Genomic DNA, 72,089 nt, shown 5'->3' on the forward strand with positions numbered 1-72,089 from the left:
GGTTTATCAAGTTTGAATATTCGTGTTTCCAATTTGATTTATAGAGCCTACACTTGTAATAATTGAAACAATGGTTTAAACATATGTGCAATGTTTGATGAATAGTGATTGCAAAAAAGGCTATTGAATGAAGGAGATTTAGATCATTTAAACCATATACTTGTAGAATATTTGTCTTGGATAATTATCCATAGGACATTGGCTTCTAATATTAAGATTAAAAAAAATGTATTTTTTCTTCAAGCTGTCTTTCCTACACTAGGATTGTTAATTTAAACATTTCCAGCATCAAGATCTGATTTGAAAAGCATGACATTTGTTAGAGAGTGGATGCAAGTTTGTGAGATTGTTAGGATAGAGAGTGGTTATTTCTTGTTCATGCACACAATTTTTGCTCAAATAGTAGATGCATCAGGTTGTGTTGATTTCACTTTAGGCATATTTAAACCATATGTTTAATTGCATTGTTTATACACTGAGTTGAGTGAAGAAAGAACCAGAGTATAAGATTTCTAACTAGGGTTTATTGATTGCTTTGGCTTGAGTATCTTGTTGGGGTTGAGAAGTGCAAGAATTATCTAGGGTTTTCATTAAATGTTTCCCTAGCTTATCAAAGTAGTATTTATGTTTTTTTTCTCAATGAGTTGAGGAGTTAATGATAAAATTCCCAGTTGATTAGTAATTAGGGTTTATTGTTCAAATTGTCGATAGTTAGGGTCTACTTTCATTTATTGGTAGACTACAGGAATATTGTTTGAAATAGTTAGGGTTTTACTTTTAATGAATTCCTATGATTGTATGATTGACTAGTGTTTGTAAGAATTGAAAAGTGTGAGCAGCTAGTACAGATTAGGCTTTTGTTTTGCAGGCCCCTAGAGTCATTTGCTAGCATTTCCAGTGTCGTGCCTCGAAGTCCATAGACCCTAGATTGACATTAGATGTTGGTTCATTAATCGACCATATACTACACCCAACACACACCCTAGGGAGTTGAGTGTCAGTGACATTCTATATCTCTCCTAGTAAATGGGAGATGTTAGGCGTAAACAGTTCCATTGTTTGGTGTAAAGTTTGTGCCTCTCCGCCCCCTGCCACCCCCCTCTTGGAATTACGTTCTTTGCGTTCTAGTTTGAAGTCGTAGGGAACAATGACATGGAAAACCACATGGAGATCATAAGTCGAGGGGGTAGTGCCACATGGTGATGATGCTAACGTGGTAGGGTTGGCGGGAGAAAATTTAAATGGCCATAATTCTTGATCCGTAAGTCAAATTTTGGTACAATTTATATCACCAGAAACTCAATGAGTCAGTCATGATGGTGGTATTGGTTTTGTTCTTTGAGGAAGTTGAAATTTAATAAATTTGTTAACCCCATTTCCATAACCAGACTTTCAAGATCAATTTTAGTCTATCACAACACCTTCCACTGCTTAAAAATGATCCAAGAGGCTCATGTGCACACACTATATGATTGTTTGATCTGCTAGATTTCTTTTTTGATTAAAAAATGTGTGTTTATATTAAAGTTACAAGTTGATGTAATGTTTAGCTTAATAGGATTGGTGATAGAGTATTTATCTATGTGTTGACTAATATTTGATGGTTCAAAATTTTTAACCTCATCATAAGCCAAGGTGATGAGTAATTATGATATCTTCATTTCATTTTTCTTGGATAAAAACAGTGTGTGTGTAACATCACATAGGCAGATGTCAAATTAAAACAAGAAAGAAAAAGGATGAGTAGTAGGATGGAGAAATATGGAAAAAACCTATATCAATCGGGTCTCAAAGACGACTATGTTGGCAAGATAAAAGAGGAGGACACTCTTAGAATCCTAGGAGATGAATAAATAAGTTTCACGGAAGATAATGAAAATATTGTTAGAGAAAAAGAAAAGAAAGCAAAAGTGAATAATGCAATATTGTAGAGCTTATAAAATTTTCCAAGATAAAGAAAATAGGAGATTGGTACCAACCATCATGGTAGGTACAATCCCAAACATATTCCACTATAAATAGAAAGCACAAGCTAAATAAAGTAGAATAAAACAAGACAAGGAAAAGGCATAGACGTGTAGAAGGAGGTATAGTCCTACTCAACACTCTAGAGAGAGAAAAAGTAGCCTTGATAGATCATTAGACAATATAAATAAGAGAAATCATCATAAAAGGAGGATCAATAAGAGTTTCTTATTAGAAGAATTCAAGAAATAAAAGCATCCTACCTTTGATGGAGAGGTAAAGAAAGGCTAGAGTGGCTATCTTCTACTTAAAAGGAAAGGTTGATATATGGTGGGAATATCTCAGGAATATCAAAGAGATCAAAGAAACGGAGTTGTTGTTGGGTTGTGTTATATTCTTTCCACGACTAGCTCCCCTACTTAACCGGGGGATTAGAGAGGGGGCGGAGCAGATAGCCCCCCTCTACAGGGTCTGGGGTAGTGCCCTATGGAAAATTGTTTTGGACCCTATATTAGGTGGATGTACCTACCTATGGTTTTGTGCATGGTCTTCACACATGGTTTTGGGCGCGATGGTTTTTTGTCCATGGTATTAGATGCTTTGGCATGTATAAATATGTATTATAACATTGAAAAGAACATAATGAAAAATCAAGCTGGTTGTCTCGGTTTTGAGATCAAGGGGAAATCTCTGTGTATATGTGTTTTATGTGTTATGCTCTCGCATTGTTTATTTTCTGTGTTTTAGAATTTGTATGTAGGTAATTTCTGTATGGGGTTAAAACCTAAATTTGGTATCAGAGTTGTTTTGGCTTCAAGGGGATGCCTTTGTTGCCGAGGGGTTTCACTCGAGCCTGTGGTAGACCCTATTCAGTGGGAGATTTGTGGGATCGATTCTGGTGGTGAAAGAAGATGGCGAGCAGTGGAAAGATAGAGATCGAGAAATTTAATGGTCAAAGTTTTGAGTTATGGAAGCTCAAGATGGAGGATCTAATGGTAGATAAAGATTAGTGGATCGCGGTAGATCTGGGTACTAAACCAATGGGAGTGTCTGATGAAGAACGAAAGAAGTTGGATCAGAAGGCAAAGAGCACAATACGATTGTGTATCTTAGATTCAGTATTGTTAAATGTATCAGGGCAAGCTATAGCTAAGGATTTGTGGGTCAAGTTAGGGACTTTGTACCAATCTAAGTCTTTGGTGAATAAACTGTTCCTACAGAAAAAACTGTATAACCTGAGGATAAAAGATGGAGACTCAGTGACAAAGCATCTGAACACATTTAATATTGTGGTAATTCAATTATTATCTGTTGATATTAAAATTTCAGATGAAGATAAGTGCATTAGTTTGTTGTGTTCTCTACCAGATTCGTGGGATAGTCTAGTTATTGCAATAGGTAGAAATGCAACTTCCTTGCAGTTTGATGAAATAGTCTCATCCTTACTAACGGAGGAGATGAGACAGAAAAATATGGAGAGCCTGAATGGTGATTCCTTGTCTGTACGAGGACGGTCCTAGAATAGAAACAAAAATAAGTCATCGAGTGGGAGATCTAAATCTAGAGGGAGATCTAAATCTCTAGGAAAACCTGTAAAGGTGGTGTGCTGGAAATGCAGAAAGGAAGGGCACTACAAAAGGGACTGTAAATCTAAAGCTCTTAACAAAGGAAAGGGATTTGATGATGATCCTTCTACAAAGGTGAAAACCATCTCAGATGAAGGTGGGGATGTGTACTTGGCTTCTTCAAGTACACATGTAGATCATGAGGCATGGTTGATTGACTCAGGTGCATCCTTTCACTTCACTCCCCATAGGGAGTGGTTCTGCGAGTATGAGAAATATGATGGTGGTGATGTCTTCTTGGGGGATGAAAGGAAGGCTAGAATCGTTGGTCGTAGAAAAGTCAAGTTGAAGTTGCAAGGTGGAAGGATTAGAACACTTTCGGGTGTTCTGCATATTCCTGCATTAGCCATAAATCTGATTTCTGTAAGCAAGCTGGATGATGTAGGTGTAAAAACTATGTTCAAGAAAGATACCTGCAAGATGGTTCGAGGAGCACTGGTATTGATGTGGGGAGTTTAGATTGGAGCTCTATACAAGCTACAAGGTAGCACTATTATTGATGGGTGCAACAGTTTTGTGGTCCCTGAAAGTGGAGCAGAAAATCTAGTGGTCTCTGGAGAAAATACCATGTTGTGGCATCAAAGGCTTGGATATATTGGAGAGAAGGGCCTTTGAATACTTCATGGTAATGGTTTGGTAGAAGGTATGACTAATAGCTCTCTAGATTTTGATTTATGTGAAAATTGTGTATATGGGAAGCAGAATTGGGTGAGTTTCCCTTCTGGTGGTAAGAGGGCGAAACAGATATTAGAGCTTGTGCACAATGATGTGTTTGGACCTGTGAAGGTTCCATCATTGGGTAAGTCTCTGTACTATGTATCATTTATAGATGACTTCTCAAGGAATACATGGATATATTTCCTCAAGAAGAAATCTAAAGTCTTTGACAGGTTTAAAGAATTTAAGGCTCTAGTGGAAAACCAGACAGAGAAGAAGATAAAGGTGCTCTGGACAGATAACAGTGGAGAGTTTTGCAAGAAAGAATTTGAAGAATTTTGTAAGAAGTGTGGTATAGCATGGAAGAAGACTACTCCATACACACCTGAGAAAAATGGAGTTGCAGAAATAATGAACAAGACATTGATGGAAAGGGAAAGAAGCATGCTCAGTGGTGTCGGGTTAGGACATGAATTCTGGGCAGAGGCAGTGGAGACAGCATGTTACCTAGGCAACAGATCACCTTCATCAACATTAGAGGATAAGACTCCACAAGAGGTATGGATTGGTAAGAAACCCTCTCTTTCACATCTGAGGGTATTTGGATGCGATGCATATGTACATGTTCCAAAGGAGAAAAGAACAAAGTTGGATAGTAAATCTGAAAAGTACGTCTTTATTGAGTATAAGGATGGTTTAAAGGGTTATAAGCTTTGGAAACTAGTAACAAGGAAGGTTGTGTACAACCGAGATGTGGTGTTCAGAGAGGTGAACGATGTTATTAAACATGAAGTGCCATCAAAGGAACCTAAGAAGATAGAGTTTGAGCTAAAGGTGGAAGAATCAGACTCTACAGTAGAAGAGGAATCAGAAGATGAAGAGCCACAAACTTCGGTTGTGAGAAGATCGGTTCAGAAAGAAGGCAGCCAAAAAAGGTATAGTTAATCTGCTTTTTGTTCAAATTTTTCTTTATCTATTATTGATGATAATCCCAGAACTATGAAGGAAGCAGTAGATTCAAAGGATGGAAAACTCTGGAAAGAGGCCATGGTTGATGAAATGGCATATTTACACAAAAAGGAGGCATGGGATCTGGTGGAGTTGCCAGCTAGAAAGAAACCCATTGGCAGCAAATGGGTGTTCACGAAGAAGAGAAACGCAGAAGGAAAGGTGGAGAAATACAACGCTCGGTTGGTAGCAAAAGGTTATTCCCAGGTGCTCGGAATTATTTTGGTGATATTTTTTCTCCTGTTGCCGAGGTAGCTTCTATTAGATTACTTTTATTTATTATTGTTGCTTTTGATTTTGTGGTAGAATAGATAGATGTGAAGACATCATTTCTTCATGGGGATCTGGAAGAGGAGATCTACATGAAGAAACCTAAAGGCTTTGCAGTTAAGGGTAAGAAAGAACTAGTATGCAAGTTAAAGAAGTCTCTGTATGGGCTAAAATAGTCACCAAGGATATGGTATCAGAAATTTGATACATTTATACGGGGACTTGGCTTCACCAGAAGCAAAGCAGATCACTGTGTTTATTTTAAATTAATTGGTGACCGTGTTATTTATCTGGTCTTATATGTGGATGATATGTTGCTGGTTGGAAATGACAAAGAAATTATCCAGGATTTGAAGACCCAATTGTCCTCCAAATTCAACATGAAAGATCTTGGTGCTGCAAACTATATTTTGGGCATGGAAATTAAAAGAGATCGGGCAAAGAGGAAGCTCTGGTTAAACCAGAGGAGGTATGTCGAGACAATATTGTAGATGTTTATTATGCAGGATATTAAACCAGTGAAGGTTCCTATTCCTGTAGGTGTAAAGTTATCTATTGAAAAGTGTCCAAAGACACAAGAAGAGGAAGAGGACATGTCCCGTGTTCCATATGCAAGTTCATTTGGTAGCCTGATGTATGCGATGGTCTATACTAGACCAAGCATTGCACATGTAATGGGAGTATTGAGCAGGTTTATGCCAAAACCAGGGAAGGAGCACTGGACAACAGTGAAGCGGGTTTTCAGGTATTTGCATGGCACTAGTGATTATGGTTTGTGCTACCAAGGAAGACTAGGATTGGACAGAGTTTTGGATATTCATGGCTTTGTTGATGTAGACTGGGCTGGAGATCTGGATCAGAGAAGATCTACAAGTTGGTATGTGTTTAACCTATTTGGAGGTGAAGTCAGTTGGATGAGTAAGAAACAATCTATAGTGGAATTATCAACTACAGAGGTAGAATACATGGCAGCCACTCATGCAAGCAAGGAAGCAGTTTGGTTGCAGAGATTGTGTTCGAGTATGGGTTTAGTGCAGGGAGCTACAAGAATAGATTGTGATAGCCAAAGTCCAATTTTCTTGGCAAAGAACCTTGCTTATCATTCAAAGACAAAGCACATTGTTGTTCAATATCACTTTGTGAGGGATATGATAGAAGATAAAAAGGTGTTGTTGGTAAAGGTGGACACTTTGAAGAATATTGCAGATGCATTGAAAAAATCTATGAGCTCTGAGAATTTCTCTTCGTGTAGAGTAACAAGGGGCGTTGCAGGGCTAGATAAATGACTAAACTCTCCTGTGGCCCCCTGTGGAAAGAAAAAAATAAGTGGGAGAATGTTGGGTTGTGTTATATTCTTTCCACGACTAGCTCCCCTAGTTAACTGGGGAGTTAGAGGGGGGGCAGAGCCCCCCCTTCGTTGCACCAATTTCACAATGGGGGGGTCACAGGGGGCTTTAGGGTGGCAGGTAGCCCCCCTCTATGGGGTCCGGGGCAGCGCCCCAGGGAATTTCTTTTTGGACCCTATATTAGGTGGGTGGACCTACCTATGGTTTTGTGCATGGTTTTCACACATGGTTTTGGGCACGATGGTTTTCGCTCGATGGTATTTGATGCTTTGGCATGTACAAATATGTATTGTAACATTGAAAGGAACATAATGAAAAATCAAGCTGGTAGTCCCGGTTTTGGGATCCAGGGGAAATCTCTGTGAATATGTGTTTTATGTGTTATGCTCTTGCATTGTTTATTTTCTGCGTTTTAGAATTCGTATGCAGGTAATTTCTGTACGAGGTTAAAACCTAAAATTGTCATGGAAGAGATTCAAAAAATACATCTGGGATAAGTACCTATTTGAAAAATATTATGGTAATAAGGCCAAGGAATTCTATGAACAAAAAATGCGACAATTGACACCTGAGGAGTATACCAGTAGATTCCTAGAACTACTGAGGTATGTACCTTATATTAAGGATGAGAAGGATAATATGTAGATATATGAGTGGGTTACCATGTGCACAATAGGACATAATAGTATTTTACGAACCAAATACTTTGGAGTAGGTCATTGGGAAGACCAAGCACTTCTATGAAAAATATAAGCATAAGACCGAGGTATAGACTGATTGGAAGAACAAAGATAGGGGAATTTGAAAGGAAAGGGGAAGGGGACCTCAAGAATAAGAAGGGGGGAAAGAATGGAAAGTTTATTGCCTCCACCAGGAATGAAAAATAGAAAAAATTGACAATCAACAAAAATGAACCTCATAAATCAATGAATGAAGAGATTAAGGGGTCTAGGAGATGTTTGTGCAATGTTGAACTTGTGGAGAGAACCACCTATAGAGAAATTGTATTCACTTACAGTAGACTAGCACGAAGATATACAAATTTAAGAGGGAAAAATTATGAATGATGTGGTATAGAGCATACCCAAGATTTATGCAACACTTGAAAATAGATAGGTAGACTAGCAAGCTTTGGTTGTTCAAATGGAAGGTATGGTCAAAAACTTATCGGTCTCAATTTTAATTGATCCAGGTTCTAACTAAAGTTACATCAACCATAATATTGTATAAAAAATTGAATTTCCAAATAAAATCCATGAGGAATGATGGATTGTTCAATTGGCCATTGGGGCAAAGAGAAAAATAATAAATTTGATTGATTCATGCCCCATGGAATTGAGTGGTGCGACCACACACTTAAACTAAATTTGTTTCCATTAGGGTCATATGATATTTTGATTGGTATGGACTAGTTGGAAACCCATAGGACCAAGGTTGATTGTTATAATAAGGCACTAGAATGTATCAACGATGATGGTGAAGAGATAACACTGCAAGGGATCAAGAGGTCGCTTTCACCCAGGAAATTAAATGCCCTTTAGTTGAAGTGTTGTAGTAGAAAAGGTTGTGCAATCTATGTTATTCACATGTCTAAGGAAAAATAAGATAGCAGAAACCCATTAATAATTCACCTTGTGCTAAAACAATATGAATATGTGTTCCTAGACAAGTTTTCGAGCCTACCACCCAAAATAGACATCAAATTCACTATTGATTTGATCTTGGGAAGAGTGCCAGTAGTGAAAACTCTTTATCGCTTGAGAACACATAAGCTTGTTGAGTTGAAATTGAAGCTAAAGGAAATGATGGAGAAGGGTTACATTTGACTCAATGTTTCATCTTGGGGAGCCCCTGTACTATTTGTTAAAAGGGAGGATGACATGTTAGGGTTGTGCATAAATTATTGTTAGTTGAATAACATGATAATGAAGAAAAAATATCCATTTCCCAAGATTGATGACATATTTTACCAACTAATATTCGTTGTGTTTTCCAAAATCAACCTATGGTTTGGGTATCATCAGGTCATAATTAAGGATGAGGACATTCATAAAGATGCATTCAGGATGAGGTATAGCCATTATGAGTTTGTAGCAGTTCCCTTTGGGCTTACAAACACCCTAGAAACCTTCATGTTCCTAATGAATAATGTTCTTAGACCATACCTAGATAAATGATGGTTTTTTTGGATGAAATCCTTACATATTCAAAGAATAAAGAAGAGCATGAAGGCCATTTGAGATAATTTTTGCAAATGCTGAAGAAGCATAAGCTATATGAAAAACTCATCAAATGTGATTTTTTCCAAACCCAAGTTCACTACTTGGGACATGTTATTTCAAAAGAAGGCGTGGATGTATACCTAGAGAAGATCAAGGCTATAACGGTACAAATTATTGATGACCATTACCAATATGTGAAGAAGCGTTGGCAAAATAAACCAGAAGGAACTGTGAGAAGAATATACACAACTCAATTAAGGAATCTAGTTATGGATGAATTCCATAAGAGACCTTACTTAGGTCATCCTGGTTACCAAGAGATGATGACAACCATGAAGAGAAAATATTATTGGCCAGGAATGAGGAAGGATATCACTGAATTCATAACTAAGTGTTTGGAATGCAAGAATTTTACTAGATTATTACACCCAATTCCCATCCCAAAGTGGAAATGGCAAGTCATACCCATGGAATTCATCATAGGATTTACCAATATATCTAGGCAACATGATGCTATCATGGTGGTAGTGGATAGATTTAGCAAGGTAGCTCACTTTGTAATTGTCAAATCTACTCATAAAGTGTAACTCCCTTATGCTACCCTTGCTTATTATTATAATGATTGTGATTGTAATACAAACATGGGAGGACCATGAATGGATGGACCTATGATTTAACATATCATTATAATTATTATTATTATTTAATTTACAACTGAAGGTTGGACAACCTTATAAATTCTTGGCCTGAGGAAGAAACTTGCTTGCTCACTTTGCCTTCCCTACAGGTGGTTTAATTATTAACACCTTCCCACTAGCTTGTCTTTCATGAATAACCATGACCCATGCCAGCCAAAAAAAATGTCTAGGTTGTTCGAACACCTAGGGGTTATTTACCTAAAATTAGATTATTAGATGTGAATGGGCATAAAAAAGAGTGACTAGGTCTCATCATCAACCATTACACAAGTGAAGGAGTGGGTAAGCTAGCATGACAACATATCCCACCACTGGATAATTGGAAAACAAAATGATGGGTAGAGGAGCGTACATCCTCCCTAATCACTCTACAATGTGTAGAGAAAGATGCTTGATAAAATAGGGGAGAATGCAAGCAAAGTGGGATCACACCAAGTAGAATTCAGAGTAGAGGAGAACACTATGAGAAGGAGGTGTGCAAGACATTAGGAGAATGGGGAGTGTTCAAACTGGGCTAGGTCGTAATTCCCTATTCGCTATTGCATTTCCATTAAAATAAAAACCTAATATTCATAACCCATTTAATCACGAGTGTGTATATGCAGTATAGCCATCGAATTCTTGATCTAAGCCTAGGTGGTCTATGCAAATTTCAGTGAGTGAAATGGGCCATTAAGTGTTGGCTATCGAGCTAGTGAAGCATTGGAACAATGGACTCAATCTCCTAGAATGGTGTTCAACCCATTGGTGTGAAATATTTACCATGTGTAAGAATTTTCCTCATACCCTAGATCTAGCTCAAGAGTGGTCAGTTGCAAGAAAGAATGTGGTGTACCTAGCCTATGGTTGGGTGGAGAGTGGAAGCTCTTCCTTTAGTTGACATCTAATTTAATACAATCAGATAAGTGTTTATTCTTGTAAAAGTTTGTATTTTTGAAATATTCAAGAAAGAATGTTTTATTCATCATATCACTATGGATGCCTAGAAATAAGTGTGTTTCTTGTAAATAAGGGTTACCTGAAGTATGTGAATTTAACCCTATAAACTCATTGTTGGAAGTATCATGGTTATGCTAGGTGGTTTAACAGTAACTAGGAATTATTTCATTATTGTATATTAATTTAGTTACCATCTATTGATATGGATATGAGTTGGGTGGCTAACTTGTATGAGTAAGTGATTATTGGATCACATGACCATATTGATGATTTAAGTATTGGCTATCTTTGTATTTTGAAGGTCTAGGAAGCTCACTACTATGACCATGGTTACATGTTATTTTATTAATAGTGTTGTCACTCACTGCAAAATTTGTTTTCAGTTTTCCAAGAGTGCAAAGGAGTAGAGAGTTTTTCAGCCATCCTCCGAGCCAAATAATCACTCAAAGATAAAGTAGACTCTCTCCATTGGATAGTGCTCAGAATAATATTTCCAACAATATGTGGAAGTCTAAAAATGGACTTCTAGATATGAAGATATGGCCTTTTGAAGTCAAGTGTTTTGTCACCTTTGAAAGGAAGAAGGAAGAGCATATCAAAGGTCTGGGAGATGTCGCAAATCGCAATATCATAGATCACATATCATAGGTTCAACAACATGGCACATCAGTGCATCACATGACAGAAGTGTGATATTGGCGATCGTAATCGGAGGTCCAACAATATAGGATATCAACAATTACAATCGAAGGTCCAGCAGCATAGGATATCGCCGATCGCAAATGAAGGCTCAACAACATAGAACATCGAAGATCGATAATCATAGGTCCATCATCATGCAATATCACAACAATAATGTGCATGTCACATGTTGGCAATCGATAATCCTTGAGGGACCACTATAAAGGAATTGTGGGGAAAAAGTTTTGATAGTGTAAATTGCCAAGAGAATGCCTTGAAACATTTACAAAGGAATTCAACTAGAAAATCAGAAGAGGGCGGGCCCTTTCTCTCTCCTCCAAAGGGTCACATGGCTAAATACCATTGGTCCCTACAAAACCACGTGGCATCTGACATCACCATGATGTGGCAGTACGGAGGACACGTGGCATGTAGATCTCGCATTTTGAAGGGTATAAAGAGGGAAAAACTGGGTGACACGTGTCACCAATCAGGAAGTTCCATGTGGTGATGATGACGCCATCAATCAAAGGTCACATATCGAAGAAGTGGTAATGTCACAACCCCAATGTTATTTATTCAAATGGAAAGTGTGATAAAGGGGCTATGATGTGGGGGCTAGTCTATGGTCACAAAGGCATAAAAATCTAAAGACGGAGCTAGAATTCGAACACTAAAGGGCTATCACAATCGAATATTGCAAACATGTTGTGGCTCCAATATAAAAACCCTAGCTTGAAACCTCTGATGTAGAGGAGCTCTGATATTTGGCTAAGCACGCAGTCACTAGAGGACCTTAAAGGAAAGGGACACAAATCACTTTATAAAGGGAAAAAGACCCCCAGATAGGAGTCTAAAGGCTCTAGCACATTAGGGCTAAGAACCTGGTCATAGCGTTGGTTATATGAGGAAGAAAGAAGAAAGGGGCTAAATAAAAAGGGTATGGGACAACAATTAATCAGTATTTGTAATGCCTTTTAGAGTAAAAGCCCTGACAAAGCAAGAAATCTGATATAATAGTATGGCTATATTAATAGGAATAAAGCACTCCGATAGTGAAAGGTAGGGATTCATGTGATGGATGAGCAGACTACTATGATTCCATGATACCACTAAAGCCACCACAGTTAATCAATTCTGGCTCCATAGAGTGGGGGAAGTCAAGCAATTAAGGTGAAAGCGATAGGAACCAGTCAAATAGCCACAGAGGCACATCAGCACGGAGACGTGGCCTGAAATGAGGCCATAACAAAAATATCATGGAGATATTTTTCTCCCATCGTCATTGTTATGAAACCGGCTCACAAAATAGAAGAAGAGATAGATCAACGACTTCAAAATTAGCCTCTTCGTGGGGGAAACCTCCTTTATATTACACAAATGAACAATTCTTCGATGATACAAATGAAAAGACCTCATTTCTATATATAGGATTCTAAGGGGTACAATATAATCAGAGCATACATAACAATAATATTGTAATGGCACAAAAATAACAATAGTGGGCTTCTATGGGGCATAATAACAACAATATGGGGATGATATGGGCACAACAATACAATAAGGGGGTTGCACTAATAACAATAAGGGGCTACACTAGTGCTATAGGGACATAACATTCTCCTCTCCTTCAAAAAAGTGTTGTCCTCAATGCTTGAGTAGTTCTGGATGATTATGTATAAAGTTCTCATCCTCCCATGTGAAATGTTCAACGGTTAAGTTCTTCCAGTTGATGAGATACTATGAAATTGATCAATTTCCTAGCTGGAGGGTTCTTATTTCCATGAGTTCTTTAGGTTCCAATATGATTTTTACTTCCTCGTCAAGTTCTGGAAATATTGTTTGAAATGGGAGCTTGTTACCTATAACCTTTTTTAAGCCTAAAACATGGAAAATTGGGTGTACTCATGAATACACAAGAAGCTCCAATTTGTATGCCATAGTACCAATCTTTGGCAACACCCTGTAAGGACCATAGTACTTTGGTGATAATTTATTATCCTTCTTAGCTTGCTTGATGGAAATTTGTTTGTATGGTTGTCATTGTAAAAATAGCTAGTCGCCTACATCAACACTTATTTCGCCACGATGTTGGTTTGCCTATTGTTTCATTCGATTCTGAACCAAAGTGAGGCTATCCTTTAAGAGTTGGAGAGCCTATTGTTGATGCTTGTTGTGATCTTCCACTGGTTGAACCTTAGAATTTTATCTTAAAGATAATGTAATGGATGGTGGATGATATCCATAAAGTGCCATAAATGGGGTCATTTTTGCTGAAGCATTATACCATCATCCAACTAGAGGTAACCACTTGACCCATTGTGTTTGTTTATCAAATACAAAACAACGAAGATATCCTTCCAAACATTTGTTCAGTATCTTTGTTTGTCCATCTATCTTCAGAGTTTGAGGAGTGGTAATTCCTAATGCATTACAATATATGGTCAGATTCATTTCTTCTTTCTCTAGGGATGGTTCTTGGTGTATATCCTCTTGTTTTGATGTTTTTTTATCCTTTTCTTCCTCCTCTTCACAACCTATGTAAAATAATTTCTCCTTAGCACACTTATGACCTTTAGTGTATTTTCTATCACAACTTTAACAAGCCCTTTTGCTCTTTTTTCTTCCAATTTTTGTTTTGTCAACCTTCTAGGTTGTGGAAGAATAGGAGAAACAACACTTCCATATTTATAGTTGTGAGTGGTAGGATTCCTTGTTTAAAATTTCTTTTAATTTTTCTTGCCAACCTGAATGCCTTCTCTAGTGAATCAAGTTCCAAAAGATGAACCTCATGTTCGATGTTATCTTTTATAGTCCCTATGAAGACATCAATTCTATGATCCTTTGGAATATTGGTTACCCTAATATTCAATTTTTGGAAGTCTTTAATGTGCTCTGCCATTGAACCCTTTTGTTCAAGATTTATCAATTGGCTAAAGAACATGTTGCTCCTTGAATCTTCATAATGTGCTATCATTTCCTTCGTAAAAATTGACCAGGTGACAAGTGGTTTATGAGAACAAATCCATCCATACCATACAAATTGATTGGGTTCTAAATATAAAGATGCAATATGTACCTTTAGTGTGTTTTTCACATTATGGATATCAAAATATTGTTCCATCTGTAGTATCCATGTTACAGGATCCTTGCCATCAAACTTCCTCATATCAATATTTGGAATATGGAGGGTCTTCAATCCAACATCATATTCTATTATATCATGATTAAGATTTCTTTTGTTCTCATCATGAGTTTCCACTACTACCTTTTCGTCATTAGGAAGCTTTCTTGTAGCAACTTTGTCCAACCTTTCTTCAAACCTTCCATGTCTTTCTTTAAATCTTCCATGTTTTCTTAAATTTTTCTTCTATACCATCGATATTAGCTTCCATGGCATAGATAAAACTATTTATCTTAGCTTTGATCACATTCTTCAAATCATCCATCCAAATTTTCTTACTAGGTGTTTCTATTTTATTTATTCGAGTCATTATTTTTCTTGCTTTTAGGAGCTCGATATTTAAATGACTGTAACTCTATAATTTTGGATTTCCAAGTTATGAAATTTTGGCCTATGGTAGACCTGCGAGTCCTATTTCCAACCCGACAAGTATGATCGAGTATGGATTCTCCAAGAAAGAGTTATACCAAATCTCCCACGATGACCTGCTTATAGACTCGTTTAGTAGAGAAAACTTGTACGTCGTGCCATGTGTCATTATTTCAACTTTTAGCCTTGAAAATGATACCCAATAAACTATAGTCCATCTTGTTTCTGTCGTGTTTTTGTTAGGCCCCTATACTACTAGTGTAACCCCTTATTGTTATTACTATAACCCACTTATTATATTGTTGTACCCATGTAGTGCCCATATTGTTACTATTGTGCCCCATAGAAGCCCACTATTGTTATTATTGTGCCCTTACATTATTATTGTTATGTTGGCTCTCATTATGTTATGACCCCTTAGACTCCTATATATAGTAAGGAGGTCTTTCAATTTGTATCATCCAAGCATTGTTCATTTATGTAATGTAAAGGAGGTTTCCCCCTCGAAGAGGCTGAATTCTAAGGCGTTGATCTATCTTTTCTATCTTTTCTTGAGCTGGTTTCATAACATTTGGTATCAAGAGCATTGGATTCTAGGGTTTCGCTGCTCCAAACAGGTCATCGTGGCATTTTCGCTATAACTTTTTTCTGTGACGTTTCAGAAGTCGCAAAAAAAACCCATTTGAGAAGAAATCGCACTGAACCTTGGTTCCGAATTTCAGAGCTTTTCGCGCGACATTTGCGGAGATATGAGCTGAGGAAGTTGGTCTTTTTGTAGACTCCTGAATTACATTCAAAATAGGTGACCTGGGAAAAATTGTCACAACTTTCTCTCTGGGGATCGGATTGAAATTTCATAAGAAGGTACAGAAAGAGGACGGACTGTAGTTTCTTGTGTGCATGTTTCAAATCCAAAGGTCGAAACAGTGACACGTGGAACTTCATACAATTTCACTCTTTTAGAAAGGTCTATAATCAGGTCATCTTGGGAGATTGTGCATAACTCTATCTTAGAGAATCCAATTTGGATCAGACTGGTGGCATTGGAAAGAAGACACAGAGTGCTACTATAGGTCACAATTTCAGAACTTAAAGATCCTAAAGTACAGAGTTATAGTCGTTTCAAGGTCGAGCTCCTAAAATCAAGAAAAAGCAAGATGAGGAAGTTTGATGGCAAGGATCCAGTAAATTGGATACTTCAGATGGAGCAATATTTTGATCTACATGGTGTACAACTATTACAAAAGGTATGTATTGCATCTTCATATTTAGAACCAAATCAATTTTCATGGCACGAAGGGCTTTGTTCTCATAAACAACTTGTTATGTGGTCAATTTTCACGGAGGAAATGATAACACATTATGAGGATACAAAGAGCAACACCTTCTTTAGAGCAACACCACAACAATTGGAAAGAGTAAAAGGGCTTTGTGACATAGTGGAAAGAAAAATTATGGAAACCAGGAAGCATACCCCTCACAACTATAAAGATGGAAGTGTTGTTTCTCCTAGCCTTCCACAACCTACAAGGGTTACACCACAACAATTGGAAGAAAAAAGAGAAAAAGGGCTTTGTTACAATTGTGATAGCAAATGCACTAAAGGTCATAAGTGTGCTGAGAAGAAATGATTTTACATAGAATATAAAGAGGAGGAAGAAAAGGATCAAGAAACATCAAAAGAAGAAGATATATGCTAGGACCCCACCCCAGAGAAAGAAGAAATGAATCAGACCATATCTAGTAAAGCATTGACAAGAATTACCACTCCTCAAACTCTCAAGATAGAAGGACATATCAAGAAGAAAAAGGTGCAAGAAGTGAAAGATCACATCGAGAAAGAAGAAATGAATCCAACCATATCTTGTAATTCATTGTTCGAAATTACCACTCCTCAAACAATCAAGATAGCAGGACGTATCAAGAAGAAAAATGTTCAAGAAGTGAAAGATCACATCGTGCATTAAGAAATGAATCCGACAATATCTTGTAAAGGATTGGAAGAAATTGCCACTCCTCAAACTCTAGAGATAGAAGGACATATCAAGAAGAAAAAGGTTCAAGCAGTGAAAGATCACATCGAGCACCAACAACAAGTTCTCCAACTTTTAAAGGATAACGCCACTTCGGTGCAAAATCAAACGAAACAACAGGTAGATCAACATCGTAGTGAAAAATGTCTTGATGTAGGTGATTGGGTATTTTTACTGCTACATCTCAAGCAAGCTATTTATGAGGAGGAAATGTTGGCAATACTACATGCACTTAAAAAATGGCGACCTTACCGAATGGGAAGACTCGTCAAGGATGAGGATGTGGAAGCATTGTTTTGTGCTATTTATATTATCCAACCAGAATGGATAAACGAAGCAAGGGATGAATGCAAGAAGGACAAAGAAGTATGGCAACTTATTCAAAAGTTGCAAAAGATCCCAATTCAAACAATATTGCCAGAAATTGAAGAGGAAGGAAAAATCATATTGGAACCTGGATCAGTCACAGAAACAAGAACCCGACAGCTACGAAATCGATCAATTTCAGAGTATCTCATCAAGTGGAAGAAGTTACCCGCTGAAGATTCCACATGGGAGGACAAGAATTTTATACAAAAGCATCAAGAACTACTCAAGCGTTGAGGACAACGCTTTTTGAACGAGAGGGGCATGTTAGGCCCCTATACTACTAGTGTAACCCCTTATTGTTATTAGTATAACCCACTTATTATATTGTTGTACCCATGTAGTGCCCATATTGTTACTATTGTGCCCCATAAAATCCCACTATTGTTATTATTGTGCCATTACATTATTATTGTTATGTCGGCTCTGATTATGTTATGACCCCTTAGACTCCTATATATAGTAAGGAGGTCTTTTCATTTGTATCATCCAAGAATTTTTCATTTCTGTAATGTAAAGGAGGTTGCCCCCTCGAAGAGGCTGAATTCTAAGGCGTTGATCTATCTTTTCTTGAGTTGGTTTCATAACAGTTTTACTAAATTTGAATATGATGCTCAGAGAGAAAGTTATGGCGCTTTTCCCTAGGTCACTTGTTTGAGATGGAATTCGGGAGCCTGCAAAAACCCTAACTTCCTTGGATCATATCTCCGAAAATATAGTGCACCAAGATCTAAAATTCGTACTCAAGCTTCAACAAGATTTCAGATCAATTGGATTTTAATTTTAGCATCTAAAGCTTTGTGGAAAGATATTTATAGCGAAAATTCCATGATGACCTACTTGAAATAGTGAAACCCTAGAATCCAAAGCTCTGATACCAAATGTTATGCAATCAGCTCACAAAATAGAAGAAGAGATAGATCAACGATTTCAAAATTAGCATCTTCCAGGGGGAAACCTTCTTTACATTACACAAATGAACAATTATTTGATGATACAAATGAGAACACCTCCTTTCTATATATAGGAATCTAAGGGGTCATAATATAATCAGAGCACACATAACAATAATATTGTAAGGGCACAACAATAACAATAGTGAGCTTCTATGGGGCACAATAATAACAATATGGGGACTACATGGGCACAAAAATACAATAAGGGGGTTGCAGTAATAACAATAAGGGGCTACACTAGTACTATAAGGACCTAACAATCATTATGTTTCCCTTTTCTTATTATTTTGTAATTTCTATATTTCCAAGAACGAAATCAAATATAAATGAAATATTTTTGGGTAGTAGGCCTTCCCACGCTGAGACAACTAGTCTGTGAGACAGATGGATCTCAGGCCAATATATTTTGTAAATTTTTTCTCTCACTCTCCTTATAAAATGGAGGAATAAAGACTTAATAGAGGTTCCAGAATTTTACACAAGAGGTTTCAATTTTGTGATTCCACTTTGGTTCTAAATTTTGTGAATCAGTATTAAGGCTATTTTTTACTTCTTTATGCCAGTTTACTTTCTTTATGTAAACTTGGCATCCAACCATATAACCAAAAACAATATATAATATGGAATAAGCATAAACTCAACACACAAGCATATCAACCATAAGCATCATACACATGAGACACAAGGTTTTTCATGTGGAAACCCTTTCAGGATAAAACCACAAATCTTGTTATTATTGATGTAAATAGAAGAACTTGCTCTATTACATCAATCTATTTTGTGAGCACCTTCTCATAGGAAGCACCAACTCCCTTTGATTTTATGCTAGCACCGAAGTAGGAAGCACCAACTCCCTTTGATTGTAGACTCTTGTCCATCTTACCAGAAGTACCATATGAGGCACCAACCTCATGGATTTTTTGCAAGCACCAACTTGCAGCTACTTGGATTTATGCAAGCACCAACCTGTAGGAGGAACTGACCCCCAAGCCTTATCAAGCTCCACTAGAGATAGAAGCACCAACTTCTTGATTCTAGGCTCTAACCTACACTCAAACAAGAACTGTATGTTCACTGTAAATGGCAACCACTCTCCCTGATCTCAGCTTTGATCTCTACTCACTCTACCACACTTTGCAACTCTCTGCAACAAACTTTAGCAGTCATGTGATCTACTCAACAAAAATCACTCTCATCCCTCTACTTTCTACTCTCAACAAAAGTCACTCTATTATCGGTCTTACTTCTTACATCATAGGCACATCTCTCTGCTTTCTACTCTCGAAGGCACACCCATAGCCTTATTCACATAGCCCACATGAAAATCTTGCCTTTCACACAAAAATTACTGCTCTAGGTATCTTTTTTCTTCTACTTAGGCACACTCGGCCTTTATACATAGAACTGGCTCAAAGAACTTTTCTCTAAGTCACTCATACCACTATGCTACATTCCCACACTTTTCTCATCAGAGCACATATTATTTTTTCCTCTGTTATTCACTCCAATCGATGTTTCCATCCTATCGATGTTGCGACAATATACTTAGGCATGGCTGCGCATTGTCCTTAGGCATGGCCTCTCCATGTTGTTGTTGCGTCTCCCACTAGCTAGACCACCTACATACTCAACCTGCGCACAATCCTCTCTATCTGCAACTATCTCATCACTAAGACTCACCATGCACTTCAAGGGTCATAGAGCTTTACATTACTCAAGCATGGCTTCTCTATACATCAGGCTTGGCCTCGCTAGTTTTCATTTATTTATGCAAAGCATTCATGAAATATATTTAGCGACCATTGTATTGTTGTTATATAGGAGGTTTTACACTCCAGAGCACTATCGGAGCCTTTTCGTCTATCAGACTATCATTCACACACAGACATGTGAAACCAACAAATTCCGATCATTCTTAGTCCTTTTCAATCTATCCCCTTTTTCAAATTCCCTTCATGGGACCGAGGGTTGTGATCGAGTGCCAAGACCTGAGGCGCTAAGTTCTTTAGACTCTGCCGGGGAACTTTCTTCCTTTATAAATTGTTGCGCCTTTGGTTTTCTGCATTTCCTCTGCTAACACTATCAGAGCCTCTTATTGGCATTTTTTATTTGTGCCACATATGCCAGCAACAATACACCATCAATCACTGATCTTCGATTTACTAGCACCCTTTGGCTTAGACCTTGCCGCGCATTTCCTACCATAGGATCGAGGGTTGTGACCTAAGGCTTAGCCTTAAGGCGCTAAGGCCTATAGACTCCTGTTTGGGGGCCTCTTACCCTTTATAAAGCATCGCGCCATTGGTTTCTTGAGTCTTTACACTACCAGGTGCTTACCACATCGGAAACCCCTTAATGGCAATTTCAACCTTGTGACCATGTGCTGTCAATCACAGATCACCAATCACCGATTGCCGACGTGATGTCATTAATTTCCATGTGGCACTTAATGACCAATGATAGGTGTCACCCGGATATGGCCCATTAGGCCGCCTCAAAACACCGGAACAACCTACCACGTGTCCCTATGTACCGTGACATAATGCTGACATAAGCAACCACATGTCCCTTATCGGAGACAATCAAATCCTGCCATGTGTTATGATCGAAGATCCTCAGATACTGCCATCTATCCTTATCAGAGCCAAACAGACACCCACACATGTCCTCCTACAGTAGAGAGAAGGAGCCTCACCCTCCTTGGTTTTGCAATGAATTCCTTTGTATTTTCTCTTCCTGCCTTCCCAACGATTTAACGAAGAGTGCATCAATCCCTACATTTTAACTCAATTGGTGTTCAACAATTGCAGCGTCTTATCATTGTTACATAAAGTCAAACCCCAAATGTTGATTGCCGATGCACCACTATGTGCCGATAAACCATTGTTCCAACCTCATATTACGACCGCCGATATAATTTGGCCTTTGATCACTGATTGTCGGGACCTTTGATATTGTGATTTTTGATATCGCTAATCGTATATCTCATATCTCTGTTGCACTGCACCAGAGAACCTTCAATCTCTGATTGCAATTTTTCAGGATGGCCTGTATGAAGACCTCTGATGTCCAATATGTCGGGACCTCTGACTGTCGATATTGCAAGTCGTTAATCAGCCAAATGAAATTTCTGTTGCACTACAACTTGAAACCTCCGATCGTTGATTATCAATTGGACACGTGTTAGAAGGACATTGGAAGTTATCTTTTGAAGAGGTAGAAATTCAACTCATCCATTCTAGGACTTCCACATACCCTTCGAAATCTTGTTATGAGCAATATCCAATGGAGGGGTTCTATTAGCCACTAAGCCCATATGCTACCTAAAAACATGGCTACAATCTCACTTCCATCCTTCTTCTCCTTGGCTCTCTAGACAGCTAGGAAACAAACCCACAATGAGTTCTTAGCATGAGGCCTGCAGCTGATCCAGGTGGCTCCAGACACATGCAGAAGTCCAGGAGGACTCATGAAGGGTTAAAAATCAAAGTTCTTGGATTTTGCTCAAACTAAGTTCATGTTAAATATCTCGTTGTCATGATCGCGGTGGTGTGAATGGTTTGTCAATCCAAGTTCGGATGAGGAAGATAGAGGCAATCAAAGTTTTGCTTGACTTTTGCTAACTAGGCAGGTTAATGGAGACACAATTTAGAATTTTCCGGCAGACGGAATCCGGCTAACTCCAGCTGGATTCCGGGCAAAATTGTGGCCTTGTTAAAAAGGCTCCTTCGGTCAAAGTTCATAAAATTTCAAAAAGAAAAACACATTCTTATATTTATATAAAAGAATATTATAAAAGGTGGTGGGCCACCACCCCCACCACCCCACATGTAACTGTATGACATTTTAGGTGAGGTTGGTGGGGATCGAACCCACCTTGTCGACGTGGGCTGGCCCCCACCGAGCAGTCCCATGGAACAAACCACCACCACATACCATAAATGCAGCAGGAGGCAGGTATGGGGAGTGGGCCGCCCAAGGCGGGCCCATCCCAACCAATGATTTTTTTTTTTTTTGTATAAAAAAAGGAGGAGGCGGGGTTTGACTGCCCGACCTCCTCCCTATTAAATAAGATCTCAACCAATGCGCCCAACGAGGTTATTAATAAATTCGCCTGCATTTTTTTATTTAAACCTCATTTGCATGTAGTTCGAGGGAAATGGAGGAACCAGGAGTGGGCATGGATTTCGAGGTGGAGGAGGCAATGCATGGATTTCAAGGCAACGTTTTACAGGAGGGCCGAATTTTCACTTTGTCAGATTTTTACAAATTTTATATGGTTTCAACACTTCTCGATGCCACGAACACAATGGTGTTGTCTGTTTCTCCATCAGGGTTCTGTATTTTTCAGCCATTTTTCAGTATTCAAGTGGAACCATCACTGTTTCAGAAATAGGGAGTGAAACCATGATCCTTGAAATTTTCCCGAGGAGGTAATTTTTCTCCATGTCAGAGTATAGTCAAGTTTACAGTCATTTTTCATGGTTTTCTATAGGGATCGCATTGGGGAGGTCAGATTCACCTTTGGAGTTGCAGATTTCTAGTCCAGCTATGGAGCAGAATCTTTGAGGAATCTAGGGGGAATCTAACATATTCCTTGAGCCCCAGATTCTCAATTTCTCAGAATTAAAAAATTGGACAGTTGATTTTGCACTATTCGATGCCATAAATCTGATGGTGCATTCAAATTTCTCATTTAATCATTCTATTCTTTAACCACTTTTCTAAGTGGAATGCAAGTGTCAGCATTCATGTGTGAGCAACCATTTCCATGCTATTGATGTCGTGAGATCAATGGCACGAACAACTTCAGCAGTTTGACATCCACTTCTTCAGATGGCCCCTAGTTGTGACATATATGCAGTGTCTTCATGTACTTCTTTTTCTATGCATTGTGCTGCAAAAATCCTTGTTTGATGTTGATGAGGGATCTTGTTTATTACTTTTCTTCATGATTCCTACTTGATGTGACGCGGAATCGTCTATGTGATGTACTTGTTGTCATGATTCATCATGTTATGTTCTTAGATCCCTTTGTTGTATGTTGATGGGATACTCATGTTTTCATCATGCATGTTTGCATTGAGATTTCTTTTATGCCATGTTGGCGAGATGCTCATCATGCATGAGTTTATGTCATACTGATAGGAGTCTTTTTGACTGAGAGTTCCTGTAGTGGAACATCTCTTGGAGCCACTCCTGCATGAGGGATTTTTCCTTGTATGATAGCGACATCACCTCTATTTACATCATCACTATTGGCAGCACTTAATGCAGCAGCCTACACCTTCTTGACACTGGGGCCCAAAGATGTAGTCCCTCCTAGATAAACTCCATTATCAATGGCTTATTTTTTTTATGCTTCTAATGATTTTCATGCTCCTCTTCTTTACTGCATGCACATGTATTCATTTATGTTCTTTTAAAAATGAAATTTAACACATCACGAAAGTAAAAGGTCTTGGAAGGGTCCTTTGTCACACCCGCACCTAGATCAATAGCAAGCATGAACATCCTTCCTAGTCCATCACCGTAATCATCATTTTATGGATTCTCCAGTAATCCTGCTACTATGATGATTTTCTACATGCAGCCCAGAACTATCATAGTTAGCTTGAAATTCCTCCTGGGCCATTACTACCAACATCTGCTGCAACCAAGCTTGTTTGGTTGAAATCAATACCAACGCTCCTGCCTACACTTAGGCACTGCCAACTTCCCAACACATCTCCCCAACATGACTGTTGACGTCAAATTCCAAAACAATTGCAGATGCCCTCACTAGGCCACTGGCCATCCACACAATGCCAAATGTCCAACAATCTCCCACTTTGGCATGGATGGAAACACACCTTCCTTCTATCTAAGTGATGGCCAACCTCAATTTGCTTCCACACATCTCATTGCATGAGACATCAATGGCCTTCTTGCCATCAAAACTCCTCCACAACTTTTCTCCCCCTTTGATATCAATGGCAAGGGGCTACATGCTACTTTTCTCCCATAGTGGTCGCCACTCACCTCATGCAATCACTGATTGTGACGACCAAAGTAAAGTTGTCTTCACAACATATCAATTAGGGAAACTGTTGATGCTTCTCCATAAACTGGTAAAATATGATATGCTCCCCCTGAACATATACTACCTCTAATTTGTCCTTCCCATTTTGGACACTTATGGCTGTTGGTTGAGCCCTCTCTTCATTAATGCATCTTTTGTATAAAAAAGATTGATACCTATTTCATTGTGTAGGGTATTGTTGTTGTTGCAAATACCAAGTTATAGTGATGCATTTCTGCTTACCATTATTTGTTGTTTCTGTTGCTTCCGAGACCGTGCTCACTTATTTGAGCATCTCCACTTCTCCCCTTGAGATCATTCTCATATGCAGGGACTGATTCACATCTCATCCCAATTGCATCAAAAGAAATGATACAAATGGAACATTGTACCAGGAAAAATATGCTAATTCTTTTCTAAAAAAGAAATGTCCATTTGCACACATGGTTACTCAACATGAGCCCATAACAATCAATTGACATAGCCACACCAATTGAGAGTTAAGGGACATGAAAAAGCTTATACCAATCATTTTTTATGAACACAAGACTGCTATACATTATCAACTTACAACTTAAATGAAATAAGAGTGTTTCATCAAAGATCAAAACCTTTTCTTAGCTCAGCAATCTTCCTTCCTGAGGCTGCTCATTTGTTGCCTGCTACTGCTTATCAAAAAATCTCCCCCTAAGCCAATGCTCCCTGATCATTAGGGGAATTTTGAGGTCTAAAATGGGCCTCCTAAGGATATTATAAAATAATAATGGAAATAATAAAACAAGATTAGATTACATCATCAATTTTTAGAGCGAAAAAAGAAAAAACTATTCTTTCAACTCATATTTTCAATTTATCTCCCTATGGGTTTACTCAAATTTCGAGCCGCAACACTCGTGGATGCAGAACTTGATTCCTCATCTAAGGAGTACCCATGTTGCATACTTTCAATGGACCCCTCTACACGAAAAATGAGAAATACATGAAAAACATGATTTTAATCATGTTTATTCATGTACTTCTCATTTTTTGTGAATCAAGGTCCATCGAGAGCATGCAACATGGGTACTTCTTGGATTAGTAATTAAATTTTGCATCAAATGAGTACTCTTTCTCGAAATTTGAGTAAAACCTTAGGGAGATAAGTTGGAAAAATAGTTTTATAATTTATTTTTATTTATTCTTTTTACTTTTTACTCCAAAAACGGGGAATCATCCCCCATGGTTGACATCATCATCCTGAATCATATTGGTTCTTATAAAGTTTATTTTGGTTGTACATTTTTCTTAGGAGGCCCATTTTACACCTCAAAATTCCCCTAATTCTTCAGCAAAGCTTCCTTCCTTTGCATGGGGACTGATCCTGTGGACCTGACACGAATGTGAGGTTCTTGTCATTCCACACTTCCACTACATCCCTTCTTCTTCTCACAACAAAATTTATCGTTGTGTCCTCCCCATGTTGGTTGCACTTATCCTTCATCCATCAGATGTGCCAATATGTTCATCTTCTTGGCCTCTGGCATCTCACTTACTCGGCCTCCCTTGAGGCCCTTCTCTTCCTTCACTAAAGAGAAATAAAGGATCTACTCCCCCTGAGCAGATCATCCTCCTTCTTTCTCCATACCTTTAAAGGTCGAGTTCTCACAAAAGAATTACGCTCTTGCTTCTTCTTTGGTCCTTTTTGGGCTTCCTGTCTACTACGCTTGGGTAGAGGAAACTTTCCTTTTAACTCCTCTTTCTTCATCCAAATCCTCTTGATGCCTTTCTGTCTCACAAAGGGGATTGCTACAAAAGTAGGAGGATCAATATTTTTATTTCTTCCTCCTCTTTTCATCTTGCTCTCTTGACACAGAGCATTGAAGACAAGTCTATGTTTCTCAACTCCATTGTTTTTCCTTGTCTTCAAACCTTGAGATGCTACATTCGCATGCTTATGCTAGGAAGTATTCAGTTTCTTCTCATTTATGCAGCAAGCTCTCTTGTGCCCAAAGTTTCCACAATCGTAGCATCTGATTTAGCCTAGGAGTAGGGCAGAGGAGTTACTCATTTTGAAAATGTTTTTGTGAAAAATCCTTTCATGGCCAACATGCCTTCTCCCAAAATTTTTGTGCATTCTTGGGTTGCTTCTACCTAGCACATTTTATTTTCTTGCATGCCATCTATAGTCTATGGCTCTATGTCCAAAATTATTGCAAGAAAAATAATATCCATAAAAAGGCTTTTGTTGATAAAGATTACCTTTTCTTTGTAGGCTTTGTCCTTGAGGATGAGGGGTCCTCTACTGGCTCTTCTTGGGCCTTCTATGACACCAATCATTGTTATCATGCACTCTCCCTTGCAGTTGACTTTACCTCTTCTGTTGCACTTGTTGCTGCTACTTGGGCTTCTACTGCACTACAAGATGCTACATCTTAGCCTTCTGTTGCTTCCTTTTCTTAACTTGTTGCCATTGTTGTCCAACAACCTTTCTTTCTTTATTGTTGGAACCTTGGAATCCCTTCTTCTTCTGATATTGATAGAACTCCTTATATGAATTTTCTAAGTCATGTATTAATGAGACTACCTCAATTTGTAGGCTGTCATAGCAAGCCTCCTTTATACTCAGCTGATGGGTTAACCTCCCAGTGAGACTGTTAACATCTTCTTGTTGAGAAATTAGTTCAACTATTGTTTTGTTCAACTTCTCATTCTCAATCTCATAAACTTCCATTTTCTCCTATTGCTTGAGATTTTCCTCTGGTAGGTCCTTGATCTCTTTTAGAGAAGAGATAAACTTCTTTAAAGAAAATATCCTTTCATTTATATACTTCTCTTATTTTTCAGAGGTTCTAGCTGAGTTATCACAGATATCTAAGCCCATATCTATGTCCATGGAGTCTTCCTGAGGTCTAATGGTTAATCCTTCTTCATCTGAGGATCCCTTATTTTCTATTGCTACTAGGATGGGTATGTATTCATTATAGCTACTAGATGCATGGTTATCTCTATCTTCAAGTGATTCACATTAACATCTAGATAATGAATGACCTATTTCTTTACATTTATCGCAAGGAAATAGTATACCTTTTGAGCAACATGGTCTCTCCTATGAGACTTCTACCTCATCAACAACAATGTGATGAGTAGAAACATCTCCACTTTTTGGTTCATTGCTAGAATAACAGGGCTTCTCAGCTTCTTCTTGAGCCATGTGACTATTTCCACCATACATACCTTGCATTTTGTTCAACTCTTCAGTTGCTGACCCAAATGTCTCACTTTATCATCATCTGACGTAGATAGCCCTTTCGGGATGACCTCCTTGGATTTTATATTCTTCTCATTCTTTTCTCTATAATGGACAGAGTGCACATGTCAACATTCAAGGCTAGTAAACATTCCATCATTAAAACATCCCAAACATCATAATCGAGCCCATGGTCTGATTCATTTAAATATGGAACTCCTGTTGCTATTAGCCAAGCTTAATTAGCCATTATTTCCCTTTGTTTACCTTCTAGCGATTAAGCTATTCCTGAAGGAGCCTGTCTCTGATACCAATTGTTGGAAAAAAATGATACTACTGAGGGGGGGGTGAATCAGTATTAAGGATAATTTTTACTTATTTATGCGATTTTACTTTCTTGATTTAAACTTAGCATCCAACCATATAACTAGTAGCAATATATAATATGGAAGCAACATAAACTCAACACACAAGAATATCAACCATCAGCATCATACGTATGAGACACAAGGTTTTTCACATGGAAACCCTTTCAAGAAAAACCACAACCCACAACTCTTGTTGTTGTTATTGATGTAAATAGAATCACCTGGTCTATTACATCAATCTATTTTGTGATCACCTTCTCATAGGAAGCACCAACTCCCTTTGATTGTTTTCTAGCACTGCCTCGCAGGAAGCACTAACTCCCTCTGATTGTAGACACCTATCTAGCTTACCAGAAGCACCATATGAGGAACCAACCTCATAGATTTGTTGCAAACACCAATTGGTAGTTCTTGGATTTATGCAAGCACCAACCTACAGGAGGCACCGACCCCCAAGCCTTCTCAAGCTCCACTAGAGATAAAAGCACCAACTTCTCGATTCTAGGCTCCAACCCACACTCAAAAAATAATTGTATGTTCACTGTAAATGGTAGCCACTCTACCTGATCTCAGCTTTGATCTATACTCACTCTGTTGCACTTTGTAGCTCTCTGCAACATTCTTGTGATCTACTAAACAAAAATCACTCTTAGCCCTCTGCTCTCTGCTCCAAATAGAAGTCACTCTACTCCTGGCCTTACTTCTTGCAACACATACACAACTCTCTACTTCCTGCTCTCTAAGTCACACCCACAACCTTATTCACACAACCCACAAGAAACTCTTTCCTTTCACACACAACTTGCCACTTTAGGGATCGTTGTTCTTCTTCTTAGGCACAATGGCCTTTACACATAGAACTGGCTCTTCCATAGCCTCTCACAGTAGTGCACACACTCAGAGAACTTTTCTCTAAGTTTCTTAGACCACTATGCTACATTCCCCCACTTTTCTCATCATAGCACACGTGTTTTGTTCCTCTGTTGTTCACTCCAATCGATGTTGCCATCATGTCGATGTCGCGACATTATACTTAGGAACGAATGTGCACTGTCCTTAGGCAAGACCTCTCCATGTTTTTTTTTGCATCTCCCACTAGCTAGACCACCTGCATACTCAACCTGGGAAAAATCCTCTTTGTCTGTACCTATCCCATCACTTAGACTCACCATGCACTTCAAGGTTCACAGAGCTTGACATTACTCAAACATGGCTTCTCTATACATCAGGCATGGCCTCACTTCTTTTCATTTATTTTTGCAAAGCGTGCATGAAATATCTTTAGTGACCAGTTCCTCATTCAAAACCACAACTAACAATTCATACATCCATCAATACACCATTGTATTATTGTTCTATCGAAGGTTTTACACTTCAGAGAATTATCAGAGCCTTTTCCTCTATTAGACTATCATTCGCATACAGACATGTGAAACTAGTAAATTCTAATCATTCTTAGCCCTTTTCGATCTAGCCCATTTTTGGAATTCCCTTCATAAGACCGAGGGCTGTGACCAAGTGCCAAGACCTGAGGCGTTAAGTCCTTTAGACTTTTTTGGGGGCCTTTATCCCTTCATAAATTGTTGCACCCTTGGTTTTCTTCATTTCTTCCATACCAATCACTAACACTATTGCATCCCCTTATTGACTTTTTTCGTTTGTGCCACATATGCCAATAAAAATACATCACCAATCGTCAATCTTCGATTTACTAGCCCCCTGCTGCTTAACCCTTGTCACACATTTCCTACCATAGGATTGAGGGCTATGACCTAAGGATTAGCCTTATGGCACTAAGGCCTATAGACTCCTATCTGGGTTCCTTTTCCCCTTATAAAGCATCGCGCCCTTGGTTTCTTAAGTCTTTACATGACCAGGTGCTTAACACATTGGAAACCCCTTATCGGTGATTTCAACTTTGTGACCATGTGTTTTCAATAAAAAATCATCGATCATCAGTTTCTGACGTGACGTGATTACCTACCACACAGAACTTTCTAACCAGTGACACATGTCACCCATATATGGCCCATTAGGTCGTCTCAAAACAACGAAATAGTTTTCCACGTGTTCCTTTGTACCATGACATCATCCTGACATAAGTAACCATGTGTCCCTTATAGGAACCAATCAAATCCTGCAACGTGTCCTCATCAAAGCTCCTCTGATGCTGCCATCTTTCCTTATCAAATCCAGCCAGACACCTCCCCGTGTCCTCTTGGAGGAGAGAGAAATATCTTCGCCCTACTTGCTTTGCAACAAATTCCTTTGTATTTTCTCTTCCTGCCTTCCCAACGATTTAAACAAGAGTTCACCAATCCTAGAATTTTAGCTCAATTGACGTTCAATGATTGCAACATCTCATTGTTGTCACATTTGAAACGTTGAACGTTGATTAGCGATGCACCACTGTGTGTCGATACACCATTGTGCCAACCTCCGATTGTGACCATCAATATAGCTTGGCCTCTGATCACCAACTCCCAAGACCTATGGTATTGCGATTGTTGATATCGCTAATCACATATATCTGTTTCACTGCACCACAAAACCCCTGATCGATGATTGCAATTTGCTAGGATGGCCTGTATGCATACCTTTGATCTCCAATATGCCGGACCTCTGAATGTTGATATTGCAAGTTGCTAATCGACCAAATGCAATTGTTGTTGTGTTGCAACTTGAAACCTCCAATTGCCAATTACTGATTTGACACGTGTCAGAAGGACATTGGAAGTTATCTTTTGAAGAGGCAGAACTTCAACTGACTCTAAGTTTTGATCCAAAAGTCCATTCTGGGACTTCCACATAATGTTGGAAATATTTTTCTGAGCATTATCTAATGGATGGGTGTAATTAGCCATTGAGCCCATATACTACCTCAAAATAAGGCTCCAATCTCACTGCCATCCTTCTACTCCATCGCTCTCTAGATAGCTGGGAAACACACCGACAATGTGTTCTTAGCATGAGGCCTGTAGAAACCATGGACATCCTTCTTGTTCCATCACTGTAATCATCATTTTATGGCTTCTCCAATAAGCTCTCTACTGTGATTATTTTCTACATGAAGCCCATAGTTACCACAGTTACCTTGAACTTCCTCCTAGGTCATCACTACCAGCATCTGCTGCAACAAGCAACCATGCTTGTCTGGTTGAAATCAATGCCAACACTCCTGCCTATTGTTAGGCACTGCCAACTTCTCAACACATCTCCCCAACATGATTGTTGACAGAAAATGCCAACACATCTACAGATGCCCTCATTAGGCCACTGACCATCCACGTAGTGCCAAATATCGAACAAGATTTACTTACGTTGATCAGTGACAAGTGTGTCCATCAGGTATAGATCATGAAACCTTAACTCATGCTCCACAATTCCTATCATTCCACCTATTTAGTCTTCCATACTTTTGCCCAAATATTTTTTCTTAGGATTTTGTATTGTTCCTAGCCCTATGCATTGAATTCCTTCCTTTCATTCCTCCTCTTCATGTTACTAGAATGCCAATATTAAGGCTGCCTATTGTTGTGTGACGGCCACCAGAATCGGCCATTTCTCTTTGAGATTAACTAGATCTACCCACTATGTATTCAAATCCATGTATCTTCTTTAGTCTACGTTAATGAAAGACTATTGAACCAAGCCCCCATTTATTATATTTTCAAACTACGTGACAATTGGAGTGCAACAGAAAGCCCCCACTAATAATCTTCCAAACTACTCCTCTCTTAAGATGCCCTAGGCACTAGTCTACAATCAACCCAGAGGTTGTCTCTAGGAAGATTCCATAGCTCCCATGGAACTTGTGCTATGGGTGCTAGAAAAAGTGACAAAATATTTCTGGCATTGTTTCCAGGGAATGATTTGTGAAATACTTTTCCCTGACTATGAAAAATATTTACATTCCCTTTGGTAGGTGAGAAAGGGAAGTGCGGGTTGAAAATCTCTCACCTTGGTGACTCCACTATCTGAATTTCATTGTAAACATCATGGCGACTACACTATCCAGATTTTTTTATTTTTTATTTTTTTATTTTTATTTTTTTTATCATCCTTGCTTTCAAAAGGCCTCATACTTGATCTGATGCTAAACAACAGAAGTTTCCCCTACATCTGAACTTGAGATCACTCACCTAAAGGGGTGTTCAAAATGCCTATTCTTGCATTCTTGGCCAACAAATATTCCCCATTGGATTTTTCTTTTGTTGTTAGTTATCCCCATTATGTCCCTTCATTTCATGAATGGTATACTTATTTGCCTAGATTTAGTGCAAACACATATAGAAGGCCAGACCATCATCTCAAGGATTCTAATGAATGCATGGAACAACAGGGTATTTTTTTTGAAGATGTGAAAATGAAAATTTTCATGTATTCTCTAAATGTAGATCCTAGAGTTTGGTATAAAGCAATGCACTGTGGCATCATATCATCCATAAAGAGCTTTCACATGGCATTCATTCATTTTTACAAAGGATTATATCCACTAGATTCTCTGTTTGAAGATTGTTGTGCATATTTCAATGATGAAAATATTCCTTAGGTAAATGATCCTATTGATGATGTTTGTGAGACTCCCTTCCAAGAATATATCTACTCACATCAAGAAGCATTGCGTAGCAGTCAAGAAAGCAAAGAAGGAAACATCATTGAGCTACAAATAAACCCTCAGAGATCTTATTCAGCCGAATTTGATGGTTCTCCTTCTTATGATGAGTATGACTCCTATGGGAAGTCGAGTAATGCAGAACTACAACAGTCCTAGCCATGGGAAGATGAACAGAAAGAAGAGGCTCCAATTTACAATTCACATCCTTCACCTGAAGAACAAGTTCAAGAACCTCCTCCAATTTATGATTCAAATGATTCTTAGGAGGATGAGATGTCTGTGGATTTTCAAAGGGGTCTACTTATGAACAAGTGGAGAGAGGGCTTCCAGTGATAAGATTTTCAAGAGGAGTCCAAAGTGTAGGTCTTAACCTCATATAGAAATTACCTGAATACGAATTCTAAAACACATAAAATAAACAATGCGAGAGCATAACACATAAAACACATACACAGAGTTCTTCCCCTCGATCCCAAAACTGGGACTACCAGCTTGATTTTTCATTATGTTCCTTTCAATGTTACAATACATATTTATACATGCTGAAGCATCCAATACCATGTACTGAAAACCATCGCATCCAAAACCATGGACCAAAAACCATCGCATCCAAAACATGTGCGAAAATCATGCACAAAACCATAGGTAGGTCCGCCCAACATAACATAGGGTCCAAAAACAGAATTTTCTGAGGCGTTGCCCCAGACCCCATAGAGTGGGGTTACTTGCACCCCTCAAACCCCCTATGACTTCCCCCCATTACTCAATTGGAGCAACGAAGGGGGGGGGGGGGCTCTGCCCCCTTCCTAACCCCCCGGTTAACTACGTGGGCTAGTCGTGGAAAGAATATAACACAACCCAACGTTCTCCCACTTGTTGTTTTTTTCCACAGGGGGTCACAAGAGAGCTTAGTCATTTATCCAGGCCTGCAGCACCCATTGTTTCTCTACACCAAGATAGCTTCTTAGAGCTCACAGATTTTTTCAATGCATCTGCAGTATTCTTCAAAGTGTTCACCTTTACCAGCAACACCTTTTTGTCTTCTATCATATCCCTCACAAAGTGATACTGAACATCAATGTGCTTTATCTTTGAATGGTAAGAAGGGTTCTTTGCCAAGAAAATTACACTTTGGTTGTCACAGTCTATCCTTATAACTCCCTGTACTAACCCCGCTGCCACCTATTCTGCCTCTGTAGTTGATAGTGCCACTACAGATTGTTTCTTACTCATCCAACTGACCACACCTCCAAATAGGTTAAACACATACCCACTTGTAGATCTTCTCTGATCCAGATATCCAACCCAGTCTGCATCAAAAAAGCCATAGATATCCAAAACTCTGTCCAATCCTGGTCTTCCTTGGTAACAAAAACCATAATCACTAGTGCCACACAAATACCTGAAAACCCGCTTCACTGTTGTCCAATGCTCCTTCCCTAGTTTTGACATAAACCTGCTCAATACTCCCACTGCATGTGCAATGTCTGGTCTAGTACAGACCATCGCATACATTAGGCTACCGACTGCGCTTGCATATGGAACACGGGACATATCCTCTTCCTCTTCTTGTGTCTTGGGACAATGTTCAACAGATAACTTTACACCTACAGGAATAGGAACCTTCACCGGTTTGTTATCCTCCATATTAAATCTCTTCAATATTGTCTTGACATACTTCCTCTGGTTTAACTAGAGCTTCCTCTTTGCCCGATCTCTTTTTATTTCCATGACCAAAATATAGTTTGTAGCACCAAGATCTTTCACATCGAATTTGGAGGACAATTGGGTCTTCAAATCTTGGATAATTTCTTTGTCATTTCCAACTAGAAACATATCATCCACATACAAAACTAGATAAATAACACGGTCACCAATTAATTTAAAATACACACAATGATCTGCTTTACTTATGTTGAAGCCAAGTCCCCATATAAATGTATCAAATTTCTGATACCACATCCTTGGTGACTGTTTTAACCCATACAGAGACTTCTTTAACTTGCATACCAATTCTTTCTTACCCTTCACCGCAAAGCCTTCCGGTTGCTTCATGTAGATCTCCTCTTCTAGATCCCCATGAAGAAATGATGTCTTCACATCCATCTATTCTACCTCAAAATCAAAAGCAGCAACACTAGATAAAAGTAATCTAACAGAAGCTACCATGGCAACAGGAGAAAAGTATCACCAAAATCAATTCTTGGCACCTGGGAATAACCTTTTGCTACCAACCGAACTTTGTATTTCTCCACCTTTCCTTCTGCATTTGTCTTCTCCTTGAACACCCATTTTCTGCTAATGGGTTTCCTTCCAGCCTGCAACTCCACCAGATCCCGAGCCTCATTTTTGTGCAACGATGCCATTTCATGAACCATTGCCTCTTTCCATCCTTTGAATCTACTACTTCCTTCACAGTTCTGGGATCATCATCAGCAATAGATAAAGCAAAATTTGAACAAAAAGCAAATGGAGTATAATTTTTTGGCTGCCTTATTTCTCGAATTGATCTTCTCACACCCAGAGTTTGTGGCTCTTCATCTTTTGATTCCTCCTCTGTTTTATAGTCTTATTCTTCCTCCTTTAGCTCAAACTCTATCTTCTTAGGTTCCTTTGGTTGGAATTCATGTTTAAGAACATCTTTCACCTCTCTGAACACCACATCTCGGTTGTACACAACCTTCCTTGTTACTGGGTTCCAAAGCTTATAAACCTTTAAACCATCCTTATACCCAATAAAGATGCACTTTTTAGATTTACTATCCAACTTGGTTCATTTCTCACTTGGAACATGTACATATGCATCACATCCAAATACCCTCAAATGTGAAAGAGAGGGTTTCTTACCAGTCCATACCTCTTGTGGAGTTTTATCCTCCAACGCTGATGAAGGTGATCTGTTGACCAGGTAACATGCTGTCTCCACCACCTTTTCCCAGAATTCCTATCCTAACCCGGCACCACTGAGCATGATTCTTGCCCTTTCCATCAATGTCTTGTTCATTCTTTCTGCAACTCCATTTTGCTGAGGTGTATATGGAGTAGTCTTCTACTGTGCTATACCCCACTTCTTATATAATTCTTCAAATTAGTTACTGCAAAACCCTCTACCGTTATCTGTCCTCAGCACCTTTATCTTCTTCTTTGTCTGGTTTTCCACTAGAGCCTTAAATTCTTTAAACCTGTCAAAGACTTCAGATTTCTTCTTAAGGAAATATATCCATGTATTCCTTGAGAAGTCATCTATAAATGATACATAGTACACAGACTTACCCAGCAATGGAACCTTCACAGGTCCAAACACATCACTATGCACAAGCTCTAATATATATTTCACCCTCTTACCACCAGAGGGGAAACTCACTCGCTTCTCCTTCCCATATACACAATTTTCACAGAATTCAGAATCCCGAGAGCTATTACTCATACCTTCTACCATACCTTTACCATGAAGTATTCAAAGTCCCTTCTCTCCAATATGTCCAAGCCTTTGATGCCACAACATGGTCTTCTCTCCAGAGACCACTAGATTTTCTGCTCCACTTTCAGGAACCACAGAACTGTTGCACCCATCAACAACAGTGCTACCTTGCAGCTTGTACAAAGTCCCAATCTAAAATCCCTGCATCAATACCAGTGCTCCCTGAACCATCTTGCAGGTATCCTTCTCAAACATTGTTTTTACACCCACATCATCCAATTTGCTTACAGAAATCAGATTTCTAGCCAATGCAGGAATATGCAAAACACCCGAAAGTGTTCTAACCCTTCCACCTTGCAACTTCAACTTTACTTTTCCACGACTAACGATTCTAGCCTTCCTATCATCCCCTAAGAAGACATCACCACTATCGTATTTCTCATACTCGTAGAATGACTCTCTATGGGGAGTGAAGTGAAAGGATGCACCTCAGTCAATCGACCATGCCTCATGATCTACATGTGTACTTGAAGAAGCCAAGTGAACATCCCCACCTTCATCTGAGGTGGTTTTCATCTCTGTAGAAGGAGCATCATCAGATCCCTTTCCTTTATCAGGAGCTTTAGATTTATAGTCCCTTCTGTAGTGCCCTTCCTTTCTGCATTTCCAGGACACCACCTTTACAGGTTTTCCTAGAGATTTAGATCTCCCTCTAGATTTAGATTTCCCACTCGATGAATTATTTTTGTTTCTGTTCTGGGACCTTCCTCGTACAGACAAGGCATCACCATTCCAGCTCTCCATATTTTTCCGTCTCATCTCCTCCATCAGCAAGGATGAGACTATTTCATCAAACTGCAAGGTAGTTACATTACTACCTATTGTAATAACCATACTATCCCACGAATCTGGTAGAGAACACAACAAAATGATGCACTTATCTTCATCTGAAATTTTAATATCAACAGATGCTAACTGACTTACTACACTATTAAATTCATTCAGATGCTCTGCCACCGAGTTTCCATCTTTCATCCTCAGGTTATATAACGTTTTCCAAGGAACAGTTTATTCACCAGAGACTTAGATTGGTACAATGTCCCTAACTTGTCCCACAAAAGCCTTCATCGTAGCTTCCCCTAATACATTCAACAATACTGAATTTGAGACACACAATCATATTGTGCTCTTTGACTTCGGATCCAACTTCTTCCATTCTTCATCAGACACTCCCGTTGGTTTAGTACCCGGATCTACCGCGATCCACTGATCTTTATCCACCAACAGATCCTCCATCTTGAGTTTCCACAACGCAAAACTCTGACCATTAAATTTATCGATCTCTTTCTTTCCACTGCTCTCCATCTTCTTTCACCACCAGAATTGATCTCGTAGATCTCCCACTGAACAGGGTCTACCACAGGCCCAAGCGAAACCCCTCAGCGACAAAGGTGTCCCCTTGAAGCCAAAACAACTATGATACCAAATGTAGGTTTTAACCCCTTACAAAAATTACCTGCATACGAATTCCAAAACACATAAAATAAACAATGCGATAGCATAACACATAAAACACATATACACAGAGATTCTCCCCTGGATCCCAAAACCGGGACTACTAGCTTAATTTTTCATTATGTTCCTTTCAATGTTACAATACATATTTATACATGCCAAAGCATCCAATACTATGGACCAAAAACCATAGTGTCCAAAACCATGGAGCGAAAACCATCGCATCCAAAACCATGTGTGAAAATCATGCACAAAACCATAAGTAGGTCCACCCAACCTAACATAGGGTCCAAAACCATAATTTTCTGGGGCATTGCCCTGGACCCCATAGGATGGGGTTACTTGCACCCCTCAAACCCCCTGTGACTCCGCAATCGGTGCAACAAACAAGGGGGTATTTGCCCCGCTCCTAACCCCCACGGTTAACTACGTGGACTAGTCGTGGAAAGAATATGAGGTCTACTTACAAACAAGTGGAGAGAGGGCTTCCAGTGATAATATTTTCAAGAGGAGCCCAAAGTTGAAGAGCCAAGCAATGTCTATGGCTCCCTATTGCAGAAAGATTCCTCCCTGGAAACTGGTCAAGAAAGGGATACATCTATAACTTTACCTCATCAGATCCATGATCCAGTAGCTGACTACATGGCATCTTTCTTTGGTCTGCAACAATATTCCTCAATTCCAAGGTATGTGCCAAATATTTTGTATGAAGTTCTAATGGGGTGACTGCCTATTTTAGTCACTGATTTTCTAGAAAATAACCCCATTGGAAGGTTCATGGAGGATATTAAAAGAGATGAGAATCAACAATTGAGGTGGGGTCACATATCAAAAATTTTGTCAGAAGTTTTTTCAAGGTGCATACTTGTTTTGGTTTTTAAATTTCAGCAACAAGGACGCATAAGTTCCATTACTATGATGCTACGATGGTGTCATTGGAAGGTGTACCTCACTTGGGTGAATTGAGCCCAATACAATAGTAGGATTTGTACATAAATGATCTCACGAGATGAGCATTTAAATTCCAGTTATTAGAATTTATTTTTATACATTTCAGTTTTATGAGGAAAGGACTCACAGATAAAGTTCCATGGATATTTTTTGGTTGTACAAGTTCATTATAATTTTTGACTCCATTTCCAATGGGGAAGGCTACTGGTTTTCAGGTTCTCAACATGTTTGCAGTGAGGAATTGTACCTAGTTGGAGCCAATGTTGTCACTGAATGAAAATTTTGTTTTCAACTATCTAAGAATGTGAAGGAGTAGAGAGGCTTTCAAGTTTGGATAGTTCTCGGAATAAGATTTCCAACAATATGTGTAAGTCCAAAAATGGACTTCTGGATATGAAGCTATGGCCTTTTGAAGTGAAGGGTTTTGTCACCTTTGAAAGGAACAATGAATAGCATATCAGAGGTCTAGGAGATGTCACAAATCGAAATATCGGAGGTTCGATATCGGGAATCACATATTGGAGGTTCAATATCGGGGATCGCATATTGGAGGTTCGATATTGGAGATCGCATATTGAAGGTTCAACAACATGGCATATTGGCATATCACATGACATAAGTGTGATATCGGTGATCACAATCGGAGTTCCAACATCATAGTATATTGATGATCACAATAAGAGGTCCAACATCATAAGATATCGAAGATCGCAATCGGAGGTCCAGTAACATAGAAGAACAGAGATTGGCAATAAGAGGTCCAACATCACGCAATATCACAACAACGTTGGGCATGTTGCAAGTTAGAAATAGACAATCGTTGAGGAACCACTATAAAGGAATTACAAGGGAAAAGTGTTGATAGTGTAAATTGCCAGGAGAATGTCTTGAAACATTTATAAATGAACTCAGCTACAAAATTAGAAGAGGGAGGACATTTTCTCTCTCCTCTAGAGGGCCACGTGGATGAATACCATTTGTCATGATAAAGCCACGTGGCATCTAATGTGACCATGATGTGGCAATATGGAGGACACATGGGATTCATATCTAGCATTTTCAAGGGTCCAAAGAGGGAAAAACGGGTGACACATGTCACCAATCAGGAAGTGCCACTCGATGACAATGATGTCATCAATCAGAGGTTGCATATCAGAGAAGTGAGAATGTCGTAACCCCAATGTTATTTCTCCAATTGGAAAGTGTGATAAAGGGGATCTGATGTGGGAGCTAGTTTGTGGTCGCAAAGGCATAAAAAACCAAAGGAAAAGTTGGAAGCTGAACATTAAAGGGTTGTCACAATCGAAGATCGCAAACATGTTGCAACTCCAATATAAAAGCCTCGACTAAAAACCTCTGATGTAGAGGAGCTCTTATATTTTTCTAAGTGTGTGGATGCTAGAGTAACTTAAAGGAAAGGGGCACATAGCACTTTATAAAGGGAAAAAGACCCCCAGATAGGAGTCTAAAGGCTCTAGTGCCTTATGGCTAAGGACCTGATTATAGCCCCAGTTATATGAGGAAGAAAGCATAAAGGGGCTAAATAAAAGGGGCTTGGGACCACAATTAGTTGTTTTTTGTAATGCCTTTTAGAGTAAAAGCGTCGACGAAGAAAAATCTCTGATATAACAATATGGCTATATTATTGGGAATAGAGCACTTCACTAGTGAAAAGCAGGGAGTCATGTGATGGATGATTCGGCAGCTTTGATTCCATGATAGCACCAATACTACCACAGTTAATCATTTTTAGCTCCATAGAGTGGGGAAAGTCAAGAAATTAAAGTGAAAACAATAGGAATCAATAGAGGAACCGGAGAGGCACATCAACGTAGAGACATGGCCTGAGCTAAGGCCATAATAGGAAGAGCATGGAGATATTTTCCTCCCATCATCATTCTATTTTCCTTTTCTTATTATTATGTAATTTTTATATTTCCAAGAACAAAATTAAATCTGAATGACATATTTTTGGGTAGCAGACCTTCACACGCCGAGATAGCTAGTCCGTGAGAGAGTTGGAGTTCAGGACAAGATATTTTGTAATTTTTTTTCTCCTTCTCATTATAAAAGGGAGGAAGAAATACTTAAAAGAGGTTCTGAATTTCTATACTAGAGAGGTCCAAATTCTGTGATTCCACTTTGGTTCTAATTTCTTGTTCATGAGGGACTTGAGCGATAAGTGTTGAATGCATATGGACTGGACTCTTCAAGGATTAATGAAACTATTTTGTTGATTCCTATGAGATCAATGAGAAGTATGTTTTCCTCTCCGTATTTCATTTCATGTATGTTTCTCTTCTACTGAAATTGTGTAATGAAGATGTTGGTTTCACTCTTACATGGCTATATGTATGCTACTGACTAGTAACAGTCCCTGTGCTAATTAAATATTTACTTATGCACCTATAATGAGCACAGATTTACTTATGCTGATTAGAGACAAGTGTGTCAATGAGGTATAGAATATGAAACTCTAATTCACCCTCCACAATTCCTATCTTTCCACCTCTTTAGTCTTCCATACTTCTGCCATAATATTGTTTCTTATGATTATGTATTGTTCCCAGCCCTGCATCGAATTCCTTCCTTTATTTCCTCCCCTTCATGTTACTACAATTCCAATATTAAGTCTACCTATTTTTGTGCGTCGTCCACCAGAATTAGTCATTTCTTTTTTAGATTAACTAGATCTACCCCCTGTGATTCAGATCCATGTATCTGCTTGAGTCTACCTTAATGAAAGACTATTGAACCAAGCCCCATTTATTATCTTTTCAAACTACGTGACAATTGGAGTGTAGCAAAAATACCCACTAGTAATATTCCAAAGCACTCCTCTCTTAAGATATCCTAGGCATTGATCTACAATAAACCCATAGGTTGTCTCTAGGAAGCTTCCATAGTTGCTGAAGCACTTGTGCTACACGTGCTAGAAAAAGCAACAACAAATAGTACATATAAACACATGGTTGTGCATGGATGCATGATGTGCATTAGTGTTGCTGATAAATATTATTTGTGTTCTTGCATCTCATTCTCTTGATATGAGGGATTTGGAAATCCTTATGTTTCTAGTATATTATAAGTAATTGCATGACTCATGTGTTTAGAGAAGTCATATATGATGTTGTGGTGTGTGAATTCCATGGTCTGCATGTTATAAATAACATGGAGTCTCTATGATTGGAGAAGGAATATTTTAATGTGCTGAATATGTTTCTTATGGGTTTTATGTACTTTGAATGTTTAAATAACCATTTCCTTCCATACTTGAGAAATTGTATATTATGTATGAATGGACCAACAATTTTGGTGTGGTTGTTATTGAGTTTACAATATATTATTTACACTGACTCGTTGTGTGTGTGTGTGTGTCTCTCCCTCTTTATAAGCCTATGTGGATGTTAAATGATTTTGTGTGTAAGGGTTGAGAAGGCCAGTACATCACGTTTGGCACAATTACTTGTTTCCATAGCACGAGAGGGAGAGGGAGACTGGGAAATTTTCTAAGTGTATATGGGTGCATGATAGGGAGTTACCCATTGACTGATGGTGATTCCTGTCGTGCCCCGAGAGCTGAATGAGTGTTCCATTTCACAGTAATCTCAGGAGATATGAGTTGAGACATGGAGAATCATCCCTTTAGTAGATGGAGAAAGAGTCACGTCGTAGTTGTGTGTCCATAGGAAGAATTTTGTTGTAATGTTGGGTAGTGGCACAATATGTGGAGGTATCATAGGTTGGGTTCCATGATGGACCTCGAAAATATTTATAATGACAAAGGTTGATCTACATACAAATTCAAGACCTCAGTGGGACCCAAGATGGATGCCGACATGGAAATATGATATGGAAGAGAGGTTGATGTAGCATGTAGAAAAAGTGACATATGCTAGCCAAAAATGGCCTTTTAGATGTCCTTGTGGCCTAAAATTGAGGTACATGTGGTGCATTTAGAGGAGGCCACATAGTAATGTGTTTCCAACATGATTTCATCGTGGCTCCGCATACCCCAGGAGGATTAAGGGTGTATTTCACAAGTCGAGCCACAATTAACAAAGGTAGGATATGAGAAATATTATCAACACTTAACGAAGGAATTTGTCATTATGGGCTGACACCATTATGACATCATTGTGGATCACGAAAGATTTTTATAACTAAGGAGGGACATGGTTGATGAGACCAGGTGATGGGAAGAATTTCTCCTGGTAGTAGATGAAGAGAGTTCTCTCATGCCTTAGCCACATAGAAGCTTAACTGATGTTAGCCATGAAAGGTGCAATGACATGATCACATTTATAGGATTCAATGGGGACTACTGGTGAAGTGGTAGTGCCTCATAGGTTGGTAAAATGGGATACGTCCAACATTGTTTGCTAATGTGGTGAGGGGTTATTGGCCAAACTTGGGTCGTAACTTTAGATTCATAAGTCACATTTTGATCAAGTTTATATTGTCAAAAATATATCGACGAGCTAAACCTGATGGTGTATTCTAAATTTAATTTCACTAACTTTGGAAATGGAGGAATTTTGTAACCCCATTTCCATAACGAGACCTTGGAAGTTGGGTCATGGAAAAGTAACACCTCCCATTCGACTTGGAGAGATCAAGGGGGTGGGAGGGAGTGTTATAATTTAGTGTCATGGTGTTAGTTTGGGCAAAATTAACAAGTCTAAGGGAAGGAGGGAGCGTTACAGTTTAGATATGAATTTCCACCAAATATATATTAAATAATGATATGATAGGTGCATGAAGGCATGCTAGGTACATATTGTAATGGATGTGCATGCATAAAGACTCAAGTTAGTTTGTTGTCATAACATAATTCATATGACTAAGAATGGTTAATGGTAAATATGTACTTAGGACCTAGTTGATAACTTTATTGGGAAACCAATGAAATTATTGCATAAAGTCTTGAGGAAATAAGGCTATGGAAAATAAGGTGTTGTTTAGAGAATGGAACAAGTGACACCTACACTTGTTTATATGCATTTTGCGATAATGTTGCAAGTGCATAGTTAGAGGTTTGCTACCATTTAGTGGTTTTCTCTAGATAAGTGTCACCTAAAATTTATTGACTATGACTTTTGAATTTTATTCACACTTAAAGTATTGTTTGAACTCTTGGTTAAGTGCATGACATGGGTATGTGCTTATGATATTTCATTAAGGAATGATCATGTTTTAAGAAAATTGTGCTAATACAATGTGTGTGTGATAGTAGACCCCTTTGGTGGCCTATTATATTTTCCTAGGGTTCAAGTTGATTGTCTTTGTATTCACAAAAGACCCACAATTAAAAAAATAAAAAAATATCCCCACACGTCCTTGCCTTTTCATCCTTCTCTCAGAAGTGGAGCTCCATTTATAATTTACTTAATGAAACCCCATTAATTAATGGTGGCATGATTCCCTTTGACTCTAGACCTAGTTTTATTCTCGTGTTCTTTAAAACTTATAAAATTCTCCCATTTTTTTTTATATACATATACCTTTATGGTCCCCACTAAATCGATTGGACGTTGGCCCTAACTTGAGGTAAGAGGTCATACTTCTTTGGAAGCACACTGATCACTAATAAGCTGAAGCCTGAATTCTTTTGTTGGCTAACTCGTTAATAGGGTTTTGCCGATGTTGGATTACTTGTTTCATGTCGAGCTAAGAAAAGGCCAAGCTACTTTCCAACTTGACTACTCGATTATGGCCCACTGAGGTTGGGGAGTTAGCTATGTTCAACTACTTAGAGTTGATGTTGACATGGGATGACTCATTTAGAGGCTAACTTACATCCTCCTGACAACTGATAGGTTCCTTGATTTGTCATTTCTTCAACGATTTATAAAATTGGGACATAACTTCTTACCTTTCGCCCATGTTTTCGATGACTCTCCTGGAAATTACGATGACAACCTCATATCCTTTCATGCTGATTCCATTTCATGACTCTATCATACCTTCAACTACTATAATCCTTCATTCTATTATGATGAATATAGCCTACCCATATGAGCTCATCTCCCAACTCTTAACACTCAACTATTACAAACTATTTTCAAATGTGCCATATTTTATTCACATTCAGTCTCTTCGAGCTTTAAAATACAATCTCATGGTTACTCTAGCTATGCACTAGTACATCTAATACACATACAAGTAATGGAATAATAAACGATTTTAATTCCAAGAGAATAAATTATATATCGTATAAGAAATCACTCTACATTTGTGAGAATGTATAACTACAAATTATGGTGTGGACCTTGACATCTCTTAGTCTCTAACAACAAAACAAATTTCTCATATTGACATGAATTTAGTAAGTATTCGGACAGGGAAATAAGAACACAAAAATTTGTGTAGATCCTATTAACTTCAAAAGAAATTATTTACATAGGAAGTTCAATCACTCGTTCAATGAGCTCTTATTTCATTCACGGGCCTCTACTCTCTGCCCTCTCTCACCTTTCCTACTTTTCTACCTCCTTACACATATACAATTCTTATTTGTGGGGAAAATATATCTCCAAGACAAAGGAAATAGACATTTGTCGAAAAATACCCAACACCTAAGCCAAACTCTTGTCAAAGTTTACAAAGACTTACCTCAAAATATCATAACATATTGGCAGTCCATATTTCTCTAGAATCAAGACACTTTCCCCATTACAAAATCCTCTAAATGGAAAGAGAAAATAAGAATTCTACCTAAAATTTGAATGTCCCCTTTTGGGCCTTAAACAAATGGTACAACTGGTGTTGATGCTACTGCATCAGTGTGTGTTGAGAAAGATGATATGCATAGGATTGAAAGTGGGTGCTATTTGTAGCACTATGGCTAATGACTACATGTTGATTGGTGACTATGTCATGGATGCTAGTCTTGGTAAAAGGATAGTTTCAAAATTTGATGATGTTAGTCTTGGTAAATATTGATTTCCAATATTTTGATAACATGGTTATAAACACGCTAATATATATTTTAGATTTTTGTAACATGTAACTCACATGAATTCCAGATGTGTGAATAGTTGCAGATCAACATGCTTGGTATTAGAATGGAAAGGTGAGAACTGATTTCTTTATGTTGACATTTCTAACAGTTGGGTGTGCATGGAAACATGTTAGAAGACTTAATTGTAGCAGGAAGTAAAAGCATGGATAGTTGTATGGTGCAACATAGCATAGACCAATCCCATAATGAAAAACAAAAGTGAAGTTCCCCTGAAAGAGTAGATCCCTCCAGGAGCTATTTTGAGGGATTTTTCTAGACAAATCCCTTTTTCAGACATAATTGATCTCCCTAGGTTCAATGGCTTAATTTAGAAACAACCAAACAAAATACATTATCTTTCCCTAGAGATATTTAAATCATAAGACTAAGACTTACCTAATGTTCATGAGCCCTCTTCTCTTCTTCACTCCAGCTCAAGTTTTAACTCTTAAAAGAAGAACTTGCAAATAAGCCAAGACAAGCAAATAGATCGAGATATACGACATGATATATTCAAATAAGTATAAATAAGATATCAAGGAATCTTATTCTACACATGTATAATCAAAGGCATGATGTATGGGAAAAACAATGCACTTTGTATTAATTATAATAGAGAAATATTACAACCATTGTGAGGCCTTGATGTTGTAGAACTGTCCCAGCTTTCTCATCCTTTCTTTTCCACAATGATAAATCCTTAAATATCACCAATGCAAAGGATGGATTATGGACCTCCAAAGTCAAATTGACAACATAATGTTAGAAGCAGAGTCTTCAAAATCCAACCTAGACTCTATAGCAGGTACTTCTTTTATAGGGAAAATGAGGAAGTTTTAGATCCACAATACTAGGTCTAGATTCACTTTGAAAGGAGGCAATATCCATAAGATAAGGGATAAAGCTGCATTAGTAGGAATTTGAAATCATATTCAACGGAAAACAAATGAACCATCTCCCAAAGCTTCTAGAGGGGGAAGCTTCGAAATTGTATTTTATTTTTCCTCATTTCAAATTGTCATCACACTTTTTGTAAAGGTAACTTGCGATGACCAATGCAAGTTTCATATGTGAAACCTGAGCCATCGCATGTTGCGATGAAGTTAAGTGCGATGAGGTCTTAAATTAGGGTTTTGAGCCAATGTAATCCAATACTCTTATAACTTTTGGAAATACTTCTTCCTTTGGCCTTGCAGAGGATTGATGCAAATTATTACGAATGACGAGAGATCCATGTTTGGGGCCTTTGACTTGACAAATTGGCTTGTAACAAATTTCCCTCAAAAGTACAAATTCAGGAGCTATGTATGAAGATTGAAGTGCTTTACCATGTGAAAAATCTAGATCGAGAGACAACTAGTTGAGATATAACAATCATCAATCAACTGTTAGAAGACATATCAACATGATATCAGTGCTAAAATAGGCATACCCGTACTCATCATATAAGCCATTTTACATGTACAATGATCAAAGCCACATCCACTGATTATGCAGTATAGATACATGCTTGGATGACTTTTTGTATGACCATCTCCATCATACTTCATAGATATGTGTATGGATCCTAAAATTACAACCGAAATGGATGAGACTAGATCTGGGGTTAGTTATAGCATTGGGAGGATATGGTTTGTTGAATATTTATGGATTCTGAGCATGAGATCCTGTATGGATTTGTTGCAATATTTAGTGAGGGTATGGGACATACAAGGAAAATATTTCAGATTTGGTGAACACATAGTCACCATAGATGTTGAAGATATCTATTTTTTTACAGGATTCTCACAAAGGGGTGCTCATATTTCGTTTTCATGATATCAAAGAGGTGGAGAGTTAGTGAAGTATGATGTAGCTACTTACTGTGACAACTTTCAACCCAACAATGATGGAAATATTGAGATTAAGGGCATTCGTGAGCTTCCTCTCAAAAATATTTTGTTCACTATCATAGACTTAGCCAGTAGCACTGCTCCTCATCTGGCCACCAAATCCGAGATGCAATACACATTGGAGTGTTTGGCACCTACAATTTTTAATTCGTGTGAAGGATTTTTGGCCAACTTGAGGGAAAAACTAAATAGGGAAAAAACTAGGTTGTTGAATAACTTTGGATATGGTTCCATTTTAGTCTCATTTTCCTTAGGGAGGATTCCACTACTACGTCCCCATAGGATATCACAATAGTTGACGGGACCTAGAGAGCCTCACATGAGGCAATAGGTGGATATGATGGCTCACCATGTGGGCAAACCTATGATGAAGTTCACTCCTACATTCTTCAGATGGTTGTGAGAGTAGTTGATAATGGTCGAGGATTGTCCTTGTGCTAGAGCGGATTTCAAAGGTGATCAAGAGCTTGCTCTACCTGAGGCTGAGTAGTGGGATGATGCAAGTAAAAAACACTATCATTTTAGGTTTTTTAAGTTTATACTTTTTTTTCTTCTATGTGTCAGAGACTAACTATTAATTTTTTATGTAAACATTGAATTGGTGTGACCAATGGGTATGTCACCACTTCATCAACAAACACAATTGTAGTTTGGAAAAGGTGGAGAAGAAGTGAAAAATATGGATTTAACAAAGACACTAGCTAAATTCAAGGCTCATGTTGGAGGGTTTGACTCGGAGCATTCTAGATGGATGGGTTGATTATATCCCGATTTGCTTTCAAAGATACACCATGGGGGTGCCATCTCGGATTGGTCGACTGCTACTACTGATTTCTCATGTTGTTGTTTGCTACCATGAAAATCGTGATCATCATGATTAGTCACCTAGGGAATTTGAGCCACATTTGGTTTTTTGAATGTGCTGGATATTATAGGATGTTTTCCATGTGTCTCAAACACAATTTTTGTGAAACTAAAAACACTATTTACAGTATCTATCTATGGATATTTTTCAACTTATTTTTCTTTCCTATACAATGTATGATGATTATTACATGTTTACAAATGTTGCAATTTTTTATCTAAAAAGTAATCAACTAATGTGTCTGTTAACGTGCTTAGACGTCTTAGAACATGTTGATATTCAATATATTCAAACTATATTTCCAAGAGGTAAACTCTCAAAAACATTCACAACATTGTTGGACTTCTAACTGAATAGATTTTATTTAAATGTAGTACCATGAGCTCGGAATCAAGCTTGAGAATCAAACAATGAATGCCACACAAAATGGCACTGGATAATAGCTTGATCACCATGCTATACTCAACGATATTATTAGTTGTGTGACCAATACTTATTCCTTGTAGACTTACCAACTCGTTAGTAGGAGCATAAATTTCCCATGTTGTGGAAGAAAGGTTTCAAGTATTACAGCTAGTCCCATCAACATAACCAGCATAGGGTTGAGAGAGTGTATACATCGGCAAATCAAATGTAATACAGGATATGCAGAAGCGGTAAAAAACTTACAAGAAGAGAACAATGCAAACACACTAACAAATATGTAAAATATGTACAAAGTAACTATGTAGAAGAAACTCTAGGAATAATAATTTTTTAGGTACAACCCATCAAGAGGTCGCGCCAAAGGAATTCCATCAAAATATACTAGTTTGTTGGCCCCTTTTGCAAGCACATGTTTGACTATGTATGGACCCAACCACATGGGCTCAAGCTTTCCGGCTCCTAACTTGTCACTTTCTTGGTCATAAAAAAGGACCAAGTGACCTTTCGAGAAATCATGAGGTTTGATATTATGATCAAATTTTGTTTTAATGCATTTTGTATGAGCCTCATTAGCCATTGTGGCATCACGACAAGTCTCATCTAGACGTGCTAGATATAAAAAATGTTCTTCTTCAACAGAGGTGGGGAGAAGTGACGACTAGTTTCGTTGATGGTATTTCACATTCAATAGGAAGAACAACCTCCAAACCTTACACAATTTGGAATGGTGTAAACTCAGTTGTGCTATGGATGGAAGTACGATATGCCCACAAGGCAGAAAAAAGAATGGTGTTCCAATTTGATTTATGAATCCCTACCATATGTTAATGCATTGTTTTCAAAACTTTATTGATAGCTTCAACTTAGTCATTAGCCTATGAGTAGTAGGGAGTGGATTTTTCATGGCATAAGCCCAACTTGGTGGTCAATTCAGACATCATGTAATTACAAAAATGTTTTCCATGGTTTGTGATAATGGCGTATGGTACAAAAAGTCTCACAATATCATGGTTGAACAAAAAGAGTGAAACAATTTTTCCATTGTTTCCATATGTAGGCATCGCTTTAGCCCACTTAGTAAAATAATTGACTGCAATGATAATATAAACATGCCCCCCAGCTAAGCAAGTGTTACATGTCATGAAATTGATACCCCATTTAGAAAATAGTCTAACAAAGATGTCTGGATATAATGGAGTGGTTGGAGCATGGGCTTTACAGTTATATATATGGAAATCATGACACTTTTGGAAGACCGAGATGCAATCTCTGAATATAGTAGGCCAAAAGTAAACAACATGTAGGATTTTCTATGTTGTAGCATAACTAGACATATGTTTGTTGCATGCTCTAGCGTGAGAGTCATTAAGGGGTTTCTCAGCTTCCATATGTGTGAGACAAGTCAAAAAATTGTGTCAATTTTGTGATGATAAAGAGTATCATCGATTATAATGTAGTGTTCAGGCCGATATCGAATATGACGTCAATCAAAATGAGTTAATTCAGGCTGAAAAGTTTAGGTTTGGATATAAATGATTATATCTCCATACCACAGACCATAAGAGTTGAGTTGAAAAAACGTCTCATCAAGAACAATATCTTCATTTGTTGTTTTTACATCATATTGGGGTTTCACTTCCCCCCAAGAGATTGTTACAATAATATATAACTATGGGGTTGCAATCAGAAACACAATAGTCTTGCGAAGAATTATATAATGGTGAAATATTTTAACACCTACACGACTGTGAGAGCCAACCTTTCTACGTGTGAATACTTAATCTCGGTATCTATCAAATTTTGACTCAAGTAGTAAATTACATGTTTGTTGCCTAAGCCATCCTCATGTAATGATACCATAGCGATAGTAGTAGTAGATGCAACAAGATATAAGAAGTAATATCGGTGATAATTAGGGGGATGCAACAGAGATGCATGAGCTAATACATTTTTTAGAGCATCAAATTATTTTTGGGTAGCAACATCCTAATGGAAGGCCACTCTTTTTTTCAACAATAAGGTAAACCCCTTATTAATTTATGTGTACTTAGGACAAATCAATGTAGAAAGTTTTCTTTCCCTTGTAAATGTTGTTGATGAGCAAGGTTTGAAGGAGCTGGAAAATCAAGGATTTCCTGAACCTTTAGTGGATCAATAAAGTTTCCATGCTTAAACATAATGAATCCTAGGATTTGATTGAATTCCACACAAAAAACATATTTGTGCTTTTGTAACGTCGACATCACAAGAAAATCATAGTAAGATACATAGGGTGATCTTGACGATGTTTTGAATGGGCAAGTAGATGATCAATATATGGGTGCACGATGTGCTTTATATCATGAAAAGCATAATTCATGGCCATTGTTGGGATGGGGTCCCCTAGGTCAGTTTTGGGGTTAAAAACCCATGTTTTGATGTAAATTTTGATAAAAAGATGTAAAGTCTCTACAAACAGTGGATGCGGAGCTTGTAGATAGTTAGAAGACAAAAGGGGTTTTAGCCCCTTGGTTATGTAAAGTCAAATCAGTTTTAGGATCCACCCATGGTCCATGGACCATGGGATTATATGTAAAAAGCTATAAATAGGTGTGTCCAAGAGAGTCTAAGAGAAATAGAGATAGATGCTATGGCTATTCCTAAAGAAAAAGGGTAAGTAAATAGTAGATAGATAGAAGGAAAAAGGCTCCGCAGCTCAGTGTGCAGAGGCATAGAGTAGAGTCCACAACTGAGTTGCTAGACCCTTGCAGCTGAGTGCGTAGGGAATTTTTGAGTCTATAATCTCATATTGAAGATCAATAAAGAATATCGTTGAAGAAATTCATGTGTTTATCTGTTTACTTCTATTATTTATGTTTGCGATATACGCTGAGATGGAATAATATATTTATGAAATAATGATGTATTTATGTGCGACTCAGTTGGATAAGTCTTATTAACTGTATGCAATGCATGTTAAGTATTTACGCGAAGATTATAATACATTTTTTTATGTTTATTAAGCACTTAAGTAGATCTGTGCGAACTCATATCTAGGGTTGTTTTATGGTGCACATAAGTGGATGATTCATATGTTAAGGGTCCACAAAAACCTATCGTAGACCTCCATGAAGGTCTAAAGGTCGTTTAAGGGAAGTTGCAATACCGAGCCTTAGGGGCTTATAGATTTGTGCGAAGGTAGATCTAGGGCAATAAAAGACATCACACTGATCTCTGGATGCGAAAACTTGGTTCCAACATCCCCCCATACTAATTCGGGTGAGACTTCAACCTGCGCTAAGAAGGTTGATACCGAAAGGGCCAATAGTGTAGGGTTTTGTTTGGCGCAATTAACTCTAAAACTGGGTTGGGACCCACTAAGCCAACAAATGGTTCTGTTGCTGGGAACCATTACAGGTGAACATTGTAGTGCTCCCTAATGAATTTCTTCATGTGCTGCAGGTAGGATTAACAGAGGAATTGAGAGCTCGGGAGTAGCGTGATCTCAATTTGATCAGCGAGTACAGGGTGAACAATGTATAGATGTTCACTGAGAAAATGAAAGAATTAAAGGAAAAAGAAATAATCCAGGCATAGAAATCCAGAATGGAGGCCACAGTAGCAGAGACGTGCAGAACAGTGTCGGAGTTGTACATCCCAGAGGACACATAGCCAGAAGCCAATATCCAGAAATTAGCTGTAGGAGTGCGCGAGACGAAGGCAGAAGTTGGGTGAGTTCAATTCGAACTCAATATGAAGCTCATAGAGATGTAGCTCAAATTAAAACCTACAACTCTACCCTAGGTTAGGAAGCAGCGCAGAGCTTCCATCAAGGAAGGGATGGCCACTTTGGATGCCACAGTCACTGACTGCACGACCTTGTTTGAATAGGAAATGTAGTTGGTAAAGACTCTGGAGGAAGACCCAAACCTACAGATCTTGAATACATAGATTCACGAGCTCTAGAAGTAGTACAACGAGTTCAGGGTGACGACGAGCTCCATTGCTACAACACAATGCCTCTCCAAGTTGTAGGAGGGGAAGTAACTCCTTGCACAGGTGGAAGCATCTCAGAAGAAGGAGACATTGCTTAAGGCCAGGTTGGGACCTTGGTTAGAAGAAACTTACCAAGTATCGACCAACATTTAGGAGAAGCTGACGGGATTGCAGCAATCACAGCAAAAGATCAAGCTGGTTGCAGAAGGACCAGCTATAGAGTAGCTCGTAGAAGAGGTCAAGCAGGTAGTTACGCAGAGCGCTGCCAAGGTTGCAGTTGTGTAGGTGGAGTTGGGGGATCTTTGCAGCAAGATCACCGCACTAGCTGAGTGACTTGAGGGCGAGTCACGACCTTTGCATTGGGGGGCTGTTGGGATGGGGTCCCTTGGGTCAGTTTTGGGGTTAAAAACCCAAGTTTTGATGTAAATTTTGAGATGTAAAGTCTTTGCAAATGGTGGATGTGGAGCACGTAGATAATTAGAAGTCAAAAGGGGTTTTAGCCCCTTGGTTATGTAAAGTCAAGTCAGTTTTGAGATCCACCCATGGTCCATGAACCATGGCATTGTATGTAAAAAGCTATAAACAGGTGTGTATTAGAGAGTCTAAGAGAGATAGAGATAGATGTTATGTCTATGCCTGAGGAAAAAGGGTAAGTAAACATCAGATAGATAGAAGGGAAAAGGATTTGCAGCTGAGTGCATGGAGGCTTAGAGTAAAATCCGTAGCTGAGTTTCTGGACCCCTACAGCTAAGTGCGCAGGTCAATTTTGAGTCTGTGACCTCGTATTGAAGATCAATAAAGAAGATTGTTGAAGAAATTCATGTGTTTATCTGTTTACTTCTGTTATTTATGTTTGTGATATATGCTGAGATGGAATAATGTCTTTATGAAATAATGATGTATTGATGTGTGACTCGATTAGATAAGTCTTATTAACTGTACGCGATGCATGTTAAGTATTTACATGAAGATTATAATACATTCTATTATGTTTATTAAGCACTTAAGCAGATCTGTGCGAACTCAAATCTAGGGTTATTTTATGGTGCACATAAATGGATGATTCGTCTGTTAAGGATCCGTAAAAACCTATCCTAGACCTCCATGAAGGTCTAAAGGCTGTTTAAGGGAAGTTGCAGTATCGAGCCTTAGGGGCTTATAGATATGCATGAAGGAAGATCTAGGGAAATAAAATACATCACACTGATCTTTGGATGCAGATACTTGGTTCCAGCATCCGCCCATACTGCTTCGGGTGAGACTTCAGCCTGCGCTACGTAGGTTGACACTGAAAGGGCTAGTAGTGTAGGGTTTTGTTTGGCGCAATTAACTCTGAACCTAGATCAGAACCCACTAAGCCAAAACCATTGAGAATTTTTCCCACATTCTTTAGTCCAATGGGGAGCTTTTGATAAGAAAATGTGCTCCATGGACAAATGAACTAGGTTCAATGTTGCTAAGAAGGAAGTATATTTATTTGATTGTATCTGGAAAATCCATCCATAAATGAAAGCATGTCACTTCCATCACAATCATTCATGATTTGGTCGATAAAGGGAGTTGGATAATTGTCTTTGGGATGAGCTCAATTAATGTCCCTGTTATCACAAAATCGTGTACTGATGGCTGCTACCAGTTAGATTTTATGTAACTACTTCAGACCAGGCTTTAGACTAAGGTTAGCCTCCTTAGTCAGAGGGGGCTCTCTCACAGATTTGTGATAGGAATTATTAACAAGAAAAGATGGCTAACTCTTCAAACAGTAGATGAATTTTAAGCTGGTTGGAACAACAAAACTAGACTTCTTCCATTGGGCTCATGGAGTCATACACTTCTGCAGTAAACTATTAGCTACTCAATCATGGAAGCCAAGGCATATAATGTCTAAAACACTCAGAACATTTCTCAAGAAGAACCTCAACTCAAAAAACATACACAGGAAGTCTGAGCACTAGGTGAATTCAGAGTGATTGCATATTTAGTGAGCTGTAAAACAAGAAGAATAAATACCAAACCACATATACTCTGAGCATTTGAAACACACGATGAATCTTGGGAAGAAAAAGTACTCTGTCTATTACTGTCAAAGTCTTTTACATAAGCCAATATGAAAACTCTGTTTCTTTGATAAATCTCCAACCCTACTTACATCAGAGTTTCTCCTATATATAGGAAAACAAAACTCAAACTACCTTGAGTCTCCTCCTCCAGCATGAGGGGAGCTCGATATCCTATCATTAATTACCTTATCTATATCTAAACAAACTTATTAAATACAAAGGTATTGTGCTGTAAATACATAGAGTCCTAATCACATTGAAATTCAAAGTCTATCTCCTCGTGTGCATGATGCTTTCCTGAGCCTTGACACCTGTACCCTTTCTGTAGTGGCCGAAAAATATTGGAGAGGCATTCACTGAACGAGCTGCCTTGGATTCTAGCTGTGCAGATGACTCATTAGTTGGTGAAGATGTGTACCCTGTTTTCACGGTCTCTGCCTTCCATCGATCTTCATTTCCAAAAGAACATGCTTCAAGCTATTTAATACCTTTAATAACCACGCATAACACCATATGACTTATGATCTGGATGCTTTGTGAACTGAACAGGTGTCCAACTCAAAATTCCGGTAACCCTACCAGAACCCTAATAATTCGGTCATAAAGTAGCTTTAGGGAGACTTTAGCAAAAAACAAAATATTTCACCTTTTTCACCAACACTTACACCTGTCATTCTTTGAATGCTTAGATAGCCTTGTATGGTCTCTTTCCTGCCCTCGAGGCATTCCTTTCAAAATTTGCTGACCTCAGCATCAACTTCATTGTTTTCTTACAAAACAGTCATCTACAGCAGTTTCGTAGCGCGCTACGAAACTGCTGTTTTTTAGCAAAACAGAACATATGAATCTTAAAGCACTGTTGACTTAACTTCATGATTTCTTCAGCTACTTTGTACAGGTGTTAGGGATCTAAAAAATTTCAAAATGATGGAAACCAAAATTTATCAAAACTTGGAAAGCAAATTTCCCCTTGGATCAATGAGCTAGTTTACCTAGTTTCTTCTTCAAACTGCTAACCTCTTTCTTCAAAGCCTTGTTTTCTGCTCTTAGGCTTGTGTTCAGCTGTTTCATGGTCTTTGCTTGCTTAAGAGCTGGCACTGTCCACAAATATACATCAGACACTGAGTCAGTTTGGCCCATTAAACTTGTACTGCCTTTTAGCACAACCTTTCTATAATTAGCATATCTCACTGCCCTTTCTTTAGAAGCATTTTTAATCTGAGCCACTTCTTCTTGTGTTGCTCCAGCTTGGTTCCTAATGGCTATGACATTGCCTCCTTGGCTAATAATCACCTTTTGACTCTTGTCTTTACGCCTGGCTGCATGTACTGTTTTGGTCAAAACCTCAAGTACTTCTGTACTAGGCACTTCTCCAGATATTTCCTTTTTCTGCACTTTCTCAGCCTCTTTCATTTGTCTTCTTGTGACTGGCCTTCGTGGCTTGAAAGCATATTCTTCACTAGGCTCCTCAAATCTCAACCTCTTTGAAGCCCTTGGTTTCTTAGTACTTTCTGGTGAAGATTGGGTGAGGTCAATATGCATTGGCTGCACTGGCTGGTCTTGCTCAAACTCTATTGGTTCAATCTGTATTGGCTGATCTTGTTCGAGTTCAATAGCTTCAAGTAAGTCACTTAAACTGGCTTTTGACATAGGACTTTCTTCCACAGTAATTGACTTACCCTTCTCCTTACTTAGTTGACCTCTGGTTTTTACCCTTGATATCTTTTCAACTTCACTTGGTCCAGCTGCATCCTGCTTCTGCTTGATCTTCTGCTTTGATGATTGAGGTGTCTCCTTTGATGATGATTTAGGTGTCTCCTTTGCAACCACAGACTTCTCTGATTTCCTCAACTTGGCTTTGGGCTTCTTTTGGTCTTTCACCTCCTTTCTGAGCTCAGCCAGAGTAGGTTCTTCAATTCTTTCTTCTCTTTCCCTAACAGGCAATGGAGTGAGGCCTGTCTTGCTTTGAAAACCGGCCATAAAAATAAAAGAATCCCAATCTCTACCGATCTTTTGCAAACCATCTAACACCAGCAACTTTACTAAACCATGGTGAAACAGGGATGTTTCACAATCATCTTTCTTTAACTGGATTTTATCACACATTTTACTGAGGCTTCTGAACAAGTAGAAAGGGATATCTATTGATACTTTACCTGTGAAATGCAACAAAAGTTTGAAGTGATAGGAATAAACTTTGTGGTACCTCCCCTCACATGTTAGGTATTTCTGGATGCATGTAAGGAGCTGAGCAAAATGTTCTTTTACGTAACTCCTTGGCACAGCTTTGGTGAGATCCTCATTTACATAAGGCTCCTTCAAGAATTCCCTACAGGGGCTCATATCAAATCTGAAATTTTTGAACCATTCATGACCTCCTCTAGGAATCTCAGTCACACTAGAAATGGCTTCTGGAGACACAGGAAATTCTAGCATTGACACCTTAGAATTCAAGCCAGTAAAATTCAATGCAAAAGCTTTCGTTACCTCTGCGTGTCCTCCCTTCAACTTCTCGCAAAACCTCCAGCAACCAGCATTTTTAAAGGCTCTTGCTACACCTTCATCTCTGAGTGTAAGATCAAGCCCCTCTGGCTCTGTTCTTAGGCACCTACCGGATCGATGCTCCCTCTTATCCATCTTGCTTCGAAGATCTTCACACAGAGAACTAACAGCAGCTACAATTCAAAAACAACTTCGACTTTGGAGTGCAGGCTCGCTTGCAATGGTCCCTTTAAATGAAAACTCGGGCTTCTTTGCGTTTTTAAAAGTCTTGTCATACGGCAGGCATGTTTACGCACTATGAATACACATTGTGACACTACCACACATCATAAAATCACTTAGAATGATTCTTATGTGCGTGATCCTGAACCTTATGGCGGAATGATGACCTATCATGACCTGGAGAGGACATCAACTGACAAAATGTGGACGGACCTAATGACTCATCCCCCCAGACTTGACATTTCAAGAAAACGCGCTGCAAAATCCCGAAACCCCGATTTCGTAGCGCAGACAGTAATGAATTAACAAAAAGCGCTACGAAATGGCTGGTAAATGAGACGCTACGAAAAGGCGGAAACATCATTTCGCTGCCAAATTGGCCCATCAGACTGCGCTGCGAAACTGCGCAAAGTACAAATGACGCAAACAAGACAAGACATGCCTTAACCAAATATGATAGAGGATGATTAACGGTTTTTTGCAATGATTCACATCAATACCTTTTTTTAAAACATAATCCCTAAGTGACACACATAGGAACATAACCACTAGACACACATTTTTTGACAATGAAAAACATTTTTGTTTGGGAAAACATTATGTACATGGACTGTAGTTCTAGGTGATAACAGTCCCAATAATCAAAACTTACTCGAATGGTACCCTACTTCTTCATCATGGGGACAATATTTGAAACACAATCAGTTAATGGAACAAGATATATAAAACCAACTATTAATTTTTGCATCCAAGTCTGTCTTGAATTCGTGTACCACAATATTTAGGTCGATGTTTGGCATCTCTTGATAGGTCCAAGCAAATATATCACGAAATTCTTGAAATAGGGCCTTATAACTATGAATCTCATTAAGAGAATAGGAGGCTCCTATGTGAACATTTTCAAAAATTTCGAATTTCATTAAGATTTCGAGTGGTACGATTCTCTTGATATTCCCCAAATTCTTTTTAGAAATGATTTCGTATGTGAAAATCCAAATTTTGAGGATGCTTAGTAATCTCACATGAAAATAAGTCATCAAAAATATTATCAAATATTTTCAGCTTAGGTAAGAATGAGGAACGATGATGGTTATCATACCAGAGTTTCTTATCTGATGACATGATTTCCATGATGCTCTCGTGAGTAGGAAAGACATTGTCGAAAGGGTCAAACATCAAATAGGAATTAATCCTGAATCCCGAGAATGTTCACAAACCATGTTCACTATGTTGTTTTTTTTAGCAACTATTGGGTAGGCCAGGTGAATAGTTGCATATGCTAATTCAATAAGGCTAAGCGGCATGCATTCATTGAAATACTCGATATTATATTCGTCAAGTACTATCCATGGATCATATGATTATTGAGAAGGAACAATACTAGACATGATCATGTTGATTGGGGCGACTATAGTGGAAACATTGGGAGGAGGAAGAAAAAAGTTCCCATTAAAGATGATTCTTTTGATAAATCAATCCCAACATTATTGTAAGGAAGTGATGTTTTATGTACAAGTGGAATATTTCCAGTGGTCTGGGAATCAGCCGTGTAAAATGCGAGCTAGTTAATAGTCACGATCTTTCGCTGATGAAGGAAACAGACCATTTGAAAATATGATGAAACCAAAAATTCCATAGAATAAGTCCAGTTACAACCTAGTAAGAGGTTGTAGTCTAATGGTCCATCAACAACCTCTATCTCTATTGACATCATTTTACCTTCTAATTCTATGGTAAAGAGTTTATAATTCGATAAGGTTTGAATCTCCTTCCAACAAATGATTTGAGGGTTGTTGGTGACCGGTTGATCAATGGAGAACCCACTTCTTTCCAATACAATACTGACATTATAGAAGTGGATCCACCCTCTTCTACTACTGTTCGAAACACATTCTTTCCTTTGATAATAACTTGGATCATAAATGCAAGTTAATGTGGAATTTTAGGAATATAGTTCTCTAAATTAAAAAAATTAAGGCTTGAATCCGAAGGATCCACCCCTCCAATTGCTGCTAATAGCACTTTCCTCTATGAAATACATTTATACATAACTTCAAGAGTCGACATGGATGAAGGAGCCTGGGCCATATCTTCAACCATGTTGTAGTTCTAGGCAGCTCTTGCATGAGGATTATACGATGAATTATGAATAATTCCTTTAGGAGGAGGCTTATTTGTCATTTCATCAGTCGGTGTCTTAATCTTTAGAGGACCAAAATTAGATGGAGTGGAAGTAGAAGGTTGATCAATAGCCTTTCCATTTGGAGGATTTGAGGAACCTATTCATAGTGTTGGACCTGCCAACATTCATGGGGTCTCCTCAATATGTGGTCCCAATTAGGCCTCACACCATTTGGTATAGGAGCCCCATCCAGAATACGTCCCGGTTTACATTTTATTAAATGTTTTCCTTGGATCTAACTATCAGCAAGAGAGAGGAATGCACATGTACCTTCGAAAATAAAGTGAGTGCACCTAGTGAGTGTTCATGTTATGAAACCAACTCACAAAATAGTAGAAATGATAGACCAACGACTTAGAATTATTCTCTTTAAGGGGGAAACCTCCTTTAAATCACATAAATGAATCATTATTGGATAATACAAATGATAAGACCTCCTTGGAATATACAGGAGTCTAAGGGGTCACAATATAATCAGATCCTACATAATAATAATAATGTAAGGGAACAACAATAACAATAATAGGATTTTATGGGGAACAACAATAACAACATGGGGGATACATGGGCACAAAAATAGCAATAGGGGACTACGCTAACAATAATAATAAGGGTGCCCATGGGGCTTTGGATTGACAGTGAATGGGTGTACCATTAAGGCACTCCTTGCGATAGGTCACCGGTTCAAATCCCCCATGGGTGCTTAGCTAATATATATATATATATATATATATATATATATATATATATATATATATATATATATACATACAATAACAACAAGGGTAATACACTAGTATTATAGGGACCTAACATGCCCCTCTCCTTCAAAAAAGTGTCGTCCTCAATGCTTGAGTAGTTTTGGATGCTTCTATATAAAATTCTCATCTTCCCATGTGGAATCTTGTGCAGGTAAGTTCTTCCACATAATGAGAGACTCTGAAATTAATCGATTACGTAGTAGTTTAGTTCTTCTTCCCGTGACTGCTTCAGACCCAAATATGATTTCTCCTTCTCCATCAAGTTCTAGCAACACTGTTTGAACTTGGATCTTGTGAGTGATAATCTTCTTTAAGAATGAAATGTGGAAAATTGGGTGTACTGGAGATTATGCAAGTAACTCCAATTTGTATGCCATAGTGCTAATATTTTGCAACACCTTGTAAGGACCATACTACTTGGGTGATAATTTATTATCCTTCTTAGCTTGCTTGAGGGACATTTGTTTGTGTCGTTGTAGTCATAAAAATACTAGTCACCTACATGAAAATTTATTTCATTGCGATGTTGATCTGCCTGTTGTTTCATTCGATTCTATGCCAGAGTGAGGTTATATTTTAAGAGTTGGACAACTTGTTGTTTATGCCCAATGTGATCTTCCACTGTTTGAACCTTATATTTTTCTCTTAAATATGATGTTATGGCTGGTGGATGACATCCATAAAGTTCCATAAATGGGGTCATTTTTACTATGGTATGGAAGGAAGTTTTATACCACCATTTAGCTAGAGGTAACCACTTGAACCATTATGCTTATTTATAAGATACAAAGCAACGAAGATATCCTTCCAAAAACTTGTTCACTATCTTAGTTTTCCCATTAGATTGAGGATGACAACATGAGATATGAGCTAATTGAGTACAAAGACAAGAAAATAATTTTGTCCAAAAATTTCCAGTGCAAGTGGGTTCTATGTCACTTACAATAATATTTAGGTTTCCACGTAGCTTTTGAATTATTTCCATAAATGCAGTAGCAATTTTAATAGATTTAAAAGGATGACATAATGCACAAAAGTGTGCATACTTGGTAAGTCTATCAACTACCACCATGATGAAAATATTTCCTTCAGACTTGGGTAAACCTGTTGTTATCACCAACTACAAAATTGTTCAAATGGTGCCAAAAGAACACAAAAGAGAAGAGAATCTTGCACTCATATTCCAATGCGTGGAAGCAATCCACTCCTACATCAGACCCTCTCCATTGGAAAGTGTTCTGAACAAGCTTTCAACAATATGTGGAAGTCCAAAAATGCACCCCTGGATCAAAATTTATGGTATTCTGAAGTCTCAAGGATTAAAGCCTCAAGGAAAGAAGGAATATCATAGGTCTGATATCGGAGATTGCATATCAGAGCTCAGAGGTAATGGTGGTAAAAAAAGGAAAAATCAAGCATATCAGAAGATTAGAGATCGAATATCAAAACTTATAAACATGTGACAACCTTTTAAAGTTGCGATATTGCATTAAGTTCTGATATAGTGTAAAACCATCGGAGAACTCAAAAATAAGTTTATAAATAATTTCATTGGAAAACCAAGGGAAGAAGAGCCCTTTTATATCTCCTCCAATAGGACACATAGCAGCATAGGGCTAACTCTGATAAGAACATGTGACAATTGACAACAGCATGACGTGGTGGTATGGAAGGACATGTGGTTGTCGTTTTGGCATTTTGAGGGGGGCTATGGGGGCATCTCTGGGTGACACATGTCACAACTTAGGAAGTGCCATGTGGGAAGGATGAAGTCACATTAGAGATCTCATATCAGAGGTTGATGGATGTCGGCACTTTACAACAATGGACACTTGAAAAAGTGTCGATAAGGGGCTCCAATATAAGGGCTGGAACACAGTCGCAAGAAGAACAAAGAACCAAAGGCATGAGGTTAGGGTAAAGCATAGAGGGCTATCATCAATCAGAGAAGTTGAAATAATGACTCCAGAGTAAATTACCCGATTGTAAACCTCCTATGAAGAGCGGCTCCGATATTTGGCTATCATGTGGTTGCTAGAGGAGCTTAAAGGAAAGGGGAGAAAAATAAATTTATAAATGAAAAACAATCATCGGATAGGAAAAAGAGGCCTTAGTGCCTTAAGGCTGCGCCTCTGGTCACATCCCTCGGTCCTATGACGAAGAAATGCAGAAATGAGCTAAACCAAAGGATATCGGGACTCGCTGTTTTGTAACGTATTTAAGAGTAAAAGTCCCGATGCAGTAAAGTTCTGAATGTGTGAGGCATAATGGGTCGAAAACTGAGGTATTGAATTAAGGCATCGAGTATTTGGAAATTGATATGGGCTAAACTTATGGAATCCCTTGTAACAAGAAACCAAGGTCAACACTAACAGGAGAAATGAATTCAACTACTCCATGCACACGTCTTCAGTGAGTAAATGGAGGTATGGGCCTCACGAAGACTTAATGGCCCAGCATGGAGTTCCACGTAGTTGGGAAATGAAGTACCACCTAGATTATCTCTGTTTCTACACCGTGGAAAGAAACTGATGGTTCACTACAACTAAAAATGTCATTGGTGAGGGTCATGCTCACATATGGTGATGGTCCTTAAAAAAGTGTTGTTGTAAGTGCATATAGTGATGGTCCTTTAAGGCTTGTCACTAAAGCCATTTTCAGTGACACATTTGGTGAGGGTTATTAAAGGCCCATCACTAATTCTCTCTTTGGTGACACTTCTAGCGACGATATTTTATTGATCCTCACCGATGCTCTTTTTGGTTACTTTTAGTGACAGTCAAAAAATGTTTGTCATCATTGATCATTCCAATGAGTTTTTTATGATGCTATGTGCATGTTACTATAATTTTTGTCAAAAAATAATGATTTAATACCATCGTTGTGGAGTCTTTTTCATTATGTGTCCAATTCCATAGTGGTTAGAGTTATTCAATTTGTTAAGAAGTAATTAGTGTGTATCATTTCCCTCAAGTAATGAGAATATAGTTTTCCTATGAGTCAATACATGATTCATCTTTATTAGGTTTATTATCTAACAAATTCCCTTTAGATAAAGTTCCACTAGTGTGTGTAGGAACTATATTATTTAATACATAATCAAGCTCTGTCAATTCTATTAATGAGAGAGACCTAGCACTCCTCAACACTCTTGGCACACCTTAACATGCTTTGGCACACACTAACATTCCTTGGCACCTCGCATGTCTTGGAACATATTTATACATAGAACATCTTGCCATGACTAGGACACCCAAACACATGTTGGCAGGCCCTAACATAGCACTCTCCTAGCAGGTGTTGGAATTCCATGTAGTCCCTACCATGCCCTAGAACACTTTGGCATGCATAAACATACATTAACACTTGGCACAAATTAACATTGTGCATGTATTGAATTGATACTTGGCATGTATTGGAACCTATTATTAGTGTGCCTAGCATGCCCCTTTTGAAAAAGATAAAGTCATGGATTATTAACCCTCTTATGTGTTCATTTCCTTGCATCTTAGCTTGGTTCTTTCATTTTTTGTCTTGAAACCCCTTGACACATATTGGCATACCCTGAAACCCTCACATACTATCATGCCTTAGCATCTGGCATGTCTTGGCACTATTTGCCACATGTTAACACACACTAGAACTCCCTAGAACACTCTTGCACTTCATGAAATGCCCTGGTATTCCCTAGCATGCCTTACCAGTGCTTAACATAACTTGTGACCCCCTCCTTAGCACATTAGCTAGAACTCGTTGACACTCCAGGGCACACCCTCATATTCATTCACTTCCTTGCATTTTGACCTAATTCTCCTTTGTGTTACCCTTGTTACACTAAAAAATGTCACCATGACTATTTGCAGTTAGTATGGCTCCATCCACTGTCATACTATCCTCCTTGGCAAGTCTCATACCTCTGCTCTCCATGTCAAACTTCAAGAAAGAGAGAAAGTCATTAAAAATATGTATATCTCTGGGTACGCAGTTTCTCTTAGCCTTACATGCGTGTACGCACTCCAAGTTCACAATACCTGCGTACTTGTACGCTCTGTATGTAAAGCAATGGGTGCGTACTCCTGTAAAGGTCAAAAGGCACAAGTTTCACTCCAAAAAAGTTACTTGTGGTCATTTCTAGAGCCTTCTAGAAGCTTGTTTGACGTGTATAGAGCGCCTCCAGATGGTTCATGTATCCCTACCAAAGAGGAACTTATCCCATCAAGAGGGGAGCTATCCCATCCAAAGAGGGGCTTATCCCATTGATGGTGGACCTGAATAACTTCCTCTTGAGCACTATAAATACAAGCATTGGGCCAAAGGGAGGGAGGTTGAAAGCTGAACATTCCTAAGGGTAGATGCTGCTGGAATTAGAACTTCCTTGTAGAAGCTTGTGAGGAGAGATTACCATCTTTGCTTGTTCTATTTGGAAGTGGGTGAGCTGATCAGAGTAAAGGAGAACTCTTGTGGACCCTGGGAGGGACTTTCACAACACCAAGGCTCAGGCTGTAATGGTTCCTTTTGTTACCTTTTAATACAAATTAGTCCATTCTTCTCAACAATTTGTTATTTATGAGTTGTTTCATATACTCCTTGGTCTATATGTTAAATATGTTTTATTTTATGTGATATTCAGGTGCTATTTAATCGTTTGATTGTTAGTGAATGCAGGTTTCGAAGGGAAGGAGGAGCTCATCCGGATCAACGAAGCTGGACTACTACAACAGCGTTGGGTTACAGGTAGGATCTAAACACTTGATTTCTCATATTGTAAAAGCATATTTAGAGAAGGATTGCTCTTATTTGTCTTGTTTGTCACTAGAAAGTCTTAGGCTTCTAGGGAGGTCGGTTGTGTCCGCACTAACGACTCTTTCTGCATGACAAAATGGCGACTCCGCTGGGGATTCCATTGATGTGAATGTTTTTTCCTTTGTATCAAACTTTGATCTGAGAAAAGTCATTTGCTTTCTGGTTTTTGGCTGTCTGACTGTGTGTTTGGGTGGGCTAGCTTAGGGTTAAATTAGATTTTAGTTTTTCTTTGTTTTGCTAGAAGTACACAGCCTCTCAGTTGAGCACAGTGCGTACCTGTACGCACTGTCGCTTTGTGCACAGAGCGTACCCGCACCTGTGAAAACAGGTCGCCTGCGTACCCCTGTCAAAATTAAGAAAATTTCAATTTTCTCCTTTTTGCCTTTTAGTTTTAGTTTTTAATTTGTTTTTGCTGCCCAGATCCACTGTTCACCTGTCAGAAGCTTTCATCTTGGCTAATTTCATTGGCATTCCTACTCTAAGCTTTCATCAATTGGGTGTTTTGAGTCTCTTTTTGAGAAATTATTAATTTGATTTCCTTTGGTCATTACTTGGAGGTTTATCTCAGTCTTTTCACAATTTTCCATCTTTTTGCTCTTGTTCTTGTACTGGGGGCTAAATTGTGTATGAGTGTTAATCGCCTTTGAGTGTTTTTATTTTTTGATCTTTGGAACTCTCACCCAATTTTCTCGACTTGCACTTGATTGGTTCTTAGATTACATTAGAATCATCTTGTGTTTGAGAATTCTCTTGCATAGATCACATTTGCATAATTAGAATTCTCATTTTCAGAATATGAATGAAAAATGTGCATAGATTACATTTGCATACTTTTCAAGTGAATTGTGCATAGATTACAATTGCATAGTTTACATTCTGAAAAATCAATTGTAGGTTTAGATCAATTTTCTTTGATTTGAATTTACAAAAAAATAAAAAAATAAAAAAATGGTTTGGAATTGATTTGCAGTAGTTTTTCTTGATGAAATTAGTGCATTAGAGAATTTGTTATATTTTCTCTTAGTGATCAATTTTTTGCATTGTTGGAAGTGAATGGAAACTCTCTCCTTACTTTAGTTAGGATTCATCGAATTGAAAAGATTACATTATCATATTCGATTGCATTCAGTTGAATCGGGTCATCACACCATTGGTTTCATTTCCATTTACCCATTTGAGTAATAACAGCCTTAATAACACAGCGCTTAATTAAAATTCATCTAGTAATTTTTACATTTCTAGGGCTCTGATATACCAACATAGCTTAGGCTAGTGTCTTGGAGTAGGAGAGTAATTAACTCTCCAAGACAACAAAACCAAACAAGTAGCTCATCTTGTGGTAGGATAAATCCAACTGTTTCATTTGTACTCTGGGAAAGCTCCTCTTAAAGGAGAAGCACGAGACCGTGTCCGAACCAGTGAGGGGATCAATCCTCCTTCATTGGGAAAGACGCCAGATACGCACGTACTACAAATGGTAAACCTCGGATTATTGTCGAGGAGCCTGGGGTCACTTGTCGGTAAACCTTGGATTATTGTCAAGGAACTGGCAAGGGGATTGAGCTTGTTACTCTGCCCTTGCGTGCTATCGGGTCGTAGACTGTTCCCCCAGGTATATTTGTTGTTGTTGGTAACCTTAGTGACCATTATCTTTAGGGTTCTACCCGAGGTGACGGTGGAGGGAAGATCTCACTGTACCTGGAGCAGACGTCGGCTAGACTCACTTGGATTTTCCGGGGGGTTCACTTCACTCGAGACAGTTAAAGTGGAGGAACTTGTGCCGGTCTATTCATTAAGCAGGTTGCCGTGGTAACTGTTCCACCCACCACTTCTGTACTGAATTCGGCGATGTTGGGCTTCATCACCAACTAGTGTTTTCGGTCCGGAAGGTTACTATTTGTGTATGGTTTGACTCCTAGATTTGATAGCGCATGTTAATTTGTTTGTTTTTACTTTTAGAGACCATAGGTGTGAATTGTGAATTTTAATTGTTAGGTGTGAATTGTGAATTGTTAATTTTAGTTATAAATTGTTAATAAAATTCACTGAAGTTGAATATAATGGCAAATGTTCCAGAATTTACCGACCTAGGAACCCCTCCTAACGAGAATCCTAGTACTTTTCCTTACTTTGGAAATGTTGGTCCTCCTTATATGGCTACTTTGTCATTACCTGGATTTACAATAGGATTACCGATATGGTTATTTTCAACTTCGTTGGCCCAAAATAATCCCATTGTTCCATCTCAACCGGATGCTTCACCTCAACAGAGTTCACCATCTCAACATCACCAACCTTCTGTTGACCCTTTACCTTCTTCGCCTAATTTTTCTTCCTCCATTTCTTCCTCTTCGCCTGGTAAAAGCCTTGATGCTAGTAACCAGGAGGCTAAGAAGAAGAAAGGGAAGAAGAAGAGGAAGAAGAAGAAGCAAGATAAGAAAGAAGTCAACCAACCAACCATGATTGTAAGTGTTAGTTGTGTTGAGGAAAACTCCGACATGCATCGTAAACCCAAATACCCTTGCAGGCTTTGTAAGGGTGACCACTTCCTTGTCAATTGTCCTGGTATACCAAAGGTCTTGGAAGTATGGTCAGAAAAATCTCATCAACTTTTCGTTGATCCATCAACCAGTGATAGTCAGGTTCCTGGGAAAAAGGGTAAAGTTAGGTTTCCTTGTAAGTTATGCAAAGGGAGTCATCAAACTCACATTTGCCCTCACCTGGATGAAGCCTCAACATTGTTGGAAAAACTTACTATTCCACAACAAGAATTTCCAACTGGTTACCGTAAACTTTCTCCCAACCTACCATCAACTGACGGAGTGATTGATCTAAATTCAGGTACAGTCGATCACACTCTCCCATTGGAGAGTGAAACTCATGTCACTCAGGTTGATGATCCATTAGTTGATCAAGTGGTCGATTCAATTTCACAAAGAGTCGATCCCACTTTCCCTTTAGAGAGTGAACTTCATACCGCTCAGGTTCTTCTTGTTACGTCAGATTCTTCTATGCCGGGGGGCATTTCACCTGTTTCAACAGAACCCCCTCCAAGTACTGAGGTCTTTTCCTTTGATTGGACTAGACTGACAGAACCTCGTCTTCCTTCCTCCATACCTTTCCAAATCATTTTCAAGGCTGGTGGTAGGGACATACATCATACTCAGGTAGATGAAGGTGCTTCTGTTATTATTTTATCCTCAACTGTTTGGAAAGCTTTGGGTTCCCCTCAGCTTGCGCCTATTACGCAGAATCTGAAAGCTTTTAACATAACCATTAGTGAACCTTTAGGGATCCTTCCTAAGTTTTCTATTACCTTGGAAGGTAAAACTGTCTGTATTGATCTTATGGTAGTTCGAGGTCCCTTGGATTTCAATTTACTCCTTGGGCGAGACTATGTTTATGCAATGAAAGCTGTCGTATCGACACTCTTTCGCGTAATGTCTTTCCCTCACAATGGCAATATTGTGACTGTGGACCAGCTTTCGTTCCCTAGTCTTGTTTCAACTACCCATAATATGACAGCCCTAAATGTTCCTGATTCTCAAGTGGTATCTACCCTGCCACGAGTTAATTATGTGGCAACTGGTCCCATGTTTTCAGTTACCGATGTAAGTGAGCCTCTCACTGTTTGCTCATCTTCCTTTGATTTAGATCCGATAATTGACATGGAAAACTCTATGGGATTACTTGAACACGATGTTCTTATCCCTTTTGAGTCCTTTGACATGTGTTCCTTCCAGAGAAGTATTCTTCCTTCTGATGAAGACCTCTTGGAAGCCATGATCAAGGTGTGTCCATTGACATGTCTTTCTTCTAGTTGGAAGCCATGATCAACGGTGCGAGGATAGTTTGTTACTGAGTCAACCTCGTTAAAAAATGAATCAGGCGTGAGGAAAGTTCCTTTTACTGTGTCAACCTCCTTAAAAAATGAATCAGTGTGTGCAAGGATAGTTTTTTCCTGTATCAATCTCATTAAAAAATGAATCAGGCGAGGATATTTTTTTCCTGTACCAACCTCGTTAAAAAATGAAACAGGCTGCATCGAGGAAAGTTCTTTTACTATGTCAACCTCATTAAAAATGAATCAGTGTGTATGAGGATAGTTCTTTTACTGAGTCAACCTCATTAAAAAATGAATTAGGTAGATTTTAGGTTATGTAGGTAGATTGTAGGAAGTAGGGTTTTGAGGATAGTTCTTGTTACTGAGTCAACCTCGTTAAAAAATGAATCAGGTATGAGGATAGTTCTTTTCTTGTGTCAACCTCCTTAAAAATGAAACAACTCCCTTTTCAAGTTAAATATTGAAATTAAACCTTCATTCCATCCATCTGGTTGAATGCAATGAAGCTTGGGGGGCATGTACCTCGCTTTGCATCATTATGCTGGGGGCATGCGATCTTTTGGAGCATAGTTCTTTGTCTTGTGTCAAGCTCGTTAAAAAAAGAAACAAGGGGTCGTGAGCATAGTTCCTTGTCTTGTGTCAAGCTCGTTCAAAAATGAAACAAGGGTAGGTTAAGTAGGTAGATTGTAGAGAGTAGTTATGAGCATAGTTCCTTGTCTTGTGTCAAGCTCATTAAAAAATGAATCAAGGATTTTAGAGCACAGTTCCTTGTCTTGTGTCAAGCTCGTTAAAAAATGAATCAAGGTTTTTAGAGTAGAGTTTTTGTTAGGTAGATTGTAGAGAGTAGTTATGAGCATAGTTCCTTATCTTGTGTCAAGCTCGTTTAAAAAATGAAACAAGGGTTTTGAGGATAGTTCTTTTCCTGTGTCAACCTCACTAAAAAATGAAACATCTCCCACAAGTCTTTCCAAGATTTTGAAAGTAAAGCTTCATTCCATCCACCTCATTGAATGCAATAAAGCTTGGGGGACATGTACCTCATTTTGCGTCATTATGCTAGGGGCATGTGAACTTATAACAAGCATATTTTTTCGTTTCAATCTTGCGTAAACATGAAACTGAATCCGAGCATAGTTCTTTTCCTGTGTCAAGCTCGTTAAAAAATGAAACAAATCCTCCTCTAATTGAGTCGAGAGTTTGACTAGATCTCAAATGTTAAGTTGCATATTTAGGTTAGTTATTTTAGTGTTTTGCATAATTTTCTTACAGTGTTAGGTCGAGTCTTTCAAATGATCTCGTAACTCAACCTTCATTTCATCCAACTGGTTGAATGAAATGAAGCTGGGGGGCATACGCTCTAGCAGTTATGCTTAGGGGGCATCAAGCACAGTTTTTTCTCTGTTTCAAGCTTGTCTAAAAATGAAACTACTTTGAAGCATAGTTTTTGTCTGTTTCAAGATTTTGTAAAAATGAAACCTATCTCGAGTCAATTTCAGTTATTTTCAAGACTCGTTAAACTCATGAAAATATCGAGATTATTTCGCTATCTTTCATTCTTGTAAAACAAATGAAAATGCCAAGTTCTTTCCGTCTTTTCCTGCTCGTAAATTAAATTGAAAGTCGGCCATATGAGTACATTTTTATCATTTTTTCGAACTCATTTAAATTTACGAAAAAGTGAAAACCATGAGTACATTTTTATCATTTTTTCGAACTCGTTAAAACTTATGAAAAAGTGAAACCTTGGAGTTCTCTTTTAAGCCCTTTTCAGACTCCTAAAATATGAAAATATTGTCAAGCGTTTCTTTTACACTCGTTAAAACGGAATTAAAAGACGGTCCCCTTATAGCCCCTTTTCTGACCGTAAAAACAGGAAAAGATTGCCGGGTTTTTGTCGTTTCAAATTCGATATTGGAAATAAAATGACGTGTCCTTGATCGCTTTTTACTTTTTAGGTCAGAGGCACTAATCATGAAAGTACTCCTTGGTCGCAAGACTAAGCGGTTCTCTCAAGTATTATTTTATACTTTTTCGGGCTTGGGAGACACAACTTTACGAAAAAGTTCAACTTGGAGTCTTCTTAAGTTTTTTCAGACTCTCTAAAATTGAAAAACGCCGAGTTTCGCCTATACTGGACTCGTTAAAATTTCACAGTAAAGGACCTGTTCGATTACAAATAGGAACGGACCACTCCTTCTTAGGGTTCGAATCTAAACTAAGTTGGACTCATCCGAAGGATGAGCTTATAATCAAGCATATGTTATCCTCCTCAAGCTTGTAAAAAATAAAGAGGTACTTGCCAGAAATGGTGGGGGAAAAGAGAGAAAAATGAGCCTATTTGTTATCCTTTGTCTCAGAAGAAGCCTTATTACCACTCTTGAACACGACACTTTGCATTCACCTGGGTTGGGAAATCCTTTGCCTCACAGTTGATCAAACCACATTGAAATTTTTCAGCCGGGTATTAACTTTGGGTCAAATGTCACCAAGCCATCTGTCGTGTCGTTATGTGTTCAAAAGGTCTCTGCAATAAACATTCATCTGCAAAATACTCGTCATCCATTTTGACCATCCCTGAGTCAGTCCTTACAGCTACATTTATTCAACTTGATCTATGATTTCGTGTTGTGGGCTTGCCTGCAACGGGTCGCTTTCTATCGACATCAGCACATTATCTAGAAAGATGACCTAGGAATCATCAGTACCTTGGAGTCTGCATGCATCAATGGCAGGTTTCTCGCCTTCGACGACAGTTTACATCATTGACTTTCGATCGAAGGATTCCGTGAAATGTTCGACATCAACTCATTCATTCACATCTCATGGATTGTACTGGGTACTTTGAGAGCCATTGACATCACTGGTGGTCTCTCTCACACTTGTTAACAGTTTACATCATTGACTGGTAATCAAGTGGTTTCTACCATGTTCGACATCAACTCATTTATTCGCATGGATAGAATCGTACCTGTTCGGGAAGTAGAAATGAAGACCCTGGATCTAGTTTCCACCATCCAGGCTGCGAGGAGTTTTGTATACATTATACAGTAGACTAACTATAAATAGATGGCTGCG

This window comes from Pinus tabuliformis, chromosome 1_1 (genome assembly GCF_031772625.1).
Source record: "Pinus tabuliformis cultivar Carrire ecotype Pingquan chromosome 1_1, CPIR1, whole genome shotgun sequence".
Classification (NCBI taxonomy): domain Eukaryota; kingdom Viridiplantae; phylum Streptophyta; class Pinopsida; order Pinales; family Pinaceae; genus Pinus; species Pinus tabuliformis.